The sequence below is a fragment of the Silene latifolia genome, chromosome 7 (assembly GCF_048544455.1).
Source record: "Silene latifolia isolate original U9 population chromosome 7, ASM4854445v1, whole genome shotgun sequence".
Classification (NCBI taxonomy): Eukaryota; Viridiplantae; Streptophyta; class Magnoliopsida; order Caryophyllales; family Caryophyllaceae; genus Silene; species Silene latifolia.
The window spans coordinates 14457130-14529218 of record NC_133532.1 but is presented as its reverse complement, the minus strand read 5'-3'; the positions used below and the strand labels follow the sequence as shown (position 1 = coordinate 14529218).

Sequence of the window (72089 nt, the reverse complement as noted above, 5' to 3'; positions counted from 1 at the left end):
CTTGATTTAGCTCACTTCCACTCATTCCTACAATAAATCATAGAAATTCCAAAGTAAACCGTTTCGGGAGAAATAGTAGCTTTAAGCTAACAAATACGCATAGAAATACGTGCCAAAACTGCAAATAAAGTGTATAGAATATGCACGTATCAATGATTATTTCCATTTCGATTTTTCATATTGTTGTTTAATCAGTTAAAATTAACATATGATAAATTGGTAGTTTTTGATTTAATGAAGATTAAGTTAAATGGTAAATGGAATCGTCATGTCGATGATATAAAAAATTTGTTTTTGCTATATAGTTTTTGGCATATACGATTAATCATGTTTTATTAATTCATATGCTAATCATGTTCTAAATAGCAACTATAAACGATTTTCTTCATCGATTTTTGTTTTAGGGCATTTTTGCCGCAAAAGAAAAAAAAAAGGAGGCATTAGGGTTCTTGTTTTAATTTTGAACCGTGAATTTTTTTTCTGTTACGGTTACTGTTCACAGAGGGCAAATTATAAAAAAAAAAAAAAAAAATTGTTTTGTTTCGGTTTTTACATTAAAACCGAGTATAAAAGGAAAATAAAACGGGCTGTTTTTTTTTTTTTTTTTGCTGTTTTGCCGAAAAAGAAAAAAAAAGGGCTTGTTTTGTTTTTCTTTGGTTATGCCGAGAGCATTTCATAAAAAAAAAATTCTGTTTTTTTTTTCTTTGTTGTTTTTGGCCAATGATTATAATTATACATTTTAATGTATGATTAATTATTGTGAAGCGGTTCATATTTATAAGATACCTAATTATTTTAAAGCAGTTTAAAATATTGATGGATTAAATTCATATTACAAGTTTAATATGAATTAAGATTAAAATTAATGTGATTAATTGAGGAATTGTCACTTAATTTGATAAGTTAAATAGGTGGTTTGGATAAAAAATAATCAACATAATTAAAGAATTATGTCTTGCATGTTTAATTTTTTTTAGTTGATGCTTTTATTTTGTTGAATGAATTTATTTACGTATTTTTGCAATCAGTTGTAATTTGTAATACTTAGTGTGGCTTTAGTTAATTATATTTTCGTAATGAAGGAAACATAATTTTTTATGTAATTATGAGATCTCGAATCTCCTTTATTTTTCTTTAGTTTTGGGTTTTGAAATTAGAATGTAATAAATAGGTTTATTATGTAAATTTATTTATTGTAATTTTCAAAGAAGACTAAAGATGGAGATTGGAGCTCACTCCCGCTACATGGATCAAGATGGAACATCAAGACAAGCTTCTCGGGTCCAAGGATGGATTCCAAATTTGTATTTAGTGTTCATTTTGATAGGATAGGCCACACTAGGACTTTATTATTGTTTTTACGTTTTTCATTTCTATTGCTTTTCATTCACATGATAGTTTATGCATCATTTTCCGCGTAAAACCAAACCACCTACTTCTAAAATGCATGAAAATTGACTCATATAGATTGTATTGTAGTTTTCATGGACATACAGATGTCACATACTTTATAAGCCATCACCTTAGTTTATTCATTCTCGCATGCTAGATATTAGTTCACTAAAATGAATTAAAATAAAGTTGATGGGATCTTCCTCTAAAACGGAAATTGAGACTAGTCTTTATAAGGGCAAACAACTATGAATCCCTTCTTCGTCGGTAGGCATAATATGACCCCTTCTACGTTGGGTAAGTAGTTTGTGTTGACTTAGTTTACCTCAACATCATAGTCCGAAGAGTTTCTCGTGATTATGATGGACTAAAGATAGAATTTACAGAAATTTATCGACCAAGAATTCTAACTGTAGAATTAGCTAAAAGGTTAGCTTATCAATTTGCAGATAATTGAGTCTTGGGATCATTTATATAATTCTTGAGGGAGGTCAATTGTATAAATGTTTTGAGTCTTCGCGTTATGACAGTAGATCATTAGACTTAAAACCATAAACGATGCACATGCTTATTATTTTTATTCTTCTTCTCGCAGTGTAGAACACGTTTATTTTGATAATACTGTTACAACAAAATGGCTGGAAATAACGCAATCCCAATGCCTAGTGCCACACTTGGACGCGAGTCCTGGCTAAAACCTTTCATGGACCACATGAATCAGTCCACGCGACTGAAGAATGATGGGTCCAACTTTGCGGACTGGGAGGCGGCACTACGGATGCCATTGCTGATGGTAAGCTCAAGTACTTAACCGAGCCAATACCGGTCAACCCAGGCCCCAATGCAGGAGTCAACGAGTCAATTGCTTATAGTGACTTCGTTATGGAAGCGGGTGCGATAAAGAACGTACTCATCTTTGCAATGGAAACCAATTTGCAAAGACGCTTCATTGCTCAAGGTGCAAACAAGATTTTCACCATGCTCACTAACGAGTTCTCAAAAGCACTGAGAATCGTTACTTATGAGCACACCTGTCGCTTCTTTGATGCGAAACTCCAGAAGGGCCAACCGGTTAGCCCACACATTCTTCACATGATTGAGAACGTCGAGAAGCTAGAGGCACTTGATTGCCAAATCCGTGAGAGCATTGTCATTGACCGAATGCTTCATTCTCTTCACGATGGTTTTGCCCTTTTCAGGGCGAACTACTACATGAATGACTTGAAAGAGAGTCCTCATAAGCTACACTCCCTTCTCGTACAGACCGAGAAGGATATGAAATTGAGTGGGAGCATGAAGCAGGATGTTCTCACGATTTTCAACAAGGGTAAAGGTAAGGGCAAGACTTAAGGCGACCTAGCTGTAGGTAAGCCAAAGTTTAAGAAGCCAGAAAACGGTAAGAGTGGGCCTGGTGAGACTAGTGGCTCACATGGCAAGGCAAAGAGCAAGGGCGGTGACATTGAGTGCCACCATTGTCACAAGACTGGACATTGGAGGAGGAATTGTCCCGTGTACCGTGAGGACATCAAAGCAGGCCGTATCGTTCCTGTTGGTATGTCATCTTATATTCATATGATTGAAATTAACTATGCAAGTTTCGGAACTTGGGTACTAGATACTGGTTGTGGTTCTCATCTATGTAATCATTTGCAGGGCCTAAAGAACATCATACCTCTCGAAAAGGGTGATGTGGACCTGCGAGTCGGGAATGGAGCACGAGTTGCTGCAGTCTCAAAAGGAACATACGTAATCCAGCTCCCTAGTGGGTTTGAGTTATATTTATATAACTGTTACTATGTACCTAGTTTATCTAAGAACATTATTTATGTTTCCGTACTCGATAAAGACGGATTTGCATTTTCAATAAAAGATAATAGCTGTATTTTCTCTTTCAATGAAATGATTTACGGCAAAGCAGTTTCCATGAATGGAATTTACATCTTAGATCAAACCACGGAAGTATTACACGTGAATAATAAGAAAATAAAGGTTGGTGACAAAGATCAAACCTATCTATGGCATTATCGAATGGGACACATAAATGAGAAACGCGTAAAGAAACTCGTCAATAATGGGACTATTCCCGCATTCGATTTTTCTACATATGGCACGTGTGAATCATGTCTCATTGGCAACATGACTCGAATTTCCTTCAAAGGTGTTGGAATGCGCGCTAGTGACCTATTAGGACTCATACATACTGACGTATGTGGACCTATGTCAATTACCGCTAGAGATGGCTATAGATATTTTATCACTTTCACGGACGATTTAAGTAGATACGGATATGTCTACTTAATGAAGCATAAAAGTGAATCCTTTGAGAAATTCAAGGAATACCGAACGGGTTCGAACCAACTGGGTAGAAAGGTTAAAGCACTCCGTTCAGATCGGGGTGGCGAATATCTTTCAAATGAGTTTGATCAACACCTTAAAGACTGTGGAATCGTTTTGCAGTTAACTCCACCTGGAACACCTCAATTAAATGGTGTGTCCGAACGGAGAAATCGAACCTTACTTGATATGGTTCGATCCATGATGAGTCACACGGTAGTGCCTGATTCATTATGGTGTTTTGCTCTTTTGTCAGCTGCTCTTATACTTAACCGAAGTCCGACTAAAGCTGTCGACAAGACTCCATATGAAATGTGGAAGGGAACGGTCCCTAACTTGTCCTTTATTCGGGTTTCGGGCTGTGAGGCTTATGTCAAGTGGAGACACGAGGATAAGCTCGGCCCGCGATCGGTCAAGACATACTTTATAGGTTATCTAAAAGGAACATTTGGTCATTACTTCTATTCGCCTACCGAACATCGATTTTTGTTGCGGCTAGTGCGACGTTCTTAGAGAAAGAATTTCTCGCGAACAAGACGAGTAATAGAACCTTCGAGCTGTCGGAGATTCCAGAACCAATAACCGAGGAACGGATGGAGGAAGTTGTTCCTCCAACTGATGATACGGTTAATATTCCTGAGGAACCCATGAGGTCGGGTAGAGTCTCTAATCCTCCGGACAGATACATTGGTATGGTCGAGGAGAATGACGTTTTGCTCCATGAGAGTAATGAACCCGCTACCTATAAAGGTGCTATGGCCTGTTCCGACTCAAAGCAATGGCTTGAAGCCATACAATCCGAGATGGACTCCATGTATGGGAATAACGTATGGGATCTAGTTGATTTACCTAATAAGGTAAAACCTCTACGGTGTAAATGGCTTTACAAAATAAAGCATTCTGTAGACGCGCAACCATATACCTATAAGGCACGACTTGTGGCAAAAGGTTTCACTCAAGTGCACGGATTGTATTATGATGAAATTTTTGCACCTGTAGTCATGTTACGTTCCATTCGGATAATCTTAGCGATTGCCGCTTTTCATGACTATGAAATTTGGCAAATGGATGTGAAAACCGCCTTCTTAAACTGTTATTTGGAGGAAGAGTTGTACATGGTGCAACCCGAAGGTTTCATAGATCCTAAACATCCTAAGAAAGTGTGCAAGCTTAAGCGTTCCATTTATGGACTTAAGCAAGCTTCTCGGAGTTGGAATCATCGTTTCGACCAGGTGATAAAAGAGTATGGTTTCACTCGATCGGTCGAGGAACCATGCTTATATATCAAGTCGAGTGGGAGCAAGATTGTATTCTTGATATTGTATGTCGATGACATACTCTTGATTGGGAATGACATTCCTCTCTTATCTTCGGTTAAAGGATGGTTGACGAACCATTTCCAGGTGAAAGATCTGGGTGAGGCACAACGCATTTTGGGAATCCGTATCTACCGAGAAAGATCAGACGGGCGTTATCACTTAGTCAGGAGTCTTATTTGGATAAGATTCTTGAGAGGTTCAGCATGACCAACTCCAAGAAGGGGAACCTTCCAATGACGTCTGGGATGCAGTTGAGCAAGTCTCAGTCACCCACGACACCTGAAGGGGTTGAACGCATGAGTCGTATTCCTTATGCATCTGCAATAGGATCGATCATGTAAACCATGATATGCATACGTCCAGACGTGGCATATGCATTGAGTATGACGAGTCAGTACCAAAAGAATCCAGGTACCTACGGAGGACTAAGGATTGGGTATTGACTTATGGAGGAGATACTAAGCTATGCGTAACCGGTTACGCAGATGCTAGCTTCCAAACGGATCAATATGATTCAAAATCTCAGTCCAGGTTCGTCTTCACTCTTAATGGTGTTGCGGTCAGCTGGAAGAGTTCCAGACAGAGTGTTGTAGCAGATTCTACTACTGAATCGTTGAATTATGATAAGCATGTAGGGCACGTTATTTCCATGGGAATTAAACGTGTTCCTGAGTTGTAATAGTTGATTATGGATTCGATACATTATCTTTTTCATATACTGTTTATAACTTCATCGTTTTTATATAATATTTTGTTTTTCATGTGGATTGTACTGACAACATTGAACGCCACAAAGTGAACTGAATTACATTATATTTGTTTTGGTCCGTAATCGCCTCCAAAAGCTGATAACTCTGGCTATTATATTGTGCAGTCGATTGATGGTGGGTTCAATGAGCCATAAGTCAAACGGTTGACTGATCGATCACAGATGCGAGATTATAACGATACCTCGTAGGACAAATTTTTTGTGACAACGTAATGGAGTCCTAAATGTTTAAAAACATTCGGTGCCAGGTCGTGGATTGGACGTCTATTGTGTTCCTAGAATCGATTCTTGTGACTTTCGATTGTCTCTTGAGATTAAGGCAGTTTTTGGGTGACTTTGGTTTCTTTCTCACGGTCTGCCGTAAATGGAGGCTAAGTAGATTTTTTCTGGGTTATTTCATACTGTACTTACATCTGCAGGATTCGAGTTGAGGAAAATATCCAACCCTTATCATGTATAGTTATTTCTTTGGGCCACTCGAGGAGTTGTAACTGAAATGCATGGCCATGCTCAAATGTTGATTCGTTTATCAGTTAAGTTACTCTCTAGTCGGGGAAACCACTCTTGATACAGATCACTTGTAAAATACGACCTTTGTGAATACGGATTTTGCAAATTGTTTTACATTGAGTGGGAGAAATTTTAGGATATGAGAATCGGTTATCGCACATACACTTGTGAGGACAAGTGGGAGTTTGTTGGAGCTTGTGTCCTCCACAAATTAGTGTGATGACATTTGTAAATCTCTTACAGGTTCACAAGGGTATACTTAGTATTTTAATCAGTTGATTAACGATTACCTAATAACGGTTGGCTTGCTAGAAAGTTTGACGTTATTATCATACAGATGGCGGTGATCAAATGGTCCCTAAAGGTCACACCTATAGGATGTGGTTGAGAGATGTGGTTATGGAAATGTAATCACATTGATGCCTTATATGACTAAACAGTTAGTCAATGTGTTGATGAGACAATTATTTAATGCCGATTAAATAATATTAGTTGAGACGAATTAACTGTCAATTCGTAAATTGAATATAAAAAGTTATATTTAATCAATGTATATGATGTTAGCTTAGACGAATTAATATGTTAATTCGTAATTAAATGTAATCGGTTATATTTAAATCAACAAGATGAATGTGTCATAGTGGTAATAGTAAGGGTACTCAAACCAAGAGGTTGTGGGTTCGATCCTCACTAGATGACAATTTATATTTAACATATTTTATACATTTTTGGAATAACCGAAAATAAGGATTTTAATCCTTATTATTTCGGTGGGATTTGGGCCGAAATGAGGAAAGAAAAAAGACTCCCCATTCACTTCTCTTTTTCGGTTAGAATAAAAGCAAGAGGGAGTTTATTTTTTGACCTAATTCATTCTAAATCATCCTTGCCTCTCATCTAAAAACAAAAAAGAAAAACCCTAATTAATTTACTGAAATTTGGGGATCGATTCTAGCAACAAGTTAAGGGCATTTCTCATATCGTCTTGGGTGCAACTAATAGGCGAATATCATTGCGATATTGTTCTTAGGCCGATTTTGCTAGGACCGAAGGTTGATTCTTCATCTCTTTACCTTTTTGTTTATGTAATTCTTTTATGACAAGTATTCATCATGTTATAATTCGTTATAGTCCTTAAAATTAAAGGGATGCATACAGATATTTCCCACAGGTTTTCACAACTCGGTCATCCTAGACCGTTTATTAGGCCTTCCTAGGCCCAACCCCACCCATTCGACCAATTGTCCCGTCTATACGGCCCTAATTCTTATTTGGGCCCAAGGATGGATAGCGATTGACGTCATCCGTACCATGATACTTACTCTTGTTTGTATCAAGGACTTTCACTACTTGAGGAAATGGACTAGAAATCGGTCTTACTCTTGCTTGGTACGAGCCTCTCCACAGACTTCGGGTTTGATTGTTCGGTACGGCAACCCACCCTTTAAGCCAAAACCCTTTTAAATGCACTCAGCATCCCGTTATAATGCTTGTATAAATGCTTGTACCATATGTGATCACCATTTCTAAACAAAACCATGACGAATTTTGTAAAATCAAAACCTCTCTTTCAAAATGTAAAAAAATCGAAATAGGCCCAATATTAACGCAAAATCAGTCAAAACTCTGGTCCAATTCTCGAGTCAAATTTCGGGCCTAAGCCCATTTCAAAACCTCACTTCGAGTCCACTCCTACAACTACACTATAGTTGACTAGGACCAACATTTTCAAACTTTGTCATTTCTTCAAAGCTCACTTGACACAAGTGGCACACTCCCACTTCACAAGTCAAAACATTTTCTTAGTAAGTGTGCTAGAATGGTCGATCGTGTTTTGATTCGTCATCGATCACTTATCCAGTTTCCAAGATGCCTAAAACAAGCGACGTGAGCAATGACCAACCCCAGATTGGTAATGATCAAATCCTAGCCGCACTAGCTCGTCTCCAAGTCAATCAAGATCAAGTGTATGATCGCCTCGACACCATCGAGGGCCGAATATATGCCATAGAAATGAGAATGCCTCCTCGAGAAAGTGAAGTGTCTGATGAATTTGTGAATAACTTCGGGGAAGAAAACCCTCTCGTAGGTATGACTGCAGCTGAGAAACGACTTCAATATTTGGAGGAACAATTGATGTATCTCAAAGGGGATGACATTTATAGGGAAAATAATCGCAAATATGAAGCCGTGAGCTCCAAGTTGCCAACCAACTTCAACATGACGGATATCCCTAAATTCAAAGGGCGTGAAAACCCTTTGAACCATATCCGTGCTTTCAAGGATTACATGACTATCAAGGGCATTAAACCTGAGATGTTCTTAAGGATCTTTCCTTCATCTCTTGACACCATCTCAAGACAATGGTTCTATTCTCTAGAGCATAAAAAAATCGCTACCTGGGACGATGCCGCAATTGAGTTTGCCAAACAATATGCGGATAATGCTGAAATCCAAGTCAACATGCGCACTTTAGAGGTTCTTACCCAAAATGACAAAGAAGGTTTCACCGACTCCTAAGTAGGTTGAGGAAGACTACTACCCAACTTGTTGAACGTCCAGATGAAGCTACCCTCGTGGAGAAATTTGTTGACAATCTAAAGCCCATCTATGCAAGTCATTTGAGGTACCAAAACATCAAGACCTTTAAAGACTTAATTGTACTAGGAACAAGGATCGAAGATGACATCCGTAAAGGGCTCTTGTCTAAAACGGTAGGTCAAGGATATCAAGGCTCAACAAGTCGTTCTTACGGCTCTACTAGCAAGACTTATGAAGTTAACCTTCTCGAGCCATCTAAGAAGATTACCCCACCAAGGAAATTCACAAATCTTGGGGACACATACTCCAATGCTCTAAAAAGGTTGATGAAACTAGGCAAGCTTCAACCCATAGGCCCTACACCCGAACCAGAAAAGAAATCCAAGTTCTGGGACGAGAATTCATGTTGCGAATATCATAGAGGTAAGGGGCATGACGCAGTAAAATGCTATAAGCTGAAAAATGTGCTTCAAGACATGATGGAAGACGGTAAGCCCAATAACACTCAGAATCCTCTTGGAATTCTAGTGATCACAAGTGAAGAATCTACCATAGATTGTTCACACCTCATTTCTCCACTCGAAGATGAAATTCATGCCATAGAGAATGAAGGGAACTACTCCACCATTTCCCCAACCATCACCGATTTCATCATATGGGCAAGAAGTGTGAATAGGCAAGTCATGGAACTAGAGAGTGTAGTGGAAACCCTACGTGATCCCTACGCAATACCTAAATAACGTGCGCCACTAATTTTCTCTCAAAATGCTACAATGCAAGAAGTAGTAGCCGTGGTTGAGGAACTAATCGACCAAATCATCCAATTGGAGGCTGAGATCATAAGGATGAAGGAACTTGCTACTGTCAATGGAGTATGGGCCGACGATGATGAAGATGTGTATCTCACTGAACACTACCTAGTCAAAGAGATAGTTCAAAATAGTGAAGATTAAGATGTGGACCACCTTACTCGTTCGGGACGTCCATACCAAAACACTTCTCAAAATGGTCCCATAGCGAATGGTCCAACCAACGTTGTCACACCAAATGATAATGAAGATGACTCTTCTGACCATTTGCTAAAACAATTACAGACGATAAAGGCTGATCTTCAGTCTGGCAACTAGTGGCAAGCTCATTCCCACATCGCCAAGCTTTACTGCAAGCCATGGCCAAACTTGATATGGCACATAACTCCACACCCGACGATGTAGTCAACTTGGTCTTCCAAGAATCACCAAAGCTAAGTAATCCTATTACTTTCTCAGATGAAGATTTGCCACCCTTTGGTACTAGTCATTACTTGGCTCTTTATATCACTGTCATTTGCTTAAAGAAGAATGTACCAATGACTTTGGTAGATAATGGCTCCGCGGTCAACGTCATACCCTTGAAAACGGCATACAAATTGGGCATGAAAGAGTCGGATTGGACCCTTACCAACCAAGGTGTTCGCGCATATGATGGTACACGACGAAAGGTAGTAGGACTTGTTAACCTAACCATAGCCACAGGGCCGATTGAGCGAAAGGTTAACTTCCAAATAGTGGACATTGAGGCATCCTTTAACATACTTCTGGGAAGTGTTGGAATATGTGTCCTCCGACAATAATGCGATCACAACTGTTGATCATGATGATCACATGTTTAAGTCTCATTTTAAAGAATACTATTGGGAAGTAATATTTTACAGTCAACTAGTCCACACATATCGGTAATGATTGGCTGACTAGAGTTTGACATTACTGTCATGAGACGGTGGTGACCAGTTGATCCCCTTAGGTCATACCTAAAGGGTAACACTCTTAATTGATCATTTAATTGATCGTATGACGATACGGGTCATTTAAATTTCTTAAAAATTGACGGACGATTTTGGAAGTACAATTTACGTATCTCAATATAATCTGATTAAATAAGATACGGTCTGAGTAATCGAATTGTTTCCTTACTTGGGTGAAATTATTGTTTAAGGAAACAATTGAAATTGAATGAATTATTATAAATACAAGTTATTGTGATTTATAAATTGGTAAAATATTTTGGTACAAGCAATTATGAATTGCTAAGTCGATTTTTGTATATGACGTATTTTTATTAATACGTTGATTTTTAATATGTTAAAAATACATAAAAAATTTATGTAACATATGACATGTGACATAAGACAAATTGACATTTTGACAAAGATAATATGGAGTCCATATTATCTATGTATACCGAAATTAAAGGGGTATTAGGATGAAATTGTGTTGATTATGTTAGTGGTGAACATAATCATTTCCCTAATAAACTAGCCATGCAACCTAGTGGTCATTGTGAAGACAAACTCATGCATGCATTGGCTCTCTCTTCTTCCCCTCTTCCACCCGGTTTTTTGAGAAGAAAAACACTTTGTTTTTCTTCTTATTTTACCTAACATACACTACAAAATAATTAGTGTATTAGCTTATTATTCATTCATCTAAAATTTGAGTTTTAGAAAGATAAAATTCTTCCTTCTCTTCCTTCTCTCTAACCGAAATAATAGAAAGTCGAATAATATTTTTGGGTCAATTTTTACACTAAAATTAATATTATTCTAGTATACATAATATTAATTTGATTAAGAGTTTGCCTTGGGTATCTTACTTTGGGAGGGATCCTACACTTGGATCCTAGTTCATCCATTAAGGAAAGCACAAGAACAAGAGAGAAGGAGAACTCTCTTGTGCCCATATAAACCAAAATACCATTGTAAGATGAAGATTTCTTCTTTAAATTGTTTATAGTTTGCATGCATAAGATCACCCATTAATTTTATGATTAAATTAACATAAAACATATATGAATATGTTAGTATAGATATCTAGATTTCTAACAAGCGGTATCAAGAGCCTTGGTTGTTTGCATGCAAATCGGTTAAAAGTTTTTCCGAGTTATACGATTAACATATAAAACTTGTTTAATTTGTGTTATTATGATATATCACGAAAATCATTATGCATGTTAAAGTTTCTGGTCCTAAAATGTTTTTAGGATATTTTGGTTAATTTATGGATTTTTATTGTTCATATTACATAATAATGGCATTAAAAATATGATTTTATGAATAAAATGTCATTTTCGGACTAAAATTAGCTAAACTTCGAATTTTTCAGTGATTTTTAGATATGTTATCATATATATTATTTTGAGATGACCTGTAAATTTTCATAATTTTTGGACTTCTTATGCTCGAAAAATGGATTTTTCATTATTAAAATCGGATTTAGATGAAAAATAAGTTAATATGAGATAAATTTCGAATCTGGTCATAGAAATTTAGTATGTTGTCACATGAAATTTTACAAGATTTTTGTAAAATAATAGGCTATATTGAAGTCTTTATGCATGATTTATGATTTTTTGAAAAAAAAATAGCATAAATAGTGACTTAATTAGTGAAATATTAATAAAACATACTCCATGACTAAGGGAAAACGTCAAATGTTGCATTTTATTATCTTTTTCAGATCTAAAATTAAAAAGTTGATGAATATAATTTTTCACATGTTTTTATGATTATTTTTGTTAAAACCGATAAACAGCAACATTGTTTTTCCGGATAAATTTCGAAATATTTAACCTAAGTTTTTGAACATTATGAGTGTCATGGTATTTTTCCAGAATGTTCATGAATTTAAATTTTGAATTTTGAATTTATTGTAATTTTTGTGATTTATTTGAAGTTTATAGCATTTTATTGTAATTTTAAGTCCATTAATGAACAAATTTTAGAAATATGAGTTAATTATGGTCAAATAATTAGTGAAGACTAAATTTTGAGTCCTAAGAGGTTAGAGTAATTAACTTATGCATAAATATGAATTTATGTAATTTTTGTGATTATAAAACGTTGAATCACGCAAATCCATAAAAACCGTGTAATATACGATATTGGCTACTTAAAGGCGATTTAGCATAAAAATTGGGCATGTTCATACATATTATAATGCTGCATTTTATTTATGATTGTCATAATTTTATTTTATGTAATTTTTGAATTATGTAATTTTACTTAGTATGGCCTTAGTTTTTAATTGGTATTACCCGAAATGTATGGGAATATCGATTCGGTTGTAATTTATTGTGATCTCGTATCACCGTTTTGTAATTTAATAGATTTATTTTATTTTAGTTACAAATGTGTAATAGGAAATTATGTAATTTGTTATGTAATTTTATTTATTTCGGAGTTCCCAAAGACGGATTTCTTCAAGATGGCGATACATAAAGACAGTGTTACCTCGTGATGCGTGCCACAACCGAAGTTCAAGGGACCAATGGAATTGGTTTCCGAATATGTAATAGTTAAATAGTTTTTTATATTTTAGGAAGGACATACTAGGATTTATTTTTATGCTTTGCATTTTATTTATATGTCGCATGCATCACTAAATCGCCACAACTAAAACATGCATCTTCTTCATCGAGTTTATCGACCGTGTCAATTACAATTATCGTAGTTCACCGCTTTAGTTCACTTAAAACGTGATAGATAATAAATTGACATGACCTCTCGCTAAAACAATCAATTGAGACATAGCCTTACCGAAGAGTAGAAACCATGAAAACCTATTTCGCGAGGGAGTGCACTCGGCCCTACCGGGGTACAAAACTTGTTACGTAGGGGAAATGGGTGATAAATTTCTATCCACCGAATTCATGTTGATAAGGGATGAATTGGCCCTACCGTGCCCAAGTTGATGTGGATTTGGATCATGGACACATTTATTCGAAATTTGGATTGAGCTCAACGGAAGTATTCGTGACCGTAGTCGCATGTGTTCCGGGCTATAGATAATTATTAGAGTAATTTTATCGACCAAGAGTTCTAAAAGTAGAATCGATTAAACGTTAATCCACCGAGTTATATTGATAAAGGATGAATCGGCCCTACCGTGCCTAAGTCGATATGAATTTGGGTCTTGGAATCATTTATCTAAGTTGGGTAGAGGTCACTAGATAAATGCCATAAAACTTGTCTAAATTAGTTTTCACGAGTATTATTATTAAAACGACATTTGTTTTACTCCTTCTATTTTGTTTTGTAGACCACTTCTTTTTCTCATAACAAATGGCTACACTAAACCCAAACGCCACGCCTCTCGCTAATTCGTCATGGCTTCGATCCTTCATGGATCGATGTAAACTTGAAAAGAATGGGTCAAATTTCTCCGATTGGGATGCACAACTCAAATTAGCCGCCCAAGGTGACGACAAACTTCGTTACCTTACCGAGGCCTCTCCACCCGAACCTAATACTAGGTCGACCGCCGCTACTAGGGAAGCATATGAGGCTTACCATAAGGAGTCCGCCGCAATGAAAAATGTGTTGATCTTTGCGATGGAGGCGGATCTCCAAAGGAGAGCCTTTAAGATGGGCACCGCTAATGAGATTTACTCCAAGCTTGTGACAATGTTTTCACAAACTCTGCGGATCGTCCAATATGAGGCGGCCGCGGCATTCTTTGATCTCGACTTCAAAGAGGGCCAAAAGGTTAGCCCTCATGTGCTCAAACTTATAGAGCTAGTCGAGACCTTGAAAATTCAAAAGGTTGAAATCCCCAAAGAACTTGTTGTAGATAGGATTCTACACTCCTTGTCCAAAGTCAAAGCGTATGTTCAATTCCGGGTGAATTTTAACATGCAAGACAAGGATGTGTCTCTTGAAGAATTTCACAAGTTACTTGTGCAAGCTGAAAGGGACATGGGGTTAAATGTGAACCCACCCAAGGATGTGCTTAATATTAGCACCAAAAGCAAGGGGAAGTTCAAGAAGAATAGGAGGAAGGGTAAGAAGCAAGCTCCCACTTTCACCAAAGCTAAGACTTATGAAGCTAGCACTTCAAAAATCAAGAAGGGTCCTCTTGATAAATGCCATTATTGTAATGGTGTTGGACATTGGAAAAGAAATTGTTCCAAATACCTTGGTGATATTAAGGCTGGAAAGATTACTCCAGTAGGTAAATGACTATCCCTTCTTTTATGTTTCTATTTCAACTATGGTATTGTGATACAAAGTTGTGATAATGTATCTCCCTTTTTATTGTAAATAGGGCCTCCACCAAGCAAAGACAAGGGAAAAGAAAAGCAAGCTTGAGAAACCATCAAGAAGCTAGGAATAGCTTTCATGAAGCTTCGCTTTTTATTGTCTTATTTTAATTATGTTTCGGATTTTAGAACCTTTTAAGTTTCCGTGTTCGACATGGAAAGGTATTTTGGATAATTCGTTGTATTTTGGATAATGGTGGCTTGGTTTGCAACCCAAGTCACCCGTTTTATCATTTTATCCTTTGTTCTAAAATTCGTATTTAAATGCTTGTTCTTAGAAACATATGATTATTCACTTAAAGTGATATAATAGACAACTATAATGACGGGATTCATTATATGTCCACATGCTTAAGGCTTGTGTATGATCATTTATAAAGTGATTTTGAGTTTATGAACTCTCGAAAAGGAATGTCAATCACCAAGTACAATTACAAAATCTAGAACTATTAGTCAACCTATGAGATAGTCCTCCTTTTTACTTCAAAATCATTATTTGTGTCTCATATGCTATCTTTGAATATCTAGTGTATTTATTCTAAAGATAGAGTGGGAGAAAAATGAGGACACAACACACACCAAGATAAATTTGTGTACTTACTTGTGTAAATGAGATCTACGCAAGGAAGAATGATTTGAATGAAGGTATATCCATTTTTATATAGTATACCCAATAGATGAGATCTATGGTCTCAATTAGATATACATGACTAAAGAGACTGAGTGAAGTAATCAAAAGTATATGCTCTCAAGATAACTACACGAGGAGACCAAAAGAAAGTTTTGGAACAAGAATGACTAATGTAAAGTCTTAATTGACTAGGTTGTGATAAATTTTGACCAATAGTTTCAACCTTGAGATTTACTTAAGAGCCTAAATGAATCAAAGTTACTTCCTAGATAATAAACGAGATTTATGACTAGAAGTTGCAAGGATTGATATACCGATATCTTCAATAGCTAAGTTTTTAACCACGCAAATGTCATTACTTAACAATATCTTGGGTTAACTTTGATTTGTGTTACTACGACCTTCGTAAATGGGGTCAAATAGGCATATTTTGGGTTATGATGGTTGTGGCTAGTCGAAGGGAATGAGTGCGATAGGAAATGTCCACCCCTAGTCAGGGTTATAACAATATCTCAGGGCCACTCGATGAGTAATGAACTGGAAATGCGTGGCCACGCTCGGAATGTATCCATGGTGGATAAATCCGGTCAATCAGTTATTCTCCAGATCGAGGAAACCGCTCTCGATATGATCACTTGCAAGTACGACCTGAAAGACACCTTGCATTGAGTGGGAGATAGTAATAGGACAAGATAATTGATGACGCACACTTGTCGAGGACAAGTGGGAGATTGTTGGAATATGTGTCCTCCGACAATAATGCGATCACAACTGTTGATCATGATGATCACATGTTTAAGTCTCATTTTAAAGAATACAATTGGGAAGTAATATTTTACAGTCAACTGGTCCACACATATCGGTAATGATTGGCTGACTAGAGTTTGACATTACTGTCGTGAGACGGTGGTGACCAGTTGATCCCCTTAGGTCATACCTAAAGGGTAACACTCTTAGTTGATCATTTAATTGATCGTATGACGATACGGGTCAATTAAATTTCTTAAAAATTGACGGACGATTTTGGAAGTACAATTTACGTATCTCATTATAATCTGATTAAATAAGATACGGTCTGAGTAATCGAATTGTTTCCTTACTTGGGTGAAATTATTGTTTAAGAAAACAATTGAAATTGAATGAATTATTATAAATACAAGTTATTGTGATTTATAAATTGGTAAAATATTTTGGTACAAGCAATTATGAATTGCTAAGTCGATTTTTGTATATGACGTATTTTTATTAATACGTTTATTTTTAATATGTTAAAAATACATAACAAATTTATGTAACATATGACATGTGACATAAGACAAATTGACATTTTGACAAAGATAATATGGAGTCCATATTATCTATGTATACCGAAATTAAAGGGGTATTAGGATGAAATTGTGTTAATTATGTTAGTGGTGAACATAATCATTTCCCTAATAAACTAGCCATGCAACCTAGTGGTCATTGTGAAGACAAACTCATGCATGCATTGACTCTCTCTTCTTCCCCTCTTCCACCCGGTTTTTTTAGAAGAAAAACACTTTGTTTTTCTTCTTATTTTACCTAACATACACTACAAAATAATTAGTGTATTAGCTTATTATTCATTCATCTAAAATTTGAGTTTTAGAAAGATAAAATTCTTCCTTCTCTTCCATCTCTCTAACCGGAATAATAGAGAGTCCAATAATATTTTTGGGTCAATTTTTACACTAAAATTAATATTATTCTAGTATACATAATATTAATTTGATTAAGAGTTTGCCTTGGGTATCTTACTTTGGGAGGGATCCTACACTTGGATCCTAGTTCATCTATTAAGGAAAGTACAAGAACAAGAGAGAAGGAGAACTCTCTTGTGCCCATATAAACCAAAATACCATTGTAAGATGAAGATTTCTTCTTTAAATTGTTTATAGTTTGCATGCATAAGATCACCAATTAATTTTACGATTAAATTAACATAAAACATATATGAATATGTTAGTATATTGATCTAGATTTCTAACAGGAAGACCTTGGATTCATGCTTCTAAGGCGGTGACATCCACCCTCCACCAGAAAATAAAAATCCCACTAAACGACAAAGTGGTGACGATCACTTCGTCACCCATCAAAGCAATAATCGAAAAGAGGTCAAGTAATCAAGTCCTTGCTGATCCAGTATATGAACTTGGGGGCTTCCATAGCATAAATGTCATAGAAAGTGAGTTGACACCCTTATACTTCAATCCCTACTCCAACTTGGTGGTCAACCACATACTCAAATCCCAGGGATACTTCCCGGGAATGCCTTTGAATCCTATCCGAAGAAACACCATTGCACCCCACAAAGAAGGCAACTCACAAAGAATACCACTTGGATTAGGATACAAACCCACTAAAGAGGAAGTTCTCGAGATGCTCGCTCAAGTTCAAAATCGAAAGAATGTGGGAATCCAAATGTGACCCTACCACCCTACTCTAAATGGATACTTCGTTAGGGAAGGAAGTCAGGAACTCTTTCACGGATTTCCCGAACCTTGGCACTATCTCGAAAGGAAGCTATCCGGAATCGAGATCTTTCACAATTGCTACTTCATTCCTCCAGAAACAGTTCCTACCGTCAAGACTCGTCAAGCACCTTGCTTAGACGAACAAGCTGTCAGTCTACTATTTGGAGAAGATCGATTTGTTAGAGCCGAGCAGGATGAGATCATTACCATGATACTTCAAGACGATCACTTTAACCCTACCGTGTTAATCACAGAAACTAACGCAAACCAGCAGAAAGGATGGAGAAAATCAATCAAGTGGACAAACAATCAAGGAAGACTCTTCAAGCTCACCACTGGAGAAGGAGAGCTGTTCAAAGGAGAGCCAGAAGACGATGAATTTGAGTCAGAGTCGGAGTCAGAGTCGGAGTCTAAAGAAGTTCCTAGAGAGTCTCCTCCTGTCGTCATTCCCATTCCCCTTGTGTCTCCTAGCTTAGCATCGAGTAGTAACAGTAGTTTGGGAAATGTCCCAACGACTGTCCCTTTACCGCCACTGACTACAGATCAGATGGCTTCTTTGTTTCAACTTTTCTCAAACTTTAATATGAATAAATCAGGTTCTGCTTACTCTTTGTGTTATCTTGAATGCAATTCTGCTTACGATGATACTGAGGATGACCCAGACCCAGACTCGATCGAGATACCTCCCTACATAGCCAAGGAAATACTACAAGAGGGGGAAGGAGGACCAGTAATAGAGAACACCGAACCCATCAACGTAGGAACCGAACTAGAACCTCAAGAACTTAGGATAGGGACGACCTTGAGCTCTACTGAAAGGGCCAGTTTCATAGACCTCCTACACGAGTTCAAAGACGTTTTCGCTTGGTCCTACAAAGACATGCCAGGGATCGATAGGGACATCGCAGAGCATAGGATCCCAATCAAACCAGGTTTCAAACCCGTAAAACAGAAGCTTCGTAGAATGAGGACAGAATGGGCTCTTAAGATCAAGGAAGAAGTAGATAAGCAATTCAAAGCCGGGTTCATCAAAGTTTCCAAGTACTCAGACTGGGTAGCTAACATAGTACCTGTACCCAAAAAGGATGAGAGAATCCGTGTTTGTGTTGATTTTAGAGACTTAAGCAAAGCAAGTCCTAAAGATGACTTTCCTCTACCACATATTGACATATTGGTGGACAATACAGCAGATCACGCGTTATTATCTTTTATGGATGGGTACGCGGGTTATAACCAAATCAAGATGGTCGAGGAAGACATGCATAAGACCGCCTTCGTCACTCAGTGGGGAACCTATTGCTACACGGTTATGCCGTTTGGGTTAATCAACGCCGGAGCTACATACCAACGCACCGCAACTAAGCTCTTACATTACATGATGCATAAAGAAGTTGAGGTATACATAGATAACATGATTGTGAAGTCCAAGGATAGAGAGGGGCACATTGCGAACCTTCGCAAATTCTTATCAAAGCTACGAAGTACAACATGAGGCTCAATCCTCAGAAATGCGCATTCGGAGTAACATCTGGTAAACTCCTGGGATACGTTGTTAGCCAACGAGGAATAGAAATAGACACTTCCAAGATCAAAGCTCTAATCAAAATACCGCAACCTCAAACGGAGAAAGAAGTTAGAGGATTCCTAGGTAAGGTGCAATACATAAGTCGATTCATATCGAAACTCACCATGATCTGCAAACCTATCTTCAAGAAGCTCAAGAAAACAGATCACACCATGTGGGATAATGACTGTCAAAAAGCGTTTGACTGAATCAAGGAGATACTAGCCAAGCCACCAGTGCTCATGCCACCTCAACGAGATCAACCTCTTGGTTTATATCTCATGGTAACTGAAACGGCCATGGGCGCCATGCTAGCTCAAACCATAGGAAAAGAAGAAAGAGCTATCTACTACCTTCGTAAGAAGTTATTGAAGTACGAGTGCAAATACACACCACTCGAAAAGACATGCCTCGCTCTTGTGTGGGCAACGAATACTCCATTACATGCTTAGCTACTCCGTTAAAATATACTCCAAAATGGATCCTGTCAAATACCTCTTCGAGAAACCCGTTCTCAATGGACGCCTAGCAAGATGGACTTTGATGCTCTCAGAGTTCGACCTCAAGTATGTACCTCTGAAAGTTATAAAAGTGCGCGCTGTTGCCAAGTTCTTCGCAAAAAATCCCATCAAAGATACACAAACGATAGACACCTGGTCGTTCCCGGATGAGGATATACTCCAAACCGACGTAGACTCCTGGGACCTTTATTTTGATGGAGCATCGAACTTAAGAAGATTTGGAATAGGAGTGTTGCTCATTTCTCTTGAAGGCGAGCATACACCAATCTATGTCAAACTCGACTTCGAGGTGACAAATAACACTGCAGAATACGAAGCTTGTCTCATTGGATTGCAAGCGGCAGTAGGTTTAGGCATCAAGAATCTTCGAGTACATGGGGATTCATCTTTGATCATAAACCAAATCACGGGATCTTGGAAAATCCGAAGTGAAAGCTTAGCACCTTATCAGGCCAGAATAGACCAAGTTGCCCAATTTTTCGATCAAGTAACTTACCTACACCTACCTCGAGAAGAAAATCAATTTGCATATGCTCTTGCAAAACTCGCATCTTTGATTAATATGCCGGATAGCATGGTAGAAATTCCTTTATGCATCGAACGACGATCAGAGCCAGCTTATGTGCACCAAATCACCAATGAAGAGGAAATCACAGAGGAACTTTGGTTCCAAGCGATTCTAAACTTCAAACTCAATGGCACCTATCCACCGGATATGGACAAGAGGGGACAACGTGTTATATGCCTACTAGCTTCCCAATACGTTCTCATGCAAGGAGAGTTATACAAAAGAACACCTCTTGGTGTAATCCTACGTTGCCTTGATCATTCACAGGCATGGAAAGTGATGGAAGAAGTCCATAATGGCGAATGCGGTCCTCATATGAGTGGACCCATGATGGCAAAAAAAATCACACGTTTGGGGTATTATTGGACCATAATGGAATCCGATTGCATCAAATATGTAAGACATTGCCATAACTGTCAAATCTTCGGGAATGTGCAACATGTTCCTCCTTCACTGCTCTATACAATGACATCTCCCTGGCCATTTTCTGCTTGGGGAATTGATATCATCGAAAGATCACTCCAGCCGGAACAGGAGATCACTGCTTCATCTTAGTGGCAATTGATTATTTCACCAAATGGGTAGAGGCGGCTTCGTACACTAGTCTCACAGCAAAAAATGTAGCAAAGTTCATACAAAACAATATCATCTGTCGATACGGTTGCCCACATGAGATCATTAGTGATAATGGATCACATTTCCAAGCTGAGACTGAGCAATTGCTAGCCAAGTACAAAATCAAGCATCACCATTCCTAGCCATATAGACCACAAACTAACGGCGCGGTCGAGGCGGCAAACAAGAACGTTATCACAATCCTCAAGAAAATAATTGACCACTATCGAGATTGGCCAAGCAAGATACCTTTTGCTTTATGGGGATACCGTAAATCTGTTAGGACACCCACTGGGGCCACCCCTTTCTATTTGACCTACGGCACGGAAGTTGTACAAACAGTCGAGCTAGAAATACCATCCTTGCGTATTTTACTCGAAAGTCAAATCTCAGAAGCCGATTGGAAGACGGACAGATATGAAGAACTCATCCTCCTGGATGAACGTAGACTACGTGCATTACATAATGTGCAAACATATCAAGCACGTATCAAACGAGCCTTCAACAAAAGGGTTAAGCCAAGGAACATCAAAGAAGGAGACTCAGTCCTCAAGTCAGTTAGAGCTCTTTTACCTGTCGATTCACGAGGAAAATTCAAACCCAATTGGGCCGGGCCATTTCTAGTCAAGTCCATACTTCCAGGGGGTGCGGTTAGGATCACAGACCTAGACGGGAATGAATTTTCCAACCTGACAAACTGTTAAAAATCTATATCTCATTACTTGACATATTCATATATGTGATGATTTTAATTTAGTCATAAAATTAAAAGATGATCTTATGCATGCAAACAATAAAATAATTAAAGAATAAATCATCATCTCACATTGAAGATTTCGGTTTATATGGGCACAAGTGAGTTCTCCTACTCACTTGTTTTTGAGCTTCCTTAGGTGGATGAACAAGGAGTCAAGTAGAGAATTCCTCCCAAGGTTTTATACCCAAAGTAACAACTAAATAAAATTAATATTATTATTACTAGAACAATATTATTTTTGTATAAAAATTGACCCAAAATATTATTTGATCTCTCAATAATTTCGGTTAAGAGAGAGGGAGGAGGATGAAGATTTTATCTCACTAAAAACTCTTATTTTAGATGATAAAATGAATGAATGATACACTAATCTTTTAGGTAGTGTATAATAGGTAAAAATAAGGAGAAAAAACCCATGGTTTTCTCATCTTGAAAAACCGGGTGGAAGGGGGAGGAAGTGGCCAATGCATGCACAAGGTTGTCTTCACAAGATCAAGTAGGGTTGCATGGCTAGGATTAGGAAGGAATGATTATGTTTACCACTAACATAATCAAAATAATATATATTCTTAATACTCCCATTATTTCGTTTAACATGGATAAAATGGACTCCATTTTATTTTGTCAAATTGTCAATTTGTCACATGTCACATGTCATGTAAAAAAGTTATGTATTTTTAACATATTAAAAATCAACGCATTAATAAAAATACGTCATATACAAAGTTGACTTAGTAATTCATAATTACTTGTACCAAAATAATTTACCAATTATAAATCACAACATCTTGTATTTATAATAATTTATTCATTCAAATGCAATTGTTTCCTTAAACAATAATTTCATCTAAGTAATAAAACAATTCGATTACTTAGACCGTATCTTATTTAATCAAATTACAATGAGACAAGTAAATATTACTTCAAAAATCGTCCATCAATTTTAAGTAATTTAATTGACACGTATCGTCATACGATCAATTAAATGATCAATTAAGAGTGTTACCCTTTAGGTATGACCTAAGGGGATCAACTGGTCACCACCGTCTCACGACAGTAATGTCAAACTCTAGTCAACCAATCATTACCGATATGTGTGGACCAGTTGACAGTAAAATATTACTTCCCAATTGTATTCTTTAAAATGAGACTTAAACACATGTGATCATCATGATCAACAGCCAGTGATCGCATTATTCTCGGAGGACACATATTCCAACAATCTCCCACTTGTCCTCGACAAGTGTGCGTCACCAATTCTCTTGTCCTATTACTATCTCCCACTCAATGCAAGGTGTCTTTCAGGTCGTACTTGCAAGTGATCATATCGAGAGTGGTTTCCTCGATCTGGAGAATAACTGATTGACCGGATTTATCTACCATAGATATCATCCGAGCGTGGCCACGCATTTCCAGTTCATTACTCCTCGAGTGGCCCTGAGATATTGTTATAACCCTGACCAGGGGTGGACAATTCCTATCGCACTTATTCCCTTCGACTAGCCACAGCCATCATAACCCAAAATATGCCCATTTGACCCCATTTACGAAGGTCGTAGTAACACAAATCAAAGTTAATCTGAAACTGTGCCATCTTAGGTGAACAGTCTTTAGTCAAAAGAATCGACTCATTAGAATACTATAGTAGCTCTCGCCACGACCAGGCTAAGCGGTCATAAGGTCCGACAAAGTGTTTCTAACAGTCTGCCTATGTGATCGGCTAGTCATTCTCATATGACTCCATGGCACTTGAACTTGCCATCAATCGCATCACACTCTAGTTACTTCGAGACGTCACCTCATGTAAGTAACTATGGGAGAATACAATGCTAATCCGTGTTCACTTTAACGGGGTTCAATTGTCTCTACAACCCGTTTGGATGTAACAAAGTATAAGGTGAGTTAATAATAACTCAAACGACAAATGTCGACATCACATTCGGGTAGTCAATACCATATTACAACCTTGTGATGCATATCGTAAGTGTGTAAAAACTTGTTGATTACAATAGAAGTTTAACATACCATGTGTCCATGTGTTCAAAACTTCTTATAATCGCATTTTCCTTTACGTTCATGTTATCTTTCATAGCATGAACCTTACCAAGTACACATATAGGTTCCCAACCTTGGTTTCGGTTCTTTATCTTGAAAGAACTTCCCTGTCGATTATCACATAACCAATGAATTTGCAGTGAATGATATAACTTGCACTGATCAAGTCCTCCACCCACTCATAAGCACTAGGTAAATGTTTTGCAGAGTCTTGTAATAATTTGTCAAGATGATTAGCCTAGCACTTCTCATAAGTTCTAGCATATTAGGAAATATTAGTTTTGAGTAACTTCTTACTTCAACTAAGTACTTTCCAAACTTCTTATTTCTTCTTTTAGCTTGAAAAGCTTAGTATTATCATAAATCCTTACGCGTGTTCGGATTTTCTTTAATATGTGCAACCTCTTGACACATAACAGAGTGTTCTGTCCAACAATGAAATCGCTCATCGGATTCTCCTCGAGAATACATGACGATTCTTTTATGGCTTGCCAATGAATCATCATGCTCTTATGCATATGATTTATTATTGGACACGTGCATGATTATTCTAATGGCGGAAACATTAGTAACTTTCAATCATGTCATCAACTATAGTTAGGTTCAATGAACGACCATGACTGCTAATGGCAATTCCATTTTCATTTACATGAATAACCTACGTTTCTCGTTGATTCGATGTGTATGTCTCAATACTTATCCAACATCTCATGATGTGATTGGATTCATCATAGTCCATTTTCATCCAGAATTGAAAACTCAAATACTTCTTTGTGAAAGAATAGTATTAGCTCGTCATTCCCAATGAGTAATGAGTTATAAACCTTTACAGGATGATTGCTCCCACTAAATCCCATGTCTTCACATGATAATTTCCAACTCCCACTTAATTCCACATGTTTCGTAATTGACTACTCAATTGAAACATTTCAAGAATTCAAATATATTGCTTTGCTAAGTTATTAAGATAAAACCATATATGTTCCCATCATATCCTTTCAAAATACCTATTTTGAAGAGGTCTCATCTTAACCTTATGGAAAGAGATTTTAATCTCTAACTCATTCATTTTATAATGATGCGTAACAATGTCATTATTTAAATATGAATAATATCTAATAAACGTCCTTCAAAATACCCTTTTCGGAAGGAGGTTTAACCATTTCATTTTCATAATTAGGTTAAGTAATGACATTAGCGTGGTTAATACTTAACTTAGCTATTGAGGATATCGGTATATCAATCCTTACAACCTCTAGTCATAAATCTCGTTTATTTTCTAGGATGCAACTTAGTTTCATTTAGGCTCTTTAAGTAAATATCAATATTGAAACTACTGGTCTAATTGTTGTTCATAAACTAGTCAAAACTCTTGTTAAGACTTTACATTAGTCATTCTTCTTCCAAAACTTTCTTTTGGTCTCCTCGTGTAGTTATCTTGAGAACATATTCTTTTGATTACTTCACTTGGTCTCTTTTGTCATGTAGATTTATTCGAGACCATAGATCTCATATATTCGTGTATACTATATAAATAGGTATACCTTTATTCAAATCATTCTCCCTTGCGTAGATCTCATTTACACAAGTACACATATTTCACAAATTTTTCTTAGTTTTCTTTGTGTCTTCATTTTCTCCCACTCTATCTTTAGAATGAATACACTAGGGATTCAAAGATAGCATATGAGACACAAATAATGATTTTGAAGTATAAGGAGGACTATCTCATAGGTTGACGAATTGTTTTAGATTTTTGTAAGTGTACTTGGTGATTAACATTCCTTTAAGAGAGTTCATTAACTCAATATCACTTTATAAATGATCATACACCAGCCTTAAGCTTGTGGACATATAATGAATCCCATCATTATAGTTGTCTATTAGATCACTTTAAGTGAATGATCATATGTTTCTATGAGTAAGCGGATAAAGACGAATTTAGAACAAGGATAAAAACGATAAAACGGGTGACTTGGGTTGCAAACCAAGCCACCATTATCCAAAATACAACCAATATCCAAAATACATTTCCATGTCGAACACGGAAATCAAAAGGTTCTAAAATCCGAAACATAATTTAAAATAAGACAATAAAAAAGACAAGCTTCATGGAAGCTATTCCTAGCTTCTCGATGATTTCTCAAGGTTGCTTTTCTTTTCCCTTGTCCTTGCTTCGTGGAGGCCCTATTTACAATAAAAAGGGGATACATTATCACAACTTTGTATCACAATACCATAGTTGAATTAGAAACATAAAAGAAAGGATAGTCATTTACCTACTGGAGTGATCTTTCCAGCCTTAATGTCACCAAGGTATTTGGAACAATTTCTTTTCCAATGTCGAACACCATTACAATAATGGCATTTATCAAGAGGACCCTTCTTGATCTTGGAGGTGCTAGCTTCATAAGTCTTAGCTTTGGTGAAAGTGGGAGCTTGCTTCTTACCCTTCTTCCCATTCTTCTTGAACTTCCCCTTGCTTTTGGTGCTTAAGTAAGCACATCCTTAGGTGGGTTAACATTTAACCTCATGTCTCTTTCGGCTTGCACAAGTAACTTGTGCAATTCTTCAAGAGACACGCCATTGTCTTGCATGTTAAAATTCACCCGAAATTGAACATACGCCTTGACCTTGGATAAGGAGTGTAGAATCCTATCTACAACAAGTTCTTTGGGGATTTCAACTTTTTGAATCTTCAAGGTCTCGACTAGCTCCATTAATTTGAGCACATGAGGGCTAACCTTTTGGCCCTCTTTGAAGTCGAGATCAAAGAATGCCGCGGCCGCCTCATATTGGACGATCCGCGGAGTTTGTGAAAACATTGTCACAAGCTTGGAGTAGATTTCATTAGCGGTGCCCATTTTAAAGTCTCTCCTTTGGAGATCCGCCTCCATCGCAAAGATCAACACATTTTTCATTGCGGCGGACTCCTTATGGTAAGCCTCATATGCTTCCCTAGTGGCGGCGGTCGACCTAGTATTAGGTTCGGATGGAGAGGCCTCGGTGAGGTAACGAAGCTTGTCGTCACCTTGGGCGGCTAATTTGAGTTGGGCATCCCAATCGGAGAAATTTGACCCATTCTTTTCAAGTTTACATCGATCCATGAAGGATCGGAGCCATGAAGTATTAGTGAGAGGCGTGGTGTTGGTGTTTGGATTTGCCATTTGTTACGAGAAATATGAACGGTCTACAAAACAAAATATAGAAGGAATAAAACATATGTCGTTTTCAAATTAATAATACTCGTAAAAATAAGTTTAAACAAAATTCATTGCATTTATCTAGTGACCTCTACCCAACTTAGATAAATGATTCCAAGACCCAAATTCATATCAACTTAGGCACGGGATAGCCGATGAAACCCTTATTAATATAACTCGGTGGATTAACCTTTTAATCGATTCTACTTTTAGAACTCTTGGTCGATAAAATTACTCTAATGTTTATCTATAGCCCGGAACACTTGCGACTACGGTCACGAATACTTCCGTTGAGGTCAATCCAAATATCGAATAAATGTGTCCATGATCCAAATTCACATTAACTTAGGCACGGGATGGCCGATGAAACCCTCATCAACACGAATTCGGTGGATAGACATTTATCACCCACTTCCCCTACGTAACAAGGTTTGTACCCCGGGATGGCCGAGTGCACTCCCTCGCGAAATAGGTTTTCATGGTTTCTACTTTTGGTAAGGCTATGTCTCAATTGTTTATATTAGCGAGAGGTCAAGTCAATTTATTATCTATCACTTTTTAGTGAACTAAAGCGGTGAACTACGATAATTCTAATTGACACGGTCGATAAACTCGATTAAAATGACAATGCATGTTTTAGTTATGGCGATTTAGCGATGCATGCAACATATAAATAAAATGCAAAACATAAAATAAATCCTAGTATGGCCTTCCTAAAATAGAAAATCTAATTAACTATTACAAATTCGGAAACCAACTCTATTGGTCCCTAGAACTTCGGTTATGGCACGCATCTCGAGGTAACACCGTCTTTATGTATCGCCTTCTTGAGTGACACCGTCTTCATGGAACTCCGGAATAATAAATTACATAACAAATTACATAATTTCCTATTATAAATTTGTGATTAAAATAAAATAAATCTATTAAATTACAAAACGGTGATACGAGATCACAATAAATTACAACCAAATCGATATTCCCATACATTTGGGTAATACCAATTAAAAAACTAAGGCCATACTAAGTAAAATTACATAATTCAAAAATTACATAAAATAAAATTATGACAATCATAAATAAAATGCAGCATTATAATATGTATGAACATGCCCAATTTTATGCTAAATCGCCTTTAAGGAGCCAATATCGTATATTAAACGATTTTTACGGATTTGCGTGATTTAACGTTTTATAATCACAATAATTACATAAATTCATACTTATGCAAAAGTTAATTACCCTAACCAACTTAGGACTCAAAATTAGTCTCCGCTAACTATTTGACCATAATTAACTCATATTTCTTAAAATTTGTTCATTAATGGACCCAAATTACAATAAAATTCTATAAACTTCAAATAAATCACAAAAATTTCAAATAAATTTGAAATTTGAAATTTAAACTTATGACCATTATAGAAAAATACCATGACACTCATAATGTTCAAAAAACTTAGGTTAAAATTTCGAAAATTTATCGGAAAAACAATGTTGCGGTTTATCGGATTTATCAATTATAATCATAAAAACATGAGAAAAATTATATTCATCAAATTTTCAATTTTATATCTGAAAAAGATAATAAAATGCAATATGTGACGTTTTTCCTTAGTCATGGAGTATGTTTTAGCAATTATTAACTAATTAAGTCACTATTTATGCTATTTTTCATCAAAAATTCATAAATCATGCATAAGGACTTCAATATAGCCTATTATTTTATACACATCTTGTAAAATTACATGTGACAACATACTAAATTTCTATGACCAGATTCGAAATTTATCTCATATTAACCTATTTTTCATCTAAATCCGATTTTTATCATGAAAAATCCATATTTCGAGCATAAAAACTCCAAAACTTCTGAAAATTTACAGGTCATCTAAAAATAAAACATGTGATAACATCTCCAAAAATCACTGTAAAATTCAAAGTTTAGCTAATTTTAGTCCGAAAATGACATTTTAATCATAAAATCATATTTTTTATGCCATTATAATATAAGATGAACAATAAAAATCCATAAATTAACCAAAATATCCTAAATACATTTTAGGACCAGAAACTTTAACATGCATAAATTTATTTCGTGATATATCATAATAACACAAATTTACAAGTTTTATATGTTAATCGTATAACTCGGAAAAACTATAACCGATTTGCATGCAAACAACCAAGGCTCTTGATACCACTTGTTAAAAATCTATATCTCATTACTTGACATATTCATATATGTGATGATTTTAATTTAGTCATAAAATTAAAAGATGATCTTATGCATGCAAACAATAAAATAATTAAAGAAGAAATATTCATCTCACATTGAAGATTTCGGTTTATATGGGCACAAGTGAGTTCTCCTACTCACTTGTTCTTGAGCTTCCTTAGGTGGATGAACAAGGATTCAAGTAGAGAATCCCTCCCAAGGTTTTATACCCAAAGTAACAACTTAATAAAATTAATATTATTATTACTAGAACAATATTAAAGTTGTATAAAAATTGACCCAAAATATTATTTGATCTCTCAATAATTTCGGTTAAGAGAGAGGGAGGAGGAGGAAGATTTTATCTCACTAAAAACTCTTATTTAGATGATAAAATGAATGAATGATACACTAATCTTTTAGGTAGTGTATAATAGGTAAAAATAAGGAGAAAAAACCCATGGTTTTCTCATCTTAAAAAACCGGGTGGAAGGGGGAGGAAGTGGTCAATGCATGCACAAAGGTTGTCTTCACAAGATCAAGTAGGGTTGCATGGCTAGGATTAGGAAGGAATGATTATGTTTACCACTAACATAATCAACATAATATATATTCCTAATACTCCCATTATTTCGGTTAACATGGATAAAATGGACTCCATTTTATTTTATCAATTTGTCAATTTGTCACATGTCACATGTCATGTAAAAAAGTTATGTATTTTTAACATATTAAAAATCAACGCATTAATAAAAATACGTCATATACAAAATTGACTTAGTAATTCATAATTACTTGTACCAAAATAATTTACCAATTATAAATCACAACATCTTGTATTTATAATAATTTATTCATTCAAATGCAATTGTTTCCTTAAACAATAATTTCATCTAAGTAATAAAACAATTCGATTACTTAGACCGTATCTTATTTAATCAAATTACAATGAGACACGTAAATATTACTTCCAAAATCGTCCGTCAATTTTAAGTAATTTAATTGACCCATATCGTCATACGATCAATTAAATGATCAATTAAGAGTGTTACCCTTTAGGTATGACCTAAGGGGATCAACTGGTCACCATCGTCTCACGACAGTAATGTCAAACTCTAGTCAGCCAATCATTACCGATATGTGTGGACCAGTTGACAGTAAAATATTACTTCCCAATTGTATTCTTTAAAATGAGACTTAAAATGTGATCATCATGATCAACAGTTGTGATCACATTATTGTCGGAGGACACATATTCCAACACAAACCTTGACCAACTAAAACGTTACTATGCCTAGAATAGGAGAAAAAATGCGCCTCGCGTAACCTCACGTGTCGCTCCTGTGGCACGAAATAAACGGCCTCTGGCCAAGCTAAAATAAGCAGATGTCACCTTGCTCTTGCATTTTGACAACTTGTCATCCTCATATCATCAAACAAACTGAATTGCATTTTAGGAGTAAGTAAAAGCTCATGCTTATTTTCTAAGTTCATTACAAGCTCATGCTTAGAACAATTATTCTTTTACATTTACTTGAACTACGCGCAAGGTTTGATTTCATTTCTTTAAATGAATACGTAGGCAATCCTTCACAGGATATAACCTATTAATTAATTTTAAATGTAAATAGAAGGAATTTGCAATTGCATTTGAAATTCGGCAAGAATAATAATAGAAAATCACAACGGTTTCATAACCAATTAACCTTTTTTATTTCATTTCTAATAATAATAGTACGCTACATATTTTATAAAAATAATGCAAAAAAAAATAATAAAAAACATATAGGCTAGGATTCTAAAAACCCCACCTTCTTATTACCATAATAATAATAATAATAATAATAACGGAAAATTCACCTGGTACCCTCGAACTTTGTCATTTTGCACGTGGTACCCAATTTTTTAAGTTTGAGTACATGATACCTTCCATGTTTGATTTTTATGCATAATATGCCCTTTTTGTCACTATAAAAAAACTTAATTGCGCATAACTGCTAGACCGGAATTCAGAATCAGCAAATTGCTTTTCCTAAATGAATATCTCGTCATAAACTACAATTTGAGAAGAAAAAAGTTGTCGCCTGACATTCGGATTTTTTTTAAAGAAAATTTCAAATCAACCATACCTTCGATCTTAAATTTCCAAATGACTATTTTCGTTTTATCAATTTATAGATCCCGAAGAGGTAATGAATTTGGAAAAAAAATTAGTCAATTTCGATTTATGGGCTGTGATTTATACTCAATTGAAAATTTTAAGAACGATAAAAAGGGCACGTTGTGCTTGAAAATCAAATCTCAAGGATATAATGTGCACAAACTTAAAAAGTTGGATACCACGTGTAAAATGGGAAAGTTCGAGAGTACCACGAGAATTTTCCATAATAATAATAATAAATAATAATAAAGACTTAGGCTATTCCTCCAGTTTCCCTTTGCCTTTGTCATTTTTATCATATTTCTTGTCCCGACCTCGAGCCGAACACTCTTGCGCCACTTCAGACCTAATCACCAATGGTCTCTCTCGTGGTCTAGCTTTGCCATTCTTGTCAATCACCTTGTCCACGGCAGGAGAAGTCGTCGGTTTCTTCGAAGGATGAACAACTCGAAACCCGACTTCTTCCTCTCCCTCAGTCAGATGCTTCTCTTTCTCCTTTTCTACATCGCGAACCTTGTAATCAACTGGCTCGCGCTTCCTCAATCTCTCGCGCTCCTGCGGAGTAGAAGCTCTCCTCTACCGCAGATAGGAATATGACACCCATAAGGCACTAACAGAAGAGTTCAAGAACCACACATTTCTTTGAGCCCATTTGATGGCCCATTCTCTTCGACTCTCAATAATAAGCGTCACGGCAGTCTGCGGGATCGTGTCAAGCTTCGGAATCATCTGCTTCAATCCGACCTGCCTCATCAACCTCTCCGAGAAGATGCATAAAATAAGCTCCAAACCAGGAATGCGAACAGATCGGGTAGGATCCAAGGATGATACTCTAGTGACAGATTTGAGATGCCACCATGGTACGATCCATCTAATCAAGGGTCCATCATCACTTTTCAGTTTGTTTTCCCAATAATTGCAGACTCGAGTGAAATCCACCATGTAGAGCCTAGTCCTCATTGCAATTGAGCGAGCATGATAAGAAGGAACATTAATTGGGGGCTCGATCAATCGAAGACGCTCCATAAGCCAGACCTACCAAAAGCAGGTATTAGAATAAACAAAATCAAAAAAAAAAATCAAAAAAAAAATCAAAAAAAAAAAAAGAAGAATGCCTTTACCTGCAAAATGATGGGACTTCCCAGATAAGGAAGGTCGCGGTTGGCTTTCCTGTTATCTAACCCCAACAGGATCTCTCCTAAACACATGCAAGTTGGGCTCCTACGCAGCTCCATTTGCTCAATCAGGCTCAGATAACGAGGATCACCTCTTAAATCCTCATCAACATGCCCTTAAAGGACATAGACATGTAGTAGGCAAAACCCGAATGCCCTTCGCCTGGCAACATAAGAGATGGTGGGATCTGCCTTATTGATGAATCGATCGATGAAGTCCAACATTCACACTCCTTTTAAGGTCACAAGATGGTCAACCTCAGCTCTTGTCAGCCCAAGCAAATATCTGAACTTATTCTTGTACCCTTGGGAAGTAGAGGGAATAGCAGGCAAATGTTCCGGGTCCCAACCACCAATCGCGGCAATTTCTTCGGGAAATGGGCAAATGTCGCCTCCGAGGAAAGCAAATACGTGATAATTCGGGTCCCAATAATTAAGGCAAGCATCCAGGAATGGTTTGACTACCTTAATCAGCTCCAAGCTCAGAATCGATCCAAAATTATAAGCACCCATATCGTGTTTCTCCACGCTAGAGAACTCATTTGTCCACTCCTTTAGACGAATTTCGAGAGTATTCATGACGTATGCTTATTTTGAGAGCTTTATGTAAAAAGACGGAAGAATTATGTGAATAAAACCTCCCTCGATGTCTCTATTTATACTAGAAGTTGTTTCCTAAAATCCGTCAGGACGGATACACTGGGGAACAGGCGCAGCACTTGCTGCGCCTCTTCAAAGGGACTCAGCTCTTACTGCGCCTCTTCCTCAGCCTCCTTTCTGTGATTTTCTGCATTGGATCTTTCCTAATTTCTCAGATAGAAATTTCCTATTCATACGGGTTATTATTTTGGTAAATACGTCAAATTACCATATTTCGTGTTTCCTAATTCTACGGGCACGCATTTCGAGGCGATATCGACATTTTTGTCATTTTAGCACACTTGTACAGTCCTTTTTTTATTTTCTTTTTGGGGAATCATTTCACCAATTTAATTTATTCATTTTCAAACTTATACATTTCCTTTTTAATTTCATTTTGAGGAATCATTTAACTCCCGTCCCGCATTAAATTTCAAACTTATATGTTTCTATTTTTCTTTTTTTTTAGGGGGTAGCCCTCCCTACTATCCGGTCATTTCCGGCAAAATTTTTGCATTTTTCGAGTCGTTGTTTTGCGCTAATTTAGGCCACGTGTACAAATGTATATTCTATGTGAATTTCTGTGTAAATTTCAGTAGCATGACGGCATAAACCGTCATCTACCAAACTTGTTTAAAGCTAACCTGCAGGTACAAACAAAACAACCCAGCAGCAGAGGCACTCAGACCATCGTATATACAACCAAAAGGGGATATGTATACCAAACTGGGGGCTCGAGTCCCGAACAAACTCCGAATGTCCAAAATGTGGGTCCTAAAAATGTACAAAATGTGCAAAATACAGCAAACAACAAACAAAAACAACAAGAACTACTGCTAGTCGCCGCCTAACTCAGCAACTCTCGCCTCGAGAGCGGCAATCTCGGCGTCACGAACCTCAAGCTCCCTCAGCAGGCGAGCCGTCTCCTCCCGAGACTGGGCTAGCTCTCGCTCCAGGTCGCTCTCCCCCTGCAAACACAAGAATTGGCTCATGTCAATCATTTCAATCAATCAAACAATAAAGAAAGTTAGAAAATTCAAAAATGAAGTAAGCGGAAGGTTCATACCTGACGTCCTCGACCGCCAACGAGTGCCTCGATGGCAGTAGCCCGCAGCCGGTTGGATACCCTCCACAAAGCCACGAACCAGGATGGCGCAACCTGCATTTCGAATAAGAGATTCTTAACAATTGGACAAGCTCAAGCAAATGTGTTCTTACACAAAATTATACAAGTAAGAAGACTCATCCTCTGAATCAGATGCTGCCACTCATCCAAGTCAGCATCCATCACCGCCACGCCAAAGTCACGCAGCTCGGAGATCATCGTCGTCCCCGTCACGTCGGTGTACTCAAGGCTCTCGGGGTACTCTGGGGGCTCGATGCCCGATGCCTCGACCTCCTGCAAAAGTCGAATGATTTCCATTAACCGATGATCATTCATTGTGTTTTCAAAACGATCAAAAGAAGAGTAAACACTCACCACGACCGGCCAGTACGCCAACCTCCCGTAGAGGAACGTGGAGTAGTCCTCGCCAAGAAGAAGGAGGGCGTCACCACCAACGCCTGCCAGGTCAGCCTCCCTCTCAGCCTTGGAAGGCTCCCTGAACATCGTCCGAGGAGGATCGATGGGAACCGTCAAGACATCCCGAGAGCACTGAGGAGCCAAGCGCTCGCCCAAGTAACACACAGGACCCATCGACGTCCTCAGCAGCAACCGGCTCGAGCTCCTAGGACAAAGGACCTCAGCCATAAAGGGAGGAGCGTCAGCGTAGTCCACCCAAGGCCTGGGCACCCACTAGGAAAAGCAAACAAGAAGTCATTCTTATGATCAGTTCTAAAAAAACGTAATGAAGAAGCAAACAAAGGTGAAGTACTCACGTCATCCAACTGAAGAGCGTTCACCTCCCGTCGACAGACGTCGTGAAAGGAACGTCGGCTCCTCGTACAGCACATCACCCAATCCCTCACAACGGGATAGGCCTTCTCCACCGGCTTCGTCCTCTTGGGCGCGAGGCTCGGAAAGTAGGAGTACACCCACGCCTGTGAAACAAGATAATTAATAACGATCATTCGTGATTCGATAAGAAAAGGAAATGATCTTTCATGAAATGAAATGAAGGTTCATACCTCCAACAACAGTCCAGAGCCGACAGCGGTAGGAGAAGTCCCCTTCTCCATCAACTCCGGACGAACCATGGCCCTCATAAAGCGAATGAGGACCGCAAAACTAGCAGTGACCCAGTCCCAACGGCCTAGGACGCTCAGGTCAGAAAGAAAGGGAAGGAGCTTTGTCGATAGCCTCACTCCCTTGTCTCCGAGGTAGCGAAGACAAGAACCACTAGAGCCACAAACGGACTCTCTGCTCTGCAGTGCAGGGAGGATGAGCCATCTCCCTCCCCTCGATCACCACCGATGTCGGGGTCTTCCCCGCAAAATAATCCCGGACGTAAGAACTAGGCACCAAACCAGGTACCGCAGTAGCCTTCGGCATCAAGTTCCAGCCGATCAACCTCCTAGCCTCGGCCGAGTCTACTCTCATGGCAGTCTCCGGCCACTCCACCACCTCGGTCCCACAAGGCAAACCAGAAATCATGCCGTAATCCTCCAACGTCACCCCCACCTCACCAAAAGGCATGTGAAAGGTGGAGGTCGTGTCCCAAAACCGATCCAAGAAATATCGGACCAGGCTAATATTAGCCTGAAGCTTCCTCTTCGCGATGTCTCTCTAAGCCTGCACCAAGGCACCGAACGCTCCTCGCTCGATCATGGCTCGCTCCTCAGCCGACAGCCTCTCGTAGCACTCCATCGCCATCGTATAGCCCGAGAACGACCTGATGTTCCCGGCCACCTATTTTGATTCGGAACAAAAGCTATCTTTAGCTTGAATGAAGCAAAAAAGGAATAACAAATGGAAATGAAATAAGATAAGTGAAAAGTGATGAGTTCGAGTTACCAAGCTCTTCACCGTCCTGTAGGACAGGTGACCCTCTGCAGCCCAAAGTAGGTGCCTACTGTCTCAAGTCTCAGCCCACACAGGTGTTCCCCTCAGCTGGCGACCACCCCGTCCAATGTTGGCCCGTCTCGGGGCCTCCCCCCCTCAAGACCGCAGCGGTGAAAGCCTGCTCTAACGCCACCTCAAGCAAACGAGAAGGGTCAAGAGTGGTGTCCACATCCATGGGATCTCTCCCAGACGTAGAAGCCTCGTCACCTGCAAAATTAAGTGAATTTAGGCCGCGTCAAATGACGACAAGCCTTGATTAGGGGATTTTCGAGTTTTCAAAACTTCGAAATCGCTCTTTTCTCGCCATCTTTGGCATTTTTCCCACAAACCAGACCGCTCATGTGGTAATTTGGGTCAAGCCAAGCCTAAGTTGAAGCCTAGTCATGGGTTCGAGTCGGAATTTCGACAGCATTTCGTTATAACGACGATTATGCCCTAGAAAAGTGTCCTGAAAAATTCGTCACAAATCAAAATTCCGAGATGGTAGGAAGTTTACCCATCATACAAGGATTCCAAATATCAAGTTTCGTCACAAATGGGCAATCCTAAGGCTATTTTCGAAGCAATATACGGTTTAGCTGTGAGACGGTCACAATTTCACTCAAATGCTCAAAACTCAATGAAAATTCGGAACAAATACATGGTTATGATCCTTATACTACCAATTAGCCATTTACAAGGCCAATTTGCAAGGCAAAATCATTTGGGGGAAAAGCCCCAAATTTTCGACTTAATTAGGGTTGAAAACCCTAATTTGTCGGTCCATTTTGATCCATTATAGAAGATTAATGCAAAAATAATACACATACCTCGATTAGTCATGGCAAATGCAAGCTTTTGATCAAATTTTGACGGAAAATAGTTGGAATTTGAGAGAGAAATGAAGGATTTATGTTTCGAAATAATGAAACAAAACCCATGTTTCATCGGGTTTTTACCCAGGAATGCCGCATTCAGGAAAAGACGCAGCAAGTGATGCGCCTCTTCCGAGAGACGCAGCTCTTGCTACGCCTCTTCCTCAGTTTCCCTCCATACGAATTTCCAAAAATTCGTTATGAGTTCGTTATTTGTGGGGCCATCTTTGTTGCGCCTCTTCCTTGATGCCATATCACATATTTGGTCCATTTGACATTTATTCCTCGCTCGGACCCGCATTTCCAAGCCAACTGCAAACTGCCGTCATATTTTTTACCAAGACCTTGCTTGTCACAACGAGCGAGTATTCTTTGACAGGTGTTTCGACACACCTTTATTCTGTTCCCCCCAGCGAGAGTTCACGATAGACAATCGTCCTTCTCCAGACATGGAGATAAGTTCCCGATTATGTTCCCCCAGTGAGAGTTCACGACAGACAATCGTCCCTCTCGAGACATGGAGATCAACATCGACCTCAAGCTCTTCCAAAGTTTGTTTGAAGCCGACCCAAGCAGATTTCTCCCAGCAGTTCATGACTACGTTCTGCTGCCTTTTCCCAATATCGCGTTTTGTTTCCCTTGGAGTTTCGAGAAATTTTAGGTATGGTCTGTTCTTATGGATGGCGAGCCTCCTTACGTAGTCTAATGGACTTTAAACGACCCTCCCCGGAAGTCGACAGACTCAAAAATGTTCCTGACGACAGGTCCTTGGTTCAGACCACTTGAACCGCCTCGCGTCGCCATAGTCGTCAGGTTGTAATCTTCGATTGACCTGATGGCTATACTTTGACTTTTGCCTTGTCCAAGCCTCAGTCAAAGTGGGGGCTCTGTAGATACCTCATTTCTACACCTCCCGCAAATCACTCGGTGATGATTGGGCCGCATGTTTGGTACACGGAACGATTTGTGACAGTTTGTAGGTTTATCGTCAAGTGATCGCTCAAACACTTGTGTCTACCTCATAGTTGTCATCTACGCGCCGATACGGTTGTTTTGGCAGTAATTAGAGTACATTTGGAGTCCGGGCCAAAAACCGTCTCCATTTTCTAATAACCGTTTAAAATGCCGAGTCATAATGTTCTGGAATGTTCCGGATATTTCTACTCTATATTTTCCAATCTTTTAATCTTTGGTAAACTATTTCCCGTAATATTCACACAAAATATTAAGGAAACGAGATTAATCCACTTTTTCAAAATAAAAACACGGAAATCTTTCTTCCGCAGGAGGAAACCACTGAGGAAAGGACGCAGCAAGTGTTGCACCTCTTCCAATGCGCCTCTTCCTCAGTTCTTTTCTGCGTATTTTTCATATCTTTTCAAGATTCACTTCCAAAGTTTCTCCGAAAACCCTACTTCCTTCGTGGGATTAGTATAAATAGAGACCTTCGGTCTCACATATTTCTCACGCGAGTGTCCGCCCTTCTCTTCTCCTTTTGCATTCTAGACCACGTTCTTACTTTTTGGCGTCTACGTGCTTGAACATTCGACCACGTAAGCTCGGATCTTTCTGATTACCAGCCTCGTTTTGCATGACCAACCAATTTGACCAACTCCACAATCAATCAACTTTAATTAACTTTGTTTCTTTCCTCATAGAGGGCAGTTTCGTCTACATTCGAGTCGAGCATCACTAAACGTTAACTTAGTTCATCTCGTTTCGTCAAACATGTAAGTCTGAGGGTGTAAATCATTCTTTCATTTATTGTTCTTTATTTTCGTAATCATAATGTAAGATTTATGTCGAAAGTATTCTTAAAACCGCTTTGTAAAAACACGTTTTAAACCCTTTTTTACGAATTATCAGGAGACAGACGTCGAGAAAGGACGCATCAACTACTGCGCCCCTTCGAAGGGACGCAGCAACTGCCGCGCCTCTTTGAAGGGACGCAGCACCTGCTGCGCCTCTTCGTGAGGCTGATGCAGTTCCTGCTTCCTTTCTTCTTCCTTCGTCTTTTATTAATTAGTTTGTTTTTATTTTGTTTTCATTCGTTCTTTGATTCTTTAATATAACGATTTGAACATAATAATTTGACATGTAAATTATTCATCATCATTACTCCCTCCATTCAACTCCACTTTGCAACTTTGGTTTTTACACGGATATTAAGGAGCGGATTAAAAAAGTATTAAAAGTACATGGGGAAAGAGAAACAAAAGGTTAAAAATATTAAAAAAAACATAAAGGTGGGGTTTTATGGTGGGTTAGTGTGGGGTTTGGGTGGCATTTTGTGTAATTAAAGATTTTCAATAAGGATAGAATTGTCATTTTTTTAGCCAAATAAGGAAACCTGTAAAGTGGAGTTGAATGGACGGAAATGGAATACATGTAAAGTGGAGTTGAATGGAGGGAGTAGTATTTAATTCGTCGTTAAATCCCGACTTAAATCCCAAGTAATTCATATTTGCGGGTTTTCGTCATTAAAATCAAATTCGGGTTTTAGAGATTTGATTCATCAATATTGAGTCTCTAGAATTCGTCATTGATATATTTTTCACCTTTTGTTTATCGTCACCATCATTAATTCGTCATTAATATCCTTTTTAATCTAATCAACCTAATTAATTTGTATTTATAATTAATCTTATCAATCTTGTATGTTATTCGTTCTAGTTATTTACATTCATGTTTTATTGTTTTTATGACCTAATCACATGTAAATAACATATTAAATCACTTCCATCCAAGTCAAATACTATTAATCGATCATTAAATTCACCTATGAACATTAACAAGATGCGGTTCCGGCTTCACAGCAAGAACTCAACCCAGGAACAGACGCAGCAACTGCTGCGCCTCTTCCCGGTTGAGTTATGTCCCTGAATTCCCGTTTCTGCTTTGACCTAATTATTAGTTACGAATTAATTAACTATTACTCGTATTATCACCCTTAATCTGTTCGCTAATTTATTTATTCGTTCTTTTCTAAAATCATCCGTTTTAAATGTATTTTCGACATAAATCAATAAACCCGATGTAATTACTGTAATTTTCTTTATTGTATATTTATTGTATTATCGCATTGCTTGTATGCCTTCACATGTAATTGAACATTAAATTCCTACTTCGACCTAATTGTATGATTAAATTACGTGTTAACCGACTTAGTATTAATTTTCACATGCTAGGACTAAAACATTAGATGTTGCATTGCATGCATATAATCGACAATATATCAAGTATAGATAATTTCCCTAATCATTAGTAGAGGCCGCTATCGAGGCGGGCGGGATTAGGTGTTCGATCAAAAGAGCTTCCTAATACGTACCCTCACCCCTTACTCCAGATCTCTGTGAATATCCGTGTTCATTGGCATCCACGAGAGTCATTCTAGACATAGAATGCTAAGGGTAATGAGTTCTATGTGTCTATGTCACTACTTTGTGTCTTGACATGACGCGAGGTATTCGAACGGTTTCCAATTTTCCACAATAAATTGGTGGCGACTCCATAATGCACAAGAAAAACTTGCTTCGCTTTTCGCCCACGTGGGCCCGCGTCCACAAGGTCTTGCTCACATAGGCGATCACATGATGTTTCTTGTCATGTCTTTGACCCAAGACCGCCCCCAATGCAAAATCACTTGCATCGCACATTAGTTCAAAGGGGAGGTCCCAATTAGATGGTTGCACAATTGGCGCCGAGACTAGAGCTTGCATGAGCCTACAAAAGCTCTCAACACAACTTTTATCAAATACAAAGGGAGTGTCCTTGGTTAGAAGTGAGGTGAGGGGTTTAGCGATTTTTGCGAAATCCTTTATAAACCTCCGATAAAAACCCGCATGACCCAAGAAACTCCTCACACCCTTGACATTGGTGGATGGGGGAAGTTTCTCAATCACCTCAACTTTGACCTTATCCACTTGGATCCCTTTACTTTAAATAACATGACCAAGAACCACTCCCTCTTGCACCTTGAAATGGCATTTTTCCCAATTCAACTTTTAAGGTTGTATTGGATGCAAGTTTGGAGCACTTGGGAGAGGTTTTTCAAACAATCATCGAATGAGTTGCCATGGACACTAAAATCGTCCATGAACACCTCCATAGATTTCTCAATGTATTTAGAAAAGATGGACATCATTGCTCTTTGAAATGTCCCGGGAGCATTGCAAAGTCCGAATGGCATTCTTCGATACGCGAAGACACCATAAGGACAAGTGAAAGTAGCTTTTGCTTGATCATCCGGGTGGATGGGAATTTGAAACCTACTCTACTCGTGGAACAATCTAGAAACCGGTTCAAAAATTGAAACCATTTCTTGATTGGAAAGCCTCACAAAATATTTGCCGCTTTTTCTCAATTCACTTTCTCTCTCTTTAGTTTTCACTACTAGTACCACTGAAAAAAAACAAAACAAAAATGGCGGATTAAGCTCTAAGACAAGATTGTCTCAACAAAGCAATAACTGCTGCAGATGAATGAAAATACGCCGAGATGTCGTATTACATGAATTTGGTTGCATTCTACACAGTCGAGTTGAATAGAACACTCAATGATGAAGAGAGGCACATGTACCGAGTTGCTCATTCCAACTACCTCACCATCCTTCGCGCAAGTTAATCAGCTAGTGTTGTTGAAACTCTCAATGACGACGAGTCGAGAAATAACTTCTTCGTTCATACCAGCGTTTAACTGCTAAAAGCCTCGGGTTGACCTGCCAAGGTATTTCATGGACTGCGAGAATCAGACGTGATGAAATAATTACTCAACATGTTCGGTCGCGTAAACTAGCTCTGGTAATCTATAAAATATAATTAAAAGTCTACCCTAAAATGACTAATAAACGTCACGTAGACAAAGCCACGTAGGATCCAAAAATGCCACGTAAATGCCACGTAAATGTGAGCATCAAAACTCATTGCCACGTAATTGTCTTATTTTATAGATTTAATTTATTTTTCTATAAATTAATTTAATTTATGTAATCCTTACAAATTTACATCAAAATTTCATAATTTATAATCAATATTGACATTTTAATTGAACTTTTGTAATAAAAACATGTTAATAAATGTCATAATTTATGATAAAATGACATATTAATTGAAATTTTAGTAATAAACCATGTTAATAAATTAAAACTTTTCATACTTAACATGCACCCACCATTTTTATTAACACTTTTTCCTATTTAATTCATTTTTTTAATTAAACATTATATTAAATTGATTAAAACTCTTCATAATACTTAAAACCCACCAAATTAATTAAAATGTCTTCCTATCTAATTATTTTTGTAATATAATATGTTAATAAATTGATTAGATTTCTTTATACTACTTAATACCAATAATTTTCATTAACATTTTTCCCTATTTAATTCACCTCTTGAGTTACTCAGTAATCAATTATCTAATTTAATAATACCACAAAATAAATTAAAAATAAAATTAAAATATGGGAGTCTATGGTTGTGTGATGGCTATAAAACCTATAATACCTATAATAGTTTCTATTCACAATATTTATTTAAAATCTATTGCTCATTTACCCATGATTTTCTAAGTTGTGGATTATATTTTATGGTTTAATTTATTTAGATGAATATGGAGAGTATTTTGAGTATTTTGTTGTTGTTGTTATGTCCAATAAAGTATATTTTAATTTGTTATGTTATTGGTTTTATAAATTCTTTGATTTATATTTAAATTCATGTTTTCCATTTGGTTTAATTTCAATGATTTAAACGTGACAATGTTGATTCGTTTGTGAAGTTTTTGCCATGTTGATGTTTTACCTTTTTGTTAATATATATTTTTATATGAATTTTAATGCATCGGGAAATATATATGAATGCAAATAAGACAAAGCACCACGTGGGTAATCTGAAGAGGGAGGAAATACAAAAGGCACGAAACTGAGGTAAAATCTGTCTATCTATACAATATAATTAAAAGGATACTTAAAACATTTAATTTTAATTCAGATGGCATTTTTATAGAGGTTAATACTAATTCATCTATATTAATTACTTAATTTTTTATTTTTATACAATATTATAAAACGGCGAAACTATGTATTAAAAAGTTAATTATCTCCAAAATTGTCACATGTTTATAAGTACCAAAAAAAATTAAAAAAAACAGTAGTTGCAATCACTAATTAATTAATATAAACTCTTTATTTTCCTCTAATAAATTTGGTTATTAATCTACCTATTTATTTAAATCTCATTTCATAAGATAATTAAAAATCAAGCGATATTATCTACCATTATTATTCTGCATGTCATATTTTAATTTCAGAAGATAATTCCTAAACCATTCTCATGCAAAGTAGATTGTGTAAAATAATAATAATAATAATAATAATAATAATAATAATAATAATAATAATAATAATAATAATAATAATAATAATAATAATAATAATAATAATAATAATAATAATAATAATAATAATAATAATAATAATAATAATAATAATAATAATAATAATAATAATAATAATAATAATAATAATAATAATAATAATAATAATAATAATAATAAAGCAAACCTTTCACATTCCATTTCTCCTTACACTATATTTATGTCTATATTAAACTTCATAATACTGAGAAAAATCTATAACTCTATAATCTAAATAAAAAATCGATAATCTATAAATCTAATTAAAAGGCAAGTCAAACTATCTACCATAATATATATATCATATTTAATTACATACGATAATATCTTAAACCACTCTTGTATAAAGTAGATTTTGTAAATAAAAAATTATAATTATTAGTAATCAAGCCAACCTTATACATTTCATTTCTCCTTACTCCTTATTTATGTTTATATTAAATTTCATAATAATGAAAAAAATGATGCTCAAAACTCAAAAGTCATGAACCTTAATTCATATTTATATTTATATTAAATTTGATAATAATGAAAAAATAATGCTCAAAAGTCATAAACGCATCCTCAATTGTTTGTATATTTTTGTTGGAAAGGGAAAATTTATAAACCAAAATTTTTCTCATCCCTATTGTTAGTAGAACTAAACGTGTCACTAATCTATTTCTTTTTTAGTGCAAGTTCCATTGGTATGAAGTTTTGATCACATTTTTCAACAACATCGTATGTATTTGTTTTGTTCTCATTTACGGTCTACCAAGATTTGTGGTGTTGATCTATTCAAAAGTTAACATACTTAGATCTCTAAGACTTCATTCATATTTCCTCTTTCTTTCTCTATTTAACAGGAAGTTTAAGTTAATAACGATAATGTTGTATTAAACAAATTCCATTGTTTTGTTGGTTAATTCGCATTAATTACTGAGTTACTTTTTTATAAAGATGATTCATTGGAAAAAGAAGACTATATGGAGAAGTAAAATATTAGGATTTTTTAGTTTTTTTTTCAACTATATTTTATTTGTTGATTGTTTTCATCATTTTAGCTTTGAAAAAATAGCACTCTTTAATTTATCGACTTTGATCTTTATGTTACCATGTCAATGCCCGTATTTTTAATACACGATCTATCATGAATTATTCATGAGGTAATCTTAGTATGTGATTTGTATTTTATAAAGTCTCAATCACTAGAAACACTAAAAATATCACACTAAAAAACAAAATATCCCGTGAAATTCACGGGCCACAAAACTAGTTCCTTATCATTTATCGATCTGCTGCACTCATTTATTTTTGTGTTAGTTTTAATTAGTTGTGATAATTGTAGCGTAATTTTAATTGTGTTTTGATTAATAATGGAAATAGATTGTTACGGTGATTGTTGTTAGGGTTACGTTGATTGTTGTTATGGCGTGAATTTAGATTGTTAAGGTGATCGTAATAATGGCGTCAAATTGGCGTATTTTATACTCGCTTGTAATAATTTCACAATCTTAGGCACTAATCTTGCAATTCCACACTTTTAGCGTAACTAGTTGGTTGTCCGCGCCCGTTGTTGGGTTATGTTATCGTTTATCTCCGATTGTATTAATGTCGGTGTTTAATTTGTGAAAATGAGCGATAACACCTATTTATTTCTGCTGAATGTAGTATATGGCATATTACGTTTATGTGTTTGCTTATGGGAATTATTTGTGTGTATTTTGTTCTCAAACATTAGGTTGCTCAATAGCAAAAAAAAAAAAAAAAAAAAAAAAAAAACCATTACCCTCCAAAAAAAAAAAAACATTACCCTCCAAATGTGTTAATTGAATTAAAGTGCTACTATTCTTTATTTCGCGAAAGGTGGGCATTGGCTAATTCATACCCTAGTTAGATTGAAGGTTTAAGTTTCATAAACAGAACTTTCAGATGTCCAACACTACAAACAATGCCACATTTAACATTAGCATTATGAATATTTGATTTAACTTAAACTTCAATAAAGTATTTGCTTTAGTTATAAATTAGTTCAAAAATGCAAAATAAACCTCACACATCTTTCCATCTTACCCAACATTATTGGCAACTTTGTAGCCATTAGAAAAATAGCTGACGAGTAACTATTGAAACTTTCACAAACTAAATTGACAAACTCAAGTGAACTTGTAAATAACAATTAATGGAACGAATGTTTTCCATGTAAATTACTTTCCATTTTTCTTTTTAAAAATATACGTACAAACTTAATAAATTTACACATTGGTAAACAATATAATTAAGATATCACAAATGTGTAAACCTGAAGCGACAGTCCCTACAATAGGCAGAAAAGGTGGTTCGAAAATAAATTACAACTTGAAGTAAGCACTTCATGTTAAGGCGTTACCGAACTAAAATACAATAAAAAAAACTCTTAACTCTTCATCTGCGTCCGCCCATTGTTCATCTTTGGATCCTCCGTCTCTAGGTCCTTCATTTCTCCATCACCTTTCATCCATGTCTTCAACTTCTTCTCTAACTGAAACACGAGAGCGTAGACACTAATCAAAAGAGTGTAGACAATGTCAGGTATTATGATATATGAATACTATATAACTGACCATACCAACTTTATGATATATGATATACTCACATGTTAGCAAAATAGCAAGGGTCCCAGACATTTCAACATAACTCCTTGCTAAGAACATTTTGGACATGATATTAGTCCTACTATAACAATGGCATACATATGAAGCTTGAAGAATAGCAGACCATATGAGAGGTACTAACGATAAATTTAAGTCAGTGTGTGCCTGATGGTCCCGCCTTGAGACGACGAAACTCACCCAGAGCCCATATCAGGAAAATATTGCAATAGTTACCGTAACTTAGGGTGCAGTTCTTCGTGAATGCACCACTTATTTCTTGTATGCGGTAAAACAAGTACATTTTAGCATTATGTTGCAGCCTAAAATTTCACCATGTTGATTCTCAATTCTTAAGCTTTTATAGGAGTTCAGGAGATCAAGTATAATAACTCGTCACACTATTTACATTTCTCATATGTCGTAGCAGCAGTTACCAGTTGGTCGACGGGGTGATTTCCTAATAAATGGGTTGTTTATAAATGGTCTATAACGTGTTTTCGACATTAGAGTAAAGATGCACAAGTGAGTGTGGTCCCTTGGTCTGCCATAGCATTGGAACAACAAGAGTATGTCATTGTTAGGCTCTCGTATTAAAAGGAAGGTTTTGAAGTAAAGAAACTGGAAGAAGATGAGTTTATGTAGAAGTAGAAGCGATCACCTGTTGTGGAAAGTCACCATCTTCCAGTTGTGAATCGATCAATAATCTCGCCCCCGTTCAATGGGGATCAGATCCAGAGTTCCCTATTGTATCAGAACTAATAATAGCTTGAGCCTTTGAGGATTTACTAAAAGATTAATTACTTAAAAGTGAATTGCATAAGCACATCTCTTAAGCATCTGCTGTTCTGTGTTTTTGTGCAGGATCAACTAACCTGTCCAGCTTTGACAAGAGACAATATTGCCCAAAATGTCTGCACCGGATTTGATTTGTTCCCTTCTAAATTTGTGTAAACCTGTTCCACAGAGGCAAATCTGTCACTAACAACATTGCTTCTAACTTCTAAGATCAGAAGCATATTACCGTCGGCATATTTCTCTACGAATTTGATAAGAATGACAGACCTTGATTGCCCTTTGGTTTTCAAATCGCAATTATAGATTATGCAGCCCACCTTTTTAGTTTCCTCAGCGTTCAAACCTCCGACCTCGATGTCCTCCAAGATATCTGCACATAACAAAATATCACCTACACACACCAAATTTATTGCAGTCATACAGTGATTTACCTAATCATACTGAAGAAGATTATGTTACCTTTTTCTGATTTGCCTCCCTTTAGATTTGAATCCTCTGGCACACTACAAAGAGCTGATTTAACCAACATGAAGGATAAAATTTAACATTGATGGAAAATGAAAACCTGCTGCTCAGAGCGCTTGGAGAGTCGAGGTGGCATACTCTGGTGTATCTTTCATATTTTAATGGAAGCTTCGAAGCTTAGCCACATTAGCAGCTCCGTTAGAGAGTTAACAGTTGATCCAAGTAACGCAGCAGTGAGAAAGCATGCAACTTCAGGGAACAAAATGCTCACTTTATTTATCTTATCGTCCAAGAAGTAGTTCAAAGATGTACCTGGAATGACAGAATGCATATAGTTTTCAGCTATGAAACCACTTAAGTTGTTAAACCGATCTTTATATAGCTAACTTTAGGCCTGTCAAAAAGTATCCCACCCTAATTCAGAGGTTCATGACATCTGATTTATAACCCGAACGACACAAACCCAAACAATCCATATTTGTAAGGTTAGGGTTGGGGTGAACCTAAACCAGACCTTATTTTGAATTTCTGACCAGACACGACCCAGCCCAACCGCCTGATCTGCCTGACAGGTTTAGTTGACGTTCAATTATGACTTTGTTTACCTATAACAACAGCAATACTTGAAGTAATTACTTGTGCAACTGAAAGCCCAACAAATGCCCATGCGTACTGTATCAACACATTGCCAAGGCTCAAGAACAGTCCTCCTAGCATTGCCATCAAAACACATGACCACATATCCTGCACATAGTAACATATATATCAGAGAAGAAAAAACAATATATCAGAAGCAGTAGATAGAGCTGAGCTGGTTCCATCAACGAACTAATGTCGTACCAAAATATATAGTGCTATTTAAGTTCTTGTGAAGCAAACAATAATCCAATAAGCAGGCAACACTGCATCTAAGGGACTGGTTAAACCAGTCTCATATGTGAACTATTCGATCCCTTTTGACTGGTAAAGGTAATTCAGTAAGTGCTGCTTCAGATTATACGATGGCATAATATATATCTATACTATTTCGCAATGCATATGCGTACTGAAACTTTATTTTAGCAATCGTGGAAACTATACAGCTATACTCAGTCAGCTCTGCATATGGCATGGCTTCGAGCCTTCGATTGGATTCAAAACTATCCAATGCAAAACTAACCAGCCTTTGATCCAAATCCAATTAAATCCAAAAATCCTTAGCCCGAAACCTATTCATGATAGTATTTTTTAGTCTTATTATCAGAACTCAATCCAAAACCTGAACCAAAAGCCAATCCAAAACATGATTTGATCCAATGGTCTTTCCTTTAGATCTGATCATGTTAGGTCCTGGTATGAGAGGGGTTGGTGATGGATTTAGTTCGGCATTCAGTAATGGGTGAAGTCCGGGTTTGGCGTTTAAATGGGAAGTTTAATCAGGCTTGAAAGAGAAATGAGGCCATACTAATCCCCAAATTTTATCCACAATTGCCTGAAATCAAAACACAAAAATCAAACAAATAATCACATTAACTATAGAATTTTTTTCCTATAATACAGAAGTACCCAAAGCAAATAAAGTAAGACAACTGATAAGCAAAATAAGAGAACATAAACCCACAAATTATCAATTAAGGAAGGTAAACACACAAGATGCGACAAAGAAATGGAACAAACAATGATCAGAAATGGTGTACATAACAGTTTCGACTCTTGCAACTACAGCCACACTGCAAAATTCGAATGATAAATGACTAAATGCGGAGTATAATTGAAGGTACTCAACTAAGTTTCCTATCTTGTATTATCGACAAATAAGCAAGGGGTTTTTGCTAGTTGCCATACTAATTTTGTTAAGCATATTTGTAGTAATAGTTTTAAATGAGAAAAACAATACTCAACACCTATATGTGATCGAGTTATAAAGGTTTTGGAGTTTACTACGACCACATTATACCATGTTTTTAAGGTGATATTGACCATATTTAGCAAGATTAGGCCGTGACAACTGATACCATGATCGAAACAGAGATAAATAACACTATGTTTGTAATGTGTTATTTCCTTATATATATGGAAAGCTTATAAATTTGCTAAACCATAGAAAGTAAATTAGAAAAAAGAAAAGGAGATTAAAGAAGAGAAAGAAGACCTTATCAAACTCGACAGGAGGAGAAATAGGATCAGTAGGAGTGTCAAACATTTCAGCAGCAATAGAAGATGCTGAAAAGCTTTGGCCTCCTAATAATAACCCATTTGGTGGCTCACTACTACATGATGGTCTCCCTGATGTCATTGGTGATACTTCCTGCAATTTTTCCACATAAAAACCATAATTCATTACCATAACCCAATTCAACTAAAACACTCAAGACACTTAGTTTTTCGTCAAAAACTCGAACTTTTATCCTTTTATAAAATAGTCATGTTTGACCCTTTGAATCGGGTTTATGTATCATAACTAAAGTATTAACTCAAGAAGACATAATATTTCGACACTTGATCGAGCCTGAGTACAATAACATTACCCCACTGCCTCCCGCAAACAAACTTCATACCATGTAACATTAATCAATACACTTACAGATTGAGACATAATCCGTTCAAGAACAAGCTGAGAAGCATGCAGTAGATGAAGCAAAAGAGAAAGAATGCTAAAAGGCATACCTCCGCTACCGGCACTGGTTTACAAACTGCACAAATAATCACTTAAAAGCGCGAAACCCATAGACAACAATTACCGAAAACTACCCATAGACAACAATTACCGGAAACTCCGGGAATGGTTATCAAGGTGAGTGAAGTTTTTATACGGATCTAGAGTGAACGATCGAAAGAATTTGGGGCAATGAATGACTTTGGTGATTGACAAGAGGGAATGATGGAAGTGTAGAGGGAAAGGGAAAGTGTGAGCAGGAGTGTTAAGAATCCTAATCCTTCACTCTTAAAAGGCATGAAAGTCGACTTACTGTAACTTAGGAATAGTATCTCCTATGAACAGCGCTTAACAATAGTGATTCATCCTAGCCGTCCATCCTTTACTTCCTTTAATCTCAGCCGCCCACAACACACATCCTTCACATTTCTTCCTTTCTCTTTTCCTCCTTATTAAGAATCCTAATAAGGAGGAAAAGAGAAAGGAAGAAATGTGAAGGATGTGTGTTGTGGGCGGCTGAGATTAGAGGAAGTAAAGGATGGACGGCTAGGATGAATCACTCTAGCAAAGAACCCCTAAATCGATAAACCGGGTTGCTTGAGAGTCGGCGGGACATCCAAGTTTTTCGAGCCAAGCCGGGTTCAAATCTAGTCAAACTTGTCAGTTTTATCCACAATATAAAATAAGTTTTTCGAGCCAAATATTAAATTTGTCGTATCAATTTGAGACGAGAGGTGACAATTGGTAGGGGTTTGTGTTGAATTAGGTGGATCCACTTAAAAAATTGGAGAGGTGAGGTGAACGGGTTAGGGATAACTCACCGTGAACGGTCCGAATAGAAGGGTTGACCGGATTGTCTCGCTAGAGTTAGAGTCGAGCTTGTTTAGCATGGGGTAGTTCATAGTTGTGGTCATGTGGTAATATAAATTGGTTTAGCGTATTTTATTTTATTTTTTATTTTATTTTTTATTTTATTTTTTATTGGTGACGAGGGTTGAATCCCCCGGACACATGCAATACCCTGCAAACCACGTGTGCCATTACTAAGTCTTTTGGAAGTGGTTACTTCTCAGGGGCGGATTTATAGGGGGACTCACCCCCATTAATCTTGAAAAAAAAAAGATATATGTATATTTGTGTGCCTAAATTTCATTAAATCTTACTGTAGTTGTTTAGTGGTAAAAGCAATCACACATCTTCGAGGCAACCCAAGTTCAAGCCCTTGCAAATGCATTATTTACTTTTATGGACGGATTTTATTCTTTTATGGACATAAATGATCATTATACCCTTGTGTTTTACTCCCTCCATTCAACTCCACTTTACATGTATTCCTTTTTCGTCCATTCAACTCCACTTTACATGTTTCCTTTTTCACAAATTCTCATTGAAGACATGACATATCCGTCACAAGCTGAAGACGGATTTCATTTTACCTCACAATGTACCCACTTTTTCTCTCTCTGCAACACTATTCATGTGGTCCCCTTTCTCCACTAACCCATTTTGTTACCATTTTATCTCACAAAATATCCGTCACAAATGGTAACCCGTCACAAAGGAGACCAATTGTTCCTTTTTAGGCCAAGTAAATAACCATGTTATCCTTATTCACACTTAATATTTACAAAAAATGTCATCCATACCCCACACTAATCCACCATAAAACCCCACATTTATATTTTTTTAACATTTTTAACCCCACCATTCTCTTTCCCTATGTATTTTTTATAGTTTTTTAATCTGTTCCTTAATATCCGTGCAAAAAGCATACTTGCGAAATGGAGTTGAACGGAGAGAGTAATGTTTTCATTCTCTTTCATTCCGATTCAATTTATTCCCTCAATTTTCTCACTCTAACTTCCACCATCCAATCCCTTTCCCTAACACCATTGAACCACCCCGCCACCGAGACGACGATTCATAAATCACACCACCGGAACACCCCAGAAACTGTACCTATTGTCCACAGGTTTCATCAGGTATACAAGATCGGGTCTGTCAGCACTCTCTTTACTTGACACTTTGAAATAAAATTGATCTATTGGGATTACAAAAATATTGCTATTGGTGTATCTAGTCACCACTGAGATTGATTGGTATTTGCTCAATGGCTGCTAATGACGTGCTGCGTGCCTCTATCACATGCCGAAAATGGGGAATCACATTTCAATTCGCTATTATCTCTGTTCTCTCAAATTATTACTTGATCGATATGAGATTAGTATCCATAATTGTGTAATTTGACGAATTTGACTAATTTTGTGGATTTGATTAATTTTGTGAGGGAGGGAATTAGAGAGAGTTTTTTTTTTCTGTTTTTAGGCAAAGGACATACAATGAAAAAAAAATGAAAAAAAATCCATAAATGAGTAAAACTTGTACATGAATAAGCAACTACGTTATTTTAAACATGGTAGACTTGGAGCTACCATGTTTAGACATGTTTTATTTTATTTCATAGACTCAAGCTCACCAAAGAATCAGTAGAATAAGTTTCCCGAATAACATGATCCGTCGACATCTTAGTTTTTAGATGTTCAAATGTTCGATACCTATGTTCATCATATTGACGGCAATGACAATTTCCAGACTTCATTCAATCACCATGACAATGACAATATAGTGATACGAAGTATTTTAAAGAAGTGTAATCTTATTTAAAAATAAGTATTTCGGTGAGCCTTTTGCTACCGCTCAACATTATCAGATTGTTTTAGTATTTATCAAGCATTAATTAGGGGGTGTTTGGTTCAAGCAATTATGGTATGAGGTATGGGTTTGGAATGACTCATACCCATACCTTGTGTTTGGTTGGTAATTTTTATATTTTGATACCCATACCTCAAACCCATGAGGTATGGGTTTTGAAAACCCATGGGGGGAGGTGGGTATCACTCATTCCAAACCCTTCGGAATCAAAAAAAAAAAAAAAAAAAAAAAAAGAAAAAAAAAAGAATTGAAACAATATAGAAACCTTCTGCCGTCACTTTGCTTCTCTGCTTGTCACTTTTGCTTGCCCATTTTTCAACCCTTGTTCACCATTAATCAAGGTAATTTTGCTTTTCTTAAATTTTAATTATTGTAAAATGATAATATGCTATATTCTTCCTATTGCTTTTTGGATAATCATCATTATTCTGGTGCTTGACATGTTAAGCCGTCACGGATAATTGGTTCGTCAGATTTTCTTAAGATTATAAATTCTCATGCAATTAGAACTATAATAGCTTGTTTGGGTAATAAGCATTGAACAATAATGCTTCATAATAATTATCGTTCACTTTGATTGTCACTTTTATTGTGGAAGTTTGAGAATTTGAATCTTACTTTGGTGAAATAATGTCTTTTTTAGTACTTGTTTTGTAAAAGTTACGTTTTCTGTTTTACACTTTCAATATTATGAGTTTATTTTACTAATATCATAAATCATTTAATTTGATACGCATACCAGTATGTTTTTTAACCAAACACAAGGTATGAGAATGAAATTGATTCCAAAGAATGAACCAAACACATGGTATGAGGAATCAAGTTCCAAACCCATACCACCTTGGAATGATTCCTCATTCCAAACCCATACCATTACATGAACCAAACACCCCCTTAAAATTTATATATTACTCCCTCTATTTTTCTATATATGACTTTCTCACATTTCGAGACACACTTCTCTCTTCAATATCTCTCAAATTATATGCTTAAATATAGTGATATGTATACTCATATGAAAGAGTTTTTCATAAGGAATTTAATGATATAATTTTTATAATTTTTTACCAAATATATTTTTGTAAATATTAAAGTCAAAGGCTCGCCTCGAAAAAGCAAAACGTCAAATTAAAAAATGGAGGGAGTAATATAAGTTATTGTTAAAAGTGGCCTATCTTTTAAATATCGCACAAGGCCCCGAAATGTTAGGGACGGCCCTGATTTGAGTAATTATATTTTGGGGTTCTTTTATACTATAAATTTTGTTACACACCCCAATTGTATAAATCTTAGATTCGCCACTGGGAATACTGGTTGAGATATTTTGTAGTTACGATTATAAGTCTAGTTAATTTGGTTTGATTCGGGTAATGATTAGATGATTACTACGAAGTATTGTTTTTTTTTTTTTTTACTGTTGATAATGTTATAGTTACTCGTTTTAGGTCGGTCATAGAGAGACATTCAAATGGGTTATTTTACCGTCTAGTAAATTATACCATGTCAAATTCAAGTGAATGAGAGTTCACGTTGGGTTTGGATAGACCGATAAACTCAACCGAACCAAACATACCATAGTCCATAGGGTAGTAGTTAAGCACATGTTCTTTTGAACTTAATTCCAGTTAGCTTTTATAAGTTCAATTCAATTCGGGTCGATTTAGTTCAATTCAATTTTGTATGTCTTATAAATTTAGTTCAGTTCAGTTCAGCTAATTTCATTTCAAAGAGCAGGGTCTTGCGAGTCACACTCTATTGTTAAACGATGGCCTCATAGAGGCGAACTAAATTCTACGTTATTTTTTTGAAGTAGATCATCCGGTGTAGTAGAAACTCGAGGAAGGTAGGATCATTAGGGCTCGAACCCGATAACCTCGGGTTAAGGTAAAACAACTCTTTATCGGTTAATTTCGAGCTGCTCTATTCAACCCTTGTGTTAGTTTTTTTTTTTTTTTTTTTTTTTTTTTTTTTTTTGGTGTTGACCACGGATATCCCCCTACCGACAGTTGGGGCAATCTCCTTCAGGGTACTGAAGGCAATTTAATAGATTGAACCCTTCCAAATTTGGCTTTTTCATTCGCAAAAGTCTAGAACCGCTAACCACTTGTTTAAGAGATGAGAGCTCTTACCTCTCACATCAGCCAACTTTGACCAACTCTTGTGTTAGTCTCGATCACATCTATCAGTTCATTCTGATGGACAGGTTTTTGACAGTCATACATCAGGTCCACCACCCAACCAATAAGTTGCATAAAACTACCAACAAGATTTTTGTAGAAAATCTAGATAATACATTTATTTAAGATATCAAGCTAATGTTTTGTCCACATAAGTCTTGTAAATTGTAAGGTTGACATGATAAAGAGGAAACTCCAAATAAACAACTTGAATTCAGTAAACAAATTCAATGTCTTTGACTTGGCTTTCCCCTTCAAGTTTAATGATCAGTAACCCATCTTCTGAACCGTGTGTGAAATCTTGTGTCGCTTTGTGTCGACAAGACAATGTCGTGGTTTTGTTCTTGAATACGCTCCAAAGCGGCCATTTCCCGTGTTCTTATCTTCACAATGCTTCCATTCTGGTATTCTCTTGATTCCAAGGTTTCTACTGCTCCTCCGGAATTGTACATGTCAATTAATCCTATTGGCGCGAAATGGACAGCATTCTCCAATGCCTGAAAATACATTGTAACACGGATTCATAAACAATGCAGAAAATAAACGAATGGAAGCGATAGCATGAAAGAGAGCGATTCTGATTACTAACCCTGACAGGAGAGACTGTAAATAGTTCACATGACAGCTTCCCTAAGGACACATCCACTTTTCCGTCCTTTGAAACTATCGTAAGGGATCCTGCAAGGCGGTGATTGGTTTTATTACTAGTCGGTTAGTTAACAAACTACATAAGCTAGAGTATTTAGTAGAACTTCACCTGAATTGAACCCATATACAAAGACAAATCCACCCAGCCACTTATCACCCGCAACTTCTTCCGAAATTCGACATCTTGTGGACTTACTTTGCCAGACAGAGTTCGGTATCGAAGTCCTTAGAGTGTTCTCGGTGAATGGCCAAGTACCTACTCCTTGGCGTTAAATACTCCAATAACCCCGATAAGTTGTTCGATTCCATATCTTGATGAAACTGTCCGAATCAAAACAAAAACATAAGAAAAGATCCGAGTGAGTGTTACAAAGATACCTATATTACCTCGACTCTTTACTTGAGTGTCTTTGTATTCATGTCCGAAACAACACTACATAACTGAATATGACTCTTATGCAGACTAGAGTAAGATAGAGGTGTTTGACTACCTTTCCCCATCCATGACAGGGTCTATGAACAAACAGTCTCGAGTAGGACGGCCAGCAAATCTAGCTCGTAGAATTGAACCATCGGATAATACAAGTCTCTTTAGAATCTCAAAATCATGGCTGGCTGGCTTGTCACTGCAATCAAATAGTCCAAATTCAGACACACTGTCATTTCAATGTTACGAAGGAAGGGACAATATATAGAAAGACGATTTCATTGTGGTGGTTGTAACTGTAAGTGTCGATTTTCTCACCTGACATACACTCCACAGCCACCTATTGCTCGGGAAGAAGCATGAAAGTCTGCAGCATAATGGAGGCTCTGAAACATTGAGATTTTTAGTAAAAATCAGAAGTATTTTTCTGGATGAATCACGAATAAACGACATCATAGTGTAAAAGATATGAATATCTTACTTGGAACATGTCCCAATCAGGTAGTACTAACTCTCCAAGGATAAGACTGTTGAAAGACACACCGCAATGTGCACTCGTGTCGAAACGTTGGCTCCCGAGGCATAAAATCTTCATACGCTCTAGCAACCGCACTCTTCTTTGAATCACAATCAAAATATTCAATCAGTTGCCACTTATTTCATGTAGTGTGTTGCATTATACATATTATTGTACGAGATCAAATGTAGTACTCCCTCCGTCCATGAATAAACTTTCTGTTTCCACAAAAAAAATAAGGAATATAGGAAGACATGGATAGAAATGAGACGGTCTCGTGTAAGAAAAGCAAACTGAAAAACCTGAACAAGGAGTCAGGGTTATGAGACATAGAGCAAATGAGATTGTTGTTTCCGAAATTCTTTTCAACAGCTTCTTCAAGGCCTCTCAGGTAAATGGAAGTCATATGAACGCGACCACCATAGCCTGAACCGATGGTCTCCACCACATTCTGAATATCAACCTTGACACCATCCACACCGATACTTGCTAGGTAGTTATGGTAGTCACCGTAAAAATCATCGATCTTCTCGGGATCAATTACCCCCATCCCGTATTTTTCAATGCCATCCATAGCGACATCTCTAAGGTTCCCTACATTACCAGGAGATTGAACAGGATGAACAAGCTTAGGACTGTATTTCTGCAGAGCTTCGAGGATGGCGGGACCCCTCCCAACATCCAAGTACAGCGTGCCACACGTAAATGCATCTCAGTATCATCCAAACAGTATGTGTCGGCTAGTTTAGTTGGGAAAGTTAAACAAAGAACTCAATTTTAGCAAACAAAGTGAGACTTGCGATCGGATAGATTATTACTTCAAGCCATATCTCATTTTTAAGAAATTGAAGAACTCGGGTAGTGTTGTGTACTCATCTCGAGTTCGGAATCAATTTATCGTTTTCCTTGATGTCCCTCAACCTTGTTGCAAAACCAAAACTATAAACCGGCGTAAATTCAGATGAGTTAGAATATCTTAAGGAAACAAAACTGTCATATACTCCCGAAACCATAGCTTACTCGAACTCCCAGTGTTTCTCTGCTTCATTTTGGAATTCATTGTAAGTATCCTGCCATCCATCATCAATGACCAAGAACCTTGGCGTAAAACCTCCCTGCGATAAACTGAATTTCACCAAAAGAAATGCATTGCATCACATGAATTGTTTGAAAAACAAGAATTTTCTTCAATCAACTCGAAGCATGATGTCGCTACTTAATTCGAAGAATCGACAAATACCTTTCGAAACCCTGTCGATTCCTTCCGGGTTGACCTCTCTATAAAAAGCATCCCAAGTGCACCAACCAAACGAGTCTAAATGAGCGGAAGTCGCTTGTAGAATACGATTCGAAATTAAATTAGAAGTGCATCCCATCTTGATATAGACTAGGAATTAAACGAAACTTGATTCGTCAACATAATTATTTCACCTTTTTATCGTCTACATGATTAAATGTACCTTTGTGCTCTGCCAGTATCCTACAGGTACACAGGAAAAACACTTAACAATGCCTTAATCTCAAACTGAACGGGAATTGGCTAAGACTAACAATGCCTTAATCTCAAACTGAACGGGAATTGGCTAAGACAAAAAGAGGTCAACACAGATTTTTCAAAACACATACTTGATAGAATTCTTGATTAGCTCATAGGGGTTCTCTCCGAAATTTACAAATACAGATTCAGAAACGTGTGCCGTTTGGACATCAGGATCTCCTAAATTCATGATCGAAGAACGGATATATCGAGAATAATCTAAAATCGGATGATAATGACAAGAGTAAGCGATCGGGCATGTCAACTAACCGCTTTCAAGACAAAATCAAGTTCATTAGTTTGAGTACCACAAGCTTGATGGAAAGCGCCTTCTAAGACAGGCAAAATCAAAATATAGAATGTGCGATTATCTTTAACTTCTAACAATAAGCGTGTTTTTAGGTCTTAAGTCACTTGCAGATGTCCCAATTCTAGGCATCATCCACCATATCTTGAATCGGAATAGTGATGAAAACTTGTATCCCCCGCAATGACCATTCAAAATTTCAAGATCTTTGTTACCATACATACGACAGACTATAATAAACAAAAAGAAGTGAACCAGTTCTTCGCTCACTTTAAGGCACCAAGGGTGAACACAAGCCGAGAGCGGAGTAGGCGGCGGCACCCAAGAAAATGACCCCAGGCGGCGCGGGAGAAAAGACAACATTTTCTGGGATTTCAGTGAGTACAACCTTGCCATTGACAGACAAACAATCGTCTTCAATGATGATGGCCATGCTGTTGAGCTCTTCAATGCCTGTGGCTGTGTAGTATGTGCACTGTAATCATATAACACAATCAAATGTAGCTTTTTAAAAGAAAGTAATAATCATTTTAAAACACTACAAAACAAAATGAATGCAATGATTTAAAATCAAATGATGAGATGAGTGATGCAGACTTTTACTACGGTCACACTGGCTCTGATACCATGATAGATGAACCATCTCAACCAAAACCTTAAGGTGATGTTGAGACTCAACTATTATAAATATTCCTATTAATAGGTACAGGAAAAGCCAAAAAGGAAGTGACTTTTATAAAGTTTAAGTGATAAAGGTTAGTAAGATAAAGACAGTTTTAGTATTGTGATTGTAGTGCTGAATTGACAAATTAGAATACAAAGTGTGAGGTTCGGCTATTTTATACAATGTTTTCAGGTTTTGGCTTAAACGAAGTGCGTGTGAGCGACTGAGCGTGTCATGCCATGCCAATATATGTGCACCTTCTTTATGTCATCTTTGTTACGAGTAAGCCTGTGTCGTTTTCTGATATATGTGAATGATGCATAGATAGCGGTAAATTGGTTGCAAATGAGTGAATAATTTTTACATTGGTTGCTGAAATTGGTTGAAGTCTGTAACTTCAGAATAACAAAAGAAACAAAGGAGACATTATTCCAGTGTTACATCACACATAATTCTTCCCTTGAAAAATCTACAGAAGTTGGAACGTCTTTCATAGAAAGCGAGACATATGGTATGTGAAGTTGTGAACAGTTTGCAGGAAATTATTCTGACATAAACATCTCATTTTCAGTACACAAATCTGATGTCTTTCACCTGGCAGTCTCCTTCAAGCATTATTGTCAATAACCCGTCTTCAAGATTAAATGTAAATTCTTCGTTTTTTGTGTCAACAGTACAATACCTTGGCGTTTTGCTTGAATAAGCACCAAAACGACCACATCCCCGTGCTTTCATCTTCACAATGCTGCCGTCTGAACCTGCTATCGAACTCCATGATTCAATAGCCCCTCCAGAGTTATACATGTCGAGTAATCCAATTGGAGCGAAATGGACTGCTTCACTGAAGACCTATGAAAAAAGAACAGAATTGGGTATGGGAATCAGATGTATACAATGTTACCCTTGTGTCGAAAACACAAAGACTGATTGGAATGACCCGAAACCAAGAGGATATTTCTAAAAAATAGAGTAAGGCTAACTACTAACCCTGATTGGACAAACTGTGAACAGTTCACATTTTAGCATCCCCAAGGACACCTCCAGATTTCCAGTCTTGGAAACTTTGTTTAGAGACCCTGAAATGTATTTAGGTCATTAGTGAGACACTTAATCTCTAGTAACTTTAGATTCTAAGGATGTATCATAAATTCAGACTACAGAGGTTTTAGTAGTTCTTTTACCTGAATAGAATGCATATACAGCACAATCACCCTGCCACTCATCACCTGCGATGTCTTCAAGAAACTCGACATCATTAGGACTCACTCTGCCACATATGACTTCAGGTGTTGACGTGTCTTGTAGATTATCGTACCATGGCCAAACACCAACTCCTTGACAGTTAAATACTCCGATAATTCCAGATAACTGGTTAAGGTTCCATATCTTCAGTAAACTGTTAAGTACCCCTCATTAGCCGATAACACAGTTTAGAGTTTAGACTATTAACTAAGACAGGAATTAGCTTACGTTTTCCCATCCATAACAGGATCCTTGAATAAACAGTCTCGAGTAGGTCGGCCAGCATATTTTGCCCTTAGAATAGACCCATCAGGTAAAACGAGCCTCTTCAGAATGTCGAAATCATGATTTCCTGGCTTGTCACTGAAATGTTGTCAGTAAATCCTTCAGATTCCTAGGAGACTTACCAGGAGATTGAATGGTAAATGGTGCTAGATTTCTCACCTGACATATACTGCACAGCCACCCACTGCACGAGAAGCAGAATGAAAGTCGGCAGCGTAGTGAAGGCTCTGAAAATGACACAAGATTTAATCTTTCTTATCAGTACTCAGTACTCCGGGATTGTAGTCATTGAAGAGGACAAACACCATGATATAATTTAATTGTTACATTGAACAGGAGGTAGTTAAACTCTAAATCAGACTCGTAATAACAGCATTCGAAAGAAACTTACTTGGAACATGTCCCAGTCAGCCACGCCTAACTCGCCAAGAAAAAGACTGTTAAAAGACACAGCTGCAATATGCACTGTCTGAAGGTATTGTTCCCGAGGCATAAAATCCTCGTATGATCTAATAACCGCTGTCTTCTGTGAGCTACAAATCAAAATATTCAATCAGAAGCCATCTCAAAGTCCATGACATAGTCTTGCTCATCATGTATATGTTAATGTAAAAAGAACCAAACCTGAACAAGAGGTCTGAGTCATGACTCATAGAACAAATCACATTATTGTTTACGAAATTCTTTTCAACAGCTTCCTCAAGCCCTCTCTGGTACATTGCAGTCATACGAACACGACCACCATAGTTAGAGCCGATGGTTTCCAACACGTTTTGGATATCGACCTTGACACCATCCACGCCAATACTAGCAATATAGCTATGGTAGTCATTGTAAAACTCACCAATCCTCTCAGGATCAACGACCCCCATCCCGTATTTTTCAATGCCATCCATTGCAATATCTCTGAGGTTTCCTACATTACCAGGCGATTGAACAGGATTAACGAGCTGCGGAGTAAACTTCACAAATGCTTCTGATGATGTCAAGACCCCTCCCCAGCATCCAAGTATAGCGTGCCACACATAAACGTATCTGTACAGTACAGTCATAGATTATTACTTTATACATTCATGGTTCGCAGTATAAGAGATGAATGCATTGAGCTTTACTTTAAATCGTATCTTTGTTTCAGAAATTTGATGAACTCAGGCAGCGTGGTATAGTCGTCTGAGGCCAAGTCTCGGAATTTATAATTTTCCTTGAAGTCTTTCAGCCTTGTCTCAAAGCCAAAGCTACACAATTTCAAATTATACAAAGGCATCATTAGCAATAGCACATATGGAAGTAACAAAACTGTCATAGACTGCTATAACGAGAACTTACTCAATGTCTCCAGTCTGCTTTTCATCGTCTTTCTGGTATTCGTTGAAAGTCTCCTGCCATCCCTCGTCAATAACTAAAAACCTCGGTGCATAACCCCCTTGAGACAAACTGCAACCCGGGAAATTATTACTAATTAACTGTTCATTTCTGAATGCAATAGACGAAAACTCGGCCTGATTATACCTTTCAAAACCCTGTCTGATTCCTGCTGGATTGACGTCTTTATAGAATGCATCCCAAGTACACCAGCCAAACCAGTCTAAATGTACTGGCAGCTGTCGGTAACAGAAGTTAAAGCAATAAAAGGCGTTTGCCATTTGAAATACACACAAAAAAGTGAAAGAAAACTTGGTTTCTCAGAGTTCAATTTACCTTTTTATCATCTAAATGACGAAATGTACCTTTGTGCGCTGCCAGTATCCTAAAAATGCAGAGAACATCGCCTTCAGTAAAAATTATTCATCATTAAAAAACAGGTAAGCTGCTGCATTCTATAGAAGACACATACTTGATTGAATTCTTAATAAGCTGATATGGGTTGTCTCCGGAATTTATAAAAACCGATTCAGATACTTGGGATGTCTGAACATCAGAATCTCCTGAACAAACATTCAGATACACAATAGCATCAAAAGAATTATCAGACACACTGGTAGCTTCAAATTATCGAGTAAGAATGAGTAGACTGGTACAACAACTAACCGCTTTCTACACAGAATTGAAGTTCATTTGTTTGAGTTCCCTGCAAGCTTGCTCGGAAAGGTCCCTCCAAGACAGGCAATACCAGAATATAGAAAATGTCGTCGGGTGATGGTTCTCCAGCTTCATTTAGAACAACATACTCTTCTTTAGCTTCTATTAGCAGCAGCTGCGTTTCTACACGTACATCACTTCCTGATGTTCCGATTTTAGGTGTCATCCACCATATCTTAAATCTGAATAGTGACAGAAAATTGAATCCCCTACAACAGCCATTCATAAATTCCAAAGATTATTAACAGTCTTTTTGATAAATGATAAATCGGACGTAGAGGGAGTACTAGACAAAGAAGGGTGCTACTCACTGGAAGGCACCGATAGAGAACACATGACGGGAGCTGGGAGTCAGCGAGCTGGCACCCAAGAAAGCAGACCCATATGGCGCTGCAGAAATGGCGATATTTTCAGGGACCCCGGTGAGCACGACAATTCCGTTGACAAACAAACAGTTATCTTCAATGAAGATGGCCATGCTCAGTAGTTTCACTGGCACTGTACTCTCTCAGTGCAGTGCAGGACCCTGCAGGTATAGTCTTCCCACTATGATCAACTAATGCAATTAATCATACTCAATCACACTTTAATGTCATCTATTATTATATCATTCTGAATATAATAATTAAAGCAAGGGAAATATCACAACATTCAATCATTCAAAATCAAATGATGTCGACTTTCGCGGTGAGTAACTATGATAGGCAGGGTAATAGAAAGTGGAATAAAACTATTTGTAAAAGAACAAGCTTTTAGGCCTATGCTTACACTGTTGGTAAGTATACTTTATGACTTTAATCAATAACTTACAGAAATTTTTGGCATTGTAATTGGGTATTGAATAAACAAATGAACAAAAAGACAATACCACTATAAACTGCTACTGCTTCAGCTGAGATCATATGTGAAACAGAATGCTCAATTTGTGATACCATTGGAGAACTGACACCGACGAAAGTGGTTTTACCAGTCATTTTGCTTTAATCAATTAAATCTAATTCTAGACTTGTTGTACGAGTTGGGCAGGTTCAATCCTGGACCTAAATTTACGAGTCATTTCGGGTGAGGCCGTTTCAAAACATAAGTCAAGTCTATACTGTTCGCTATCCACGGTTTTTAAGATCAAATCTATACTGTTCTTCATCAAATTCACATCACAGTCAGACTCAACCCTAATAAACCAATACAGTTTAAACCCTAAATTGATTAGTCTTTAATCTTCAATTTCTCCTTCAAATTCAATCATGAAATTGAGGCCGGCGCGCTAAATTAAAGAACATATAACACCGATTTTCATATATATGCAAAAACAGTATTATTATTCATATGATTAAATCACACTACTAATCTCTACAATATTACTATAAATATCAATTATTTGAACTAAACCTAATCCATTGAGTTACAGTAGGAATACCATCATTCAAAACAAAGAACATGTAATACTCCGGTGGCGCGACATTAGCTGATGGAGGAGCCTCAACTTCTTTCAGTTTCTCCTTTGTTCCCACCCGGTTCTGCGGTCTTTGCAGTCCGTCGTGAAAACCGGACTCTGATACCAAATGTCACGGTCCGGTACTTTGAGCCGAAACGTGGCGCGCACCCTTGTCTAATCTCGCGACAAGAATGCAAGCGAGAGCGTCAAGCACTATCACCCACTAGCGCATTCGTAATCGGTCTCGGTTTGCGTGTTAAATGAGAAAAACAATACTCAACACCTATATGTGATCGAGTTATAAAGGTTTTGGAGTTTACTACGACCACATTATACCATGTTTTTAAGGTGATATTGACCATATTTAGCAAGATTAGGCCGTGACAACTGATACCATGATCGAAACAGAGATAAATAACACTATGTTTGTAATGTGTTATTTCCTTATATATATGGAAAGCTTATAAATTTGCTAAACCATAGAAAGTAAATTAGAAAAAAGAAAAGGAGATTAAAGAAGAGAAAGAAGACCTTATCAAACTCGACAGGAGGAGAAATAGGATCAGTAGGAGTGTCAAACATTTCAGCAGCAATAGAAGATGCTGAAAAGCTTTGGCCTCCTAATAATAACCCATTTGGTGGCTCACTACTACATGATGGTCTCCCTGATGTCATTGGTGATACTTCCTGCAATTTTTCCACATAAAAACCATAATTCATTACCATAACCCAATTCAACTAAAACACTCAAGACACTTAGTTTTTCGTCAAAAACTCGAACTTTTATCCTTTTATAAAATAGTCATGTTTGACCCTTTGAATCGGGTTTATGTATCATAACTAAAGTATTAACTCAAGAAGACATAATATTTCGACACTTGATCGAGCCTGAGTACAATAACATTACCCCACTGCCTCCCGCAAACAAACTTCATACCATGTAACATTAATCAATACACTTACAGATTGAGACATAATCCGTTCAAGAACAAGCTGAGAAGCATGCAGTAGATGAAGCAAAACAGAAAGAATGCTAAAAGGCATACCTCCGCTACCGGCACTGGTTTACAAACTGCACAAATAATCACTTAAAAGCGCGAAACCCATAGACAACAATTACCGAAAACTACCCATAGACAACAATTACCGGAAACTCCGGGAATGGTTATCAAGGTGAGTGAAGTTTTTATACGGATCTAGAGTGAACGATCGAAAGAATTTGGGGCAATGAATGACTTTGGTGATTGACAAGAGGGAATGATGGAAGTGTAGAGGGAAAGGGAAAGTGTGAGCAGGAGTGTTAAGAATCCTAATAAGGAGGAAAAGAGAAACGAAGAAATGTGAAGGATGTGTGTTGTGGGCGGCTGAGATTAGAGGAAGTAAAGGATGGACGGCTAGGATGAATCACTATTGTTAAGCGCTGTTCATAGGAGATACTATTCCTAAGCTACAGTAAGTCGACTTTCATGCCTTTTAAGAGTGAAGGATAGGAGATACTATTCCTAAGCTACAGTAAGTCGACTTTCATGCCTTTTAAGAGTGAAGGATTTCTATCGTATTTTGATCTCTATCTTAAGATGGTTACGCTGATTGTTCTTATGGCGTGGAATTATATTGTTAACGTGATTGTTCTTATGGCGTGAAATTAGATTGTTACGGTGATGTAATAATGGCGTGAAATTGGCAAAAATTGTTCGCCTGAAACACTCTGAACCCTATTGCTCAAATCTGAATATCGTTACTTGCATTTCTATTTATGGTACATGAATAAAACCTACCACCACCAAAGAGAGATATCAAGCTGACAAATTAAGCACACTGGTTTTGATTATATGAGTACTACTGTACTACGTAATAACAAAAATCTTAGTTGCCATTTGTAATTCACGGAAAAATTAGAGGGTTTGGTTGTCAATTTCTCAGGAGTTTTAAATGGCTATTATAATGTGATTATTATCTACATTCTACTCCACTAGGCGGAAATGGATCATTTTCTTTCTTTTCATTTTCTCTCACAATCTATTTAAGTAATAATTACCCTTTTCACACCCATTTTCCTTTTATTTGTATGCGTAAATTTAGAAGCGTTAGATGTTGCCAAAATACAATCCGGGCCCCATTAATAGGAACTTGCCACTCCATTTCTTTTTAAGAAATGGAAAAAGAAATGGAGAGAATATGGGCTCCCACTAGACACTAGGTAGTTGACAATTCACGTGGAATTCAACTCCTACATCCACCGCTTTTAGACGACTTTTTCAAATTCATCTTAATGTTATAGCGCAATAATTCACATGAATTGGAGTTTTCGGTGTCGGTTCAATTCCTTGATCAATCAAACGATACCTTACTAAACTCGTTGTTCAATAAGTGGACTATACATCTGATGTACTACATGTCTACATCAGATGGTGTAATTTCTTAACACTAGGATAAAGTTTTCGAGTTTTGTTTTAAAAATTACGAGTTTTATTATAAAGTTTCTGACTTCATTTACCTAAACATTAAACTCAAAAAATTACATTATAACTCAACAAAATTACATACAAGCTCAAAAAAAGATTGAGTTTTGACGTCAGAAAACTAAAATGTAATTTATAAACTTTATAAAACTCAAAAAAAATACACAGAAAGTCATTTAGCATGAGGTAGTACATCTAATGTATAATTTTTTTTTCCTTAATAGTGTGTAATGTAATTAAGCAAAAATAATATATAATCAATCCAAACTTAGCCATATTACTCCCTCCGTCCTAGTCATTTGTTGTCCTATTCCATTTTGGGTGTTTCAGACTCTCAGTCAATTGTTGTCCTTTCTATTTTGGGGATGAGTTTCATTGGCAATTTAATTATTCACACTCAATTTGATCCACTTGTCATTTAATAATTGATGTCCGCCTTCTCGTTTCTTGGTTTTTGTGTCAAAACTAAAGGATAACAATTAACCGGGTCAAAGATAGTAATAGATAAAAGGCAAAAGTTAAACAGCGCCCCTGGGGCGTTTGTTTAGGCAACGCGAATTTACGGATGTGCCCCTAATTCCCTAAAGACCCTGCTAAGTCTCAACCCCACTACGACACTATCTCTATTTCATCGCCGTAATAACCGGACTTCCTGTTCATTCCGTTTCCTTGGCAAATCGGTAATTTAGCCTCTAACTTCTCTCTCATTTTTGCTTCTACACTGGCCCTATCTCATCAGTTTCTTCCATCATTGGAATTTTTCTCTAATCTCCATTTGGTAGGAAGGTTTTCGCTAGCAAATAATGATGGTAAGGACTTTGATATGACGATATTATTTTGACAATTTTCCTAAACGGGTTCATCATCCCTTCCTAGGGCGTTAGTCGGTTTTAAATCCGGTGGCGAAGTAACCCGGATGAAGTTTATGGTATATTTTGGGAAAATCGGAGATTGATGTCCGAGGTAGATTTTGTGGATTCAGGTGCGCTGACAACAGAGGCAGTGGTCAGCTTTTAAGATTGGTTGTAGGTGGTTGTGGTCGGTGATGGTTATGTTAGCGTATCGGAGATGTAAGCCCCCTAGTTATTTGATAACATGCACAAAACGGTGGAGGAATTAATATTTTTTTGTTATTTTATTAATTTTAGATAGTAATAAATGTCGGAATCTTTTCTATCGAGCGCCCCCGGGGCGCTTGTTATCAAAAATAGTTACTAAGATAATCAGTTTAATTTTATATAAAACCGCATCAAAAAGAATATTATTTTTTTAGTTATAACTCAAAAAAATATTGTTATTAAACACCTTAAAACTAAAAAAAACTCCCAACCTTTTCCATTTAATTTCTTTAACTTTTATGACATGTTTAACCGAGGATAATTTGAAAAATTGATAGTACTTGGTATTTAGGGAACCTAAAGTAGTCCAAATACATAAAAACTTCTATGACATATTTAGCCTAAAATTTATTTTCAGTTAAATAAACCTACTAGTTTTAAACCCGTGCAAAATTGCACGGGTATGTATTTGGGCTAGTATTAATATTTTTGGATGTATATTTGTTTTTGCATTTCTATTGTACTTATCTAGTTGGTCTAAATCTACGATCTACATAATTTATGTTTAAATTTGTTACAAACACGTGTTCACATACACTGGTTTATAAGGAAATAATGTAATCTACTCTTGTAAATAAAAATTGCATATATAAAAAACTTTACATCCGGATAAAAGAAATATAATCTAATATAATCAACTTTAACATATGTATGTAATTTATTTGCGTTTTATGTTCGATCCCGTATATAAATGTTATTCCTCCTTGAAATTATGTAATTTTATTATTATGTAATTTTGTTTTAAAAATTATGTAATTCAATTTCATTTACTCACATTTGTAATTCATTCTGCGTATGTATATGTTATTAATTTTATTTACACGGAATGTATAAAATTATTTCATAATATTAATTCATAGAATTTTTTCATAATATTATTTCATAGAATTTGTTGTATGACGAAATTTATCGCATGTTTGAAAAGATGGAAATCTGAGAAAATAAATACATTGCACACTCACGTGTCCTACCATAACATGAATTTCCAAAAAAAAAAAAACTGCATTAATGACGTGGCGCGCTAAGGATTGAGTATTGTCTTTTGTATTAATATAGATAAGATTCTAAAGTTGCATATCTCAAAAATTTATTATTAATATATTTTGGTATGACTCTTAAAATTACTATGAAATAAATTATGAGAGAAATTCACTGCTCCCGCTATTAATATTTTACGTAAATCAATTGGTTAGCTAATTGCTTCTATATACTTTCTTTTTTGGTTAGTATTGTTACTTTTATTACATTTGTTATTACTACTGTTATTTATTCAATGTTACTGCATAATTACTTTTACTAATTAGGCATGCAATTTTAAGAGACTTATATATTTATATAAATATATTACATATATGCATTAAATCAAATCAAAATAATTAAGCAATATTATATTTTTTTGGAAATTTAGCTTGATTTATTTACTTTTTAATAGTTTCCAAATAGTTAATATCTTTATACTAATTAGTACCATAAGTAGGACATGTTTATTTTAATAAAGCATCATATTCTGGCGTTCTATAAATTATACTTCAACTAAAATTATATAATATTTACATTGAGGTCGCTCGGTCAGGTCTATCACACAGCGCTATCGATTAAAAGTTATATAGTATAATTAATTTGTATAAACTCCCTCCATACCACACCAATGTTAATATTGAGAATCTTGTCACTATTCATGGTCGTAGGGAATCTTCGATATTATTCTTAATCTATAAGACAAAATATAGTCATGTGAGATCTTGTTTGATTTATCGTCATAAATGCTAAAAGAATATCAAATTTTTATAATTTTTAATAATGTGTAACTAAAGATATTCACGTTGTGGACAATGGGCCCACGGGGGCGCTTGGGAAAGGACAAGCGTTTGCATTTGTGGAGTCGCCACCAATTTATTGTGGAAAACTGGAAACCGTTCGAATACCTCGTGCCATGTCAAGACACAAAGTAGTGACATGAACACCAAAACTCGTTACCCTTAGCATTCTATGTCTAGAATGACTCTCGTGGATGCCAATGAACACGGATGTTCACAGAGACCTGGAGTAAGGGGTGAGGGTACGTATTAGGAAGCTCTTTTGATCAAACACCTAATCCCGCCCGCCTCGATAGCGACCTCTACTAATGATTAGAGAAATTATCTATACTTGATATATTGTCGGTTATATGCATGCAATGCAACATCCAAATAGATTAATCCTAACATGTGAGAATTAGACTAAGTCGGTGAACAAGTAATTTAACATGCATTTGAGTCAAAGTCGGGATTTAAGATTGATTACATGTGAAAGCATACAAGTGATAATAAAGAGATACAATAATAATACAATAAAGGAAAATTACAATAAAGAAAATTACAATAATTACATCGGGTTTAATTGATTTATGTCGAAAATACTTTTAAAACGGATAATTTTGAAAAGAATAAAATGAATGAATTAACGAACAGAAATTAAGGCGATAATACGAATAATAGTTAATTAATTACGTAATTAAATAAAATAGGTCGAGGCAAAATGGAAGTTCAGAGACAGAAGTCAGCCAGGAACAGGCGCAGCAGTCACTGCGTCTGTTCCTTGGCTTAGTTCTGGCTGTGGAGCCGGAATTTTGAATTGTTAATGCTCGTTGGTGATTTTAATGATTGATTAGTATTATTTACTCGGATGGAAGTGATTAACAGATTATTTACATATGATTGATGGTCATGAAAGCGATAAACATGGATGAAACGGAATTAGGATGAATTATATATGATTTATAAGGATTAATTACAAATTAACAAACTAAACTAATTAATTAGGTTAAATATGATGAATTAATGACGGATTAATGATGAATATGATAATAAACAGGTGAGAATATATCAACGATCGAATTCCAGAAACTCAATATGAATGAATCGAATTTCTACAACCCGGATTTGACTTTAATGACGAAAACCCGCAAATATTAATTACTTGAGAATGAAGTCGGGAATTTAAAAGATGAATTAATGTTAATGACGATGAACAATATACATGTCAAATTATTATGTTCGGATTGTTACATTAAAACAAGGAACAAAAGAAAGCAAAAGAAACGAACGAACTAACAAAAGACGAAGGAAGAAGAAAGGAAGCAGGAACTGCGGCAGCCTCACGAAGAGGCGCAGCAGGTACTGCGTCCCTTCGAAGAGGCGCAGCAGTTGCTGCGTCCTTTCTCGACGGTTGTCCTCTGATAATCCGTAAAAAAGGATTTAAAGCATAGTTTTATAAATCGGTTTTAATTGTATTTTCGACATAAACCTTACAATATGATTAGAAAAGATAAATAACAATAAGTAAAAGAGAGATTTACACCCTCAGACTTACATGTTTGACGAAACGAGATGAACTAAGTTAACGTTTAGTGATGCTCGACTCGAATGTAACGAAAGTGCCCTCATAAGAGGAAAACGAATAAAATTGATTAAAGTTGATTATGGTGGAGTTGGTCAAATTGGTCGGTCATGCAAAACGAGGCTGGTACTCAGAAAGATCCGAGCTTACGTGGTCGAAAGTTCAAGCACGTAGACGCCAAAAAGTAAAGTTTAAGCACGTAGACGCCAAAAAGTAAGAACGTGGTCTAGAATTCAAAGGGAGAAGAGAAGGGCGGACACTCGCGTGAGAAATATGAGGAGCGAAGGCTCCTATTTATACTAATCACATGAAGGAAGTAGGGTTTTTCGGAGAAACTTTGGAAGTGAATCTCGAAAAGATATGAAAAGATACGAAAAATAGGCAGAAAAGGACTTGGGAAGAGGCGCAGCAGGCACCGCGTCTCTTGGAAGAGGCGCAGCACCTGCTGCGTCTATTCCCAAGTGGTTTCCTCCTGCGGAAGAAAGATTTCCGTGTTTAGTTTATGGAATAACGGAATAATTTGGTTTTCCTTAATATTTCGTGTGAATATTACGGGAAATTGTTTACCAAAGACTAAAAGATTTATAAAATATGGAATAGAAATATCCAGAACATTCCAGAACATTCCAGAACATTCCGACTCGGCATTTTAATGGTTGTCCGAAAATGAAGACGGTTTTAGGCCCGGACTCCAGATGTATTCTAATTACTGTCAAAACGACCGTATCGGCGTGTAGATGACAATTAAGAGGTAGACATAAATTTTTGAGCGATCACTTGACGATAA

General features: G+C 36.7%; 2 protein-coding genes, 2 long non-coding RNA genes and 1 pseudogene across 5 annotated transcripts; all 5 read right to left on the bottom strand.

The window, feature by feature from the left end:
- Window positions 1–45980: 45980 nt before the first annotated feature.
- On the bottom strand, window positions 45981–47503 carry LOC141590910 (uncharacterized). 2 transcript variants are annotated; one of them, XR_012520544.1, is made up of 4 exons: window positions 47482–47503; window positions 47292–47372; window positions 47078–47160; window positions 45981–46307 (listed from the first exon to the last, which is right to left on the bottom strand). It is a non-coding gene; the product is annotated as an uncharacterized LOC141590910 (long non-coding RNA). The 2 variants fall into 2 exon arrangements; XR_012520543.1 differs by lacking the exon at window positions 47482–47503 and having other exon boundaries at window positions 47292–47475.
- Window positions 47504–47530: 27 nt separating this feature from the next.
- LOC141589759 (ureide permease 2-like) lies at window positions 47531–50323 on the bottom strand. The gene is made up of 5 exons (XM_074410384.1): window positions 50243–50323; window positions 49811–49966; window positions 48285–48423; window positions 47674–47991; window positions 47531–47584 (listed from the first exon to the last, which is right to left on the bottom strand). The coding sequence occupies exons 1-4, from the start codon at window positions 50321–50323 to the stop codon at window positions 47831–47833; spliced, it is 537 nt and encodes a 178-aa protein (XP_074266485.1). The 3' UTR covers window positions 47531–47584; window positions 47674–47830.
- Window positions 50324–55247: 4924 nt separating this feature from the next.
- Window positions 55248–56108, bottom strand: LOC141590909 (uncharacterized). The gene is made up of 3 exons (XR_012520542.1): window positions 55961–56108; window positions 55793–55881; window positions 55248–55700 (listed from the first exon to the last, which is right to left on the bottom strand). It is a non-coding gene; the product is annotated as an uncharacterized LOC141590909 (long non-coding RNA).
- Window positions 56109–56325: 217 nt separating this feature from the next.
- On the bottom strand, window positions 56326–59072 carry LOC141589758 (putative galactinol--sucrose galactosyltransferase 2; annotated as a pseudogene).
- Window positions 59073–59649: 577 nt separating this feature from the next.
- LOC141591814 (putative galactinol--sucrose galactosyltransferase 2) lies at window positions 59650–65348 on the bottom strand. Its single transcript, XM_074412296.1, has 16 exons — window positions 65308–65348; window positions 64876–65031; window positions 63221–63435; window positions 62859–63118; window positions 62665–62755; window positions 62529–62577; window positions 62340–62431; window positions 62157–62264; window positions 61943–62065; window positions 61455–61865; window positions 61222–61363; window positions 60990–61057; window positions 60774–60908; window positions 60485–60699; window positions 60291–60379; window positions 59650–60152 (listed from the first exon to the last, which is right to left on the bottom strand). The coding sequence occupies exons 3-16, from the start codon at window positions 63385–63387 to the stop codon at window positions 59871–59873; spliced, it is 2232 nt and encodes a 743-aa protein (XP_074268397.1). The 5' UTR covers window positions 63388–63435; window positions 64876–65031; window positions 65308–65348; the 3' UTR covers window positions 59650–59870.
- Between the last annotated feature and the right edge of the window lie 6741 nt (window positions 65349–72089).

Excerpts from the sequence above, each read along its gene's own strand:
- LOC141589759 (XM_074410384.1), bottom strand. The coding sequence starts at position 50,323 with ATGCCTTTTAGCATTCTTTCTCTTTTGCTTCATCTACTGCATGCTTCT. Across the intron at positions 49,967-50,242 it reads AACGGATTATGTCTCAATCT|GAAGTATCACCAATGACATC; the intron begins GTAAGTGTATTG and ends GAAAAATTGCAG. Across the intron at positions 48,424-49,810 it reads CTCCTGTCGAGTTTGATAAG|GATATGTGGTCATGTGTTTT; the intron begins GTCTTCTTTCTC and ends TACTATGTGCAG.
- LOC141591814 (XM_074412296.1), bottom strand. The coding sequence starts at position 63,387 with ATGGCCATCTTCATTGAAGATAACTGTTTGTTTGTCAACGGAATTGTC. Across the intron at positions 60,380-60,484 it reads TGTATATGCATTCTATTCAG|GGTCTCTAAACAAAGTTTCC; the intron begins GTAAAAGAACTA and ends AATACATTTCAG. Across the intron at positions 60,153-60,290 it reads TCACAGTTTGTCCAATCAGG|GTCTTCAGTGAAGCAGTCCA; the intron begins GTTAGTAGTTAG and ends CTTTTTTCATAG.